Source organism: Mirounga angustirostris, unplaced genomic scaffold (assembly GCF_029215605.1).
Source record: "Mirounga angustirostris isolate CCGP_5_RB_7025 unplaced genomic scaffold, mMirAng1.0.hap1 SCAF_4, whole genome shotgun sequence".
Lineage (NCBI taxonomy): Eukaryota > Metazoa > Chordata > Mammalia > Carnivora > Phocidae > Mirounga > Mirounga angustirostris.
The window spans coordinates 58,567,989-58,623,584 of NW_026991712.1; the positions used below are offsets into that span (position 1 = coordinate 58,567,989).

Sequence of the window (55,596 nt, forward strand, 5' to 3'; positions counted from 1 at the left end):
GAACCCTCTGGGCGCCTGGGTGGCTCAGTTGGTTAAGCGACTGCCTTCGGCTCAGGTCATGATCCTAGAGTCCGGGGATCGAGTCCCGCATCGGGCCCCCTGCTCAGCGGGGAGTCTGCTTCTCCCTCTGACCCTCCCCCCCTCTCATGTGCTCTCTCTCTCTCTCTCAAATAAATAAATAAAATCTTTAAAAAAAAAAAAAAAAAGAAAGAACCCTCTGAAAAACTCCACCCAAAATTTGCCAGAACTGATTCAGCAAAGTCGTGGGATATAAAATCATTGAATAGAAATCGTTGCATTTCTATACACCAATAATGAAGCAGCAGAAAGAGAAATCAAGGAATCAATCCCATTTAAAAAAAAAAAAGAATATCTCTCCCTTCTCTATTAACTTATTCATTTACTTACTTTTCTGTGTATTATCAGCAAATACTCTTGGATCTTCTTTTTTTAAAATGGGTAATAATATATTACTGTTCACATATATTTTGATGCACGAATTGACCAGATTTTGGTCAGTGAGCAAGATTTGAAGCTGGCTTCTGAGTGTTTTTAGCATGCTGCCATCAATGGGGGTTGGGGGAAAATGCTTCCTCACTTTTGGGAACATACAATGTTTTAGGCTCATCAGACTTTCCCTGCCTCAATCCTGAAATCAGCCATTATATAAAGAGTACCAATTCCGTTTTTTAATTGAATGGTTTGTTCCCTTTTGGGGGATGGGGGAGTGGTGCAGCCTTTTGCAGTCTGCACAGGGGTGGGGTGGGGACAGGAGAGTTTTGCTGCCCCTGGAGTGCAGCCCCTTGCTGTTCCGCAGGCTGGAGATCAGAGCTCGGGGTCTGCAGAGCTCCCACAGAAGCCATTGGGTCAGGTCACCGGTCAATCATTGTGTTTGGTGGACAGATGGCTTTTTTTTTTATTAACATAAAATGTATTATTTGTTTCAGGAGTACAGGTCTGTGATTCATCAGTCTTACACAACTCACAGTGCTCACCATAGCACGTACCCTCCCCAATGTCCATCACCCAGCCACCCCATCCCTCCCACCCTCCTCCACTCTCTTAATCTCAGGAAACAAACTAAGGGTTGCTGGAGTGGAGGGGAATGGTTTGTTTCTTTGTTGTTGAGTTGTATGAACTCTTTACATATTTTGGATTTTAGTCCCTGATCAGACATATGATTTGCAAATATTTGCTTCCATTCACTAGGTTGCCTTTTCATTTTGTGGATGGTTTCCTTTGTGGTACAAAAGCTTTTTAGATGGATGTAGTCCCACTCTTTATTTTTACCTTTGCCTTTAGTGTAATATTCAAAGGCTTATCGCCAAGCTTATGTCAAGGAGTTTTCTTCTAGGAGTTCTATGGTTTCAGGTTTTACATTCCAGTCTTTAATCCATTTTAAATTAATTTTTGTTTATGGTGTAAGATAGTAGTCCAGTTTCATTCTTTTGCATTTAGCTGTCCAGTTTTACCAACACCATTTATTGAATAGTCTGACTTTTCCCATTGGGCTCCTTGGTTATAAATTAATTGGCCATATATATGTATGGGTTTATTTTGGGGCTCTCTCTTCTGTTTCATTGATCTACGTGTCTGTTTTTATGCCAATCCAATACTATTTTAATTACTATAGCTTTGTAATATAGTTTGAAATCGGGGTGTGATGTCTTCAGCTTTGTTCTTTTTTCTCAAGATTGCTTTGGCTATTCAAGATTTCTTGTGGTTCCATGCATATTTTAGGTCTGTTTATTCTATTTTTGTGAAATATAAATTTTTTAATGGGCAGAGGATCTGAATAGACATTTTTCCAAAGAAGATGTACAGATGACCAACAGGCAGATGAAAAGATGCTCAACATCATTAATAATCAAGGAAATGCAAAACAGAACCACAATGAGGGCACCTGGGTGGCTCAGTCAGTTGGGCGGCTGCCTTCGGCTCAGGTCATGATCCTGGGGTCCTGGGATCAAGCCCCGCATCGGGCTCCCTGCTCAGCGGAGAGCCTGCTTCTCCCTCTCCCTCTGCCTACCACTCTGTCTACTTGTGCGCTCTCTCTATCTCTCTGTCAAATGGACAAATAAAATCTTTAAAAAAAAACAAAAAAACACCACAATGAGATATCAGGTCACACCTGTTGGAATGGCTGTTCTCAAAAAGACAAGAAATAACAAGTGTTGGTGAGGATGTGGAGAAAAGGGAACCCTCGTGCACTATTGGGAATGTAAATTGATGTAACCACTATGGAAAACAGTATGAAGTTTCCTCAAAAATTTAAAAAAGAACCCATATGATCCTGCAATTCCACTTTTGGGTATTTATCCCAAGGAAACAAAAACACTAACTCAAGAAGATATTTGCACCTCCATGTTCATTGCAACATTATACACAATGGCCAAGACATGGAAACAACCTAAGTGTCCACTAATGGATGAATGATAAAGAAATTGTGCCATACACATACAATGGAATATTATTCAGCCATAAAAAAGAATAAAACCTTGCCATCTGTGACAAGATGGTTTGACCAAGAGGGTATTATGCAAAGTGAAATAAGTCAGAGAAAGACAAATACCATATGATCTCTCTTATTTGCAGAATCTAAAAAACAAAAAACAAAACAATACTAGTTCATTGATACAGAGAACAGATTGGTGGTTGCCAGAGGCAAGGGGTTGGGGGGGTTGGGGGAAATGGGTGAAGGGAGTAAAAAAAAAAAAGAGTACCAATTCCTATTAGTGGGGAATTGTGTTGCGTGCACTAAATTTCTGCTGAGTTGTCATTGTTCCTAGGCCCCTTAAATAAAAAGAGTTAGTAAAAATATTAGAAATCATAAATTTAACTAATACCAATTCCAGTAAATTTCATAGAGTTCTTCTCCCTCCCACTGTCCATATTTGTATCCCCTCTCATATAATGAGCACCCTAACTCCCAACAAATAAATATATTTTTTTCCTTTGGTCAATCCTGCAATACACATAAAGTAGCTTTAGAATTGTTATTCCCCCACTACTACGAGGAAAAAAAAAACTATACTAAGAAGAATTCAAGATGTGTTTGCCCTTCTTTTTTCCCTTAGGCAGTATATATAGTCAAATTATTGTATAGTCGAAAGTTACTTGGATTAGCTTTTTTCCTGCCTTCAAAGTGGACATGACATTCATTTAAAAATATAGTTGGGTTTATGTGTTTCTATTTACATTCTATTTTAGGAATTTTTTGATCCATGTTGATTTATTTTATTTCAAAATATCTAGAACATTAACATAAATTGACATCAACCTTATATAAAAAGGTATGGTCAGAGAAGTGTTACTCCAGCCTCTACAGTTTCCATGCCTCCTCTACACACACTCCGTATAGGTCACTAAGTTCATTAAATTTTGGTTTGTGGAAATAAGCATGTATATGCATTCTTTTTTATTTCTCCTTCTCTCTTACACAGAGGTAGCATACTACACATATATTTTTGCAACCCCCCTTTATCACTTACTATACTCTGGAAATCACTTCCTACCAGTTCATAGACATCATCCGACCTAGAAACTGATTGTATGTATGTGACAAAAGTTGGTCTTCTTTGTTTGGCCATTAAGGTACTTTCCAATATTTTGCAATTATAAGTAATGCTGCAATTAATCACCTTGGGCGTTTATTTTTGTATTGTTAGAGGCGTACGTTCCTGGTGAATTTCTAGAAGTAGAGTGCTGGGCTTGTTAGATATTGCCAAATTCCCCTTTGTAGGCGTGGAATCATTTGCCTTCCCAGCAGCAATGTTTCCTCATGGCCTCACCAACAGAATATATCATCAAGCCTTCAAATCTCTGCCAGTCTGAAAAAAGAGAAATGGAATTTCATTGTAGTTTTAACTTGAATTTTTCTTATGAGTGAGATTGAACATCTTTTTATATGTTTAGAGGCTATTTTATATAAATAATTTATGAATTGATTCTCTTCATAAAAACTTGAAGCACTATGGTTAAGTCCCTTTTAACCATCGCTCTCCATTTGGTCCCCTTTGCCCATAGCCAAGGATAACTACTGTGATCAATTTGGTGTATATCCTTCCAGTTCTTCTCTAATGTCTTTAGGTATGAATATATGTCCCTGTAGAAAGTACACTGTCTACTTTGGTGTGTTTTGACTTTTGACTTTTTTTTTTCAATGTATCATACTATACATGTCTATCTATGGCTTAACGTTTGTTTTTTGCCTTTTTTTACAAAGAAGTAAAACACTTTAATGCCTCAGTGTTTTAAATTAGTGTACTAAATAAATATTAGTTTTAATATTTCTCCATTTCCCTATACACTTATAATCAACAGAGTTTTTAATGTTTTGATTAAAGTTTTTTTATTGTGGCAAAACTCACATAAAATTTATCATTTTAACCTAAGAGTATAGTTAAGTATATTCACATTGCTGTGAAACAGATCCCCAGAACTTTCATTTTACAAATCTGCAACTTTATGCATTAAGCAATTACCCTTTTTCCCTGACCAAGCTCCTGGTAACCACGATCTTACTTTCTGTTTCTTGACTTTAGATACCCCATATAGTTGAATCATACAGTATTTGTCTTTTTGTGGCCAGCTTATTTCACATAGATGTCCTCAAGTTTCACCAATGTACTATTTGGCAGAATTTCTTTCATTTTTAAGGCTGAAAAATATGTCACTGTATGTATATATCACATTTGTTTATCCATTCCTCTGTTGATGGACATTTGGGTTGCTTCCACCTCTTGACTGTTCTGAATGATGCTGCTATAAATATGGATGCAAATGTCTCTTTGAAACCTTGCTTTCAATTCTTTTGGAGAGATATCCAGAAGTAGGATTACTGGATTATATGGTAGTTTTATTTTAAAAATTTTTTAAGGAAACTCTTGTTTTCCATAGCAGTTGCACCATTTTACAATCCCACCAATAGTGCACAAGGGTTCCAATTTCTCCTCATCCACAAATAACACTATATTTTTGATAGTAGCCATCATAATGGGTATGAGATGATATCTCATGATGTTTTTGATTTGCATTTCCTTAATGTTTAGTGATGTTGAGAATTTTTTCATATGCTTATTGACCATTTATATATCATCATTGGAGAAATCTCTATTCAAATACTTTGCCCATTTTTTTTAAGATTTTATGTATTTATTTGACAGAGAGAGAGTGCGAGAGAATACAAGCAGGGGGAGCAGCAGAGGGAGAGGGAGAAGCAGGCTCCCCGCTGAGCAGGGAGCACGATGCAGGGCTCAATCCCAGGACCCTGGGATCAGGGCCAGAGCCTAAGGCAGACGCTCAACTGACTGAGCCACCCAGGCACCCCTCCTTTGCCCATTTTTTAATTGGATTATTGGTTGTTTTTGTTATTGAGATGTAGGAGATCTTTATATAGTCTGGATATTAACCTTTTATCTGATTAAGTGATTTACAAATAGTTTCTGCCATTCCTTAAGTTGCTTTTTCACTCTGTGCATTGTATCCTTTGATGGAAAAAAGTTTTTAAGTTTGATATAGTTTCATTTGTCTGTTTTTGCTTTTGTTGCCTGCATTTTTTGGCATCATTCCAAATAAATCATTGCCAAGTCCAATATCATGAAGTTTTACTATATGTTTTCTTCTAGGAGCTTTATAGTTTTAGATCTTACATTAAGTCTTTAATATATTTTGAATTAATATATGTTGAATGGTGTAAGTGTCTCATTTAATTCTTTTGCATGTGGACATCCAATTTTCCCAGCACCATTTGTTGAAAATACTGTTTCCCCTTTGATTGGTCTCAGCATCCTTGTTGCAGATCATTTGACATTATACACAAAGACTTATTCCTAGGTTTTCTATTTTATTCCACTGGTTTATTAGTTTATTTGTTTGTCTTTATGCCAATACCACACTGCTTTGATTACTGTAGGTTAGTAATATGTTTTGAAATCAGGAACTGTGAGTCTTCCAACTTTGTTCTTTCTCAAAATTGTTTTGGCAATTCAAGGTCCCTTGAGATGTCATATTAATTTTAGGATGAATTTTGCAGTTTAACTTTTCAACTCAGCAATATTGCTTAATTTATCCATATTAATATAAATACATCTATATTTACCTCATTTTTTTAAACTGCTGTGTAATATGTATTAATAGTACTACAATTTCCCTTGAACATTATCCAAAATGATTATCACTTATGTTGTTCCCAGTTTTCACTGATCTTGATTAAAATTGCTTAAATGTTCCATTAAAGTAAGCCAATGGCCTTAAGTGATTAATAATGAAAGCAGTCTTTTTAATGTCATTTTAGCCAAATATAAAAATCAATACATACAAGTCAATGCAGAAAAATACAAGGACTAAATCTAAAACACTTCTACCAAAATGATAGGCAACACATATAGATTGGGGGGATTTATAGTACAGAAATTAAATCCTAGGTCCTCCACTAACTGTGGGACCCTAGGCAAGTTACTTAATTTCACTAACCTTAGTTTTCTCACATATAAAATGAAGACAATAATATCTACCTCTTGGAGGTTGTGTGAGAATTAAATGAGATAATACCTAGGATAGTGTGGGGGCATCTGGGTGGCTCAGTCGGTTACGTGTCTGCCTTCAGCTCAGGTCATGACCCCAGAGTCCTGGGATCAAGCCCCTCATCAAGCTTCCTGCTCTCTCTCACTCTCTCTCAGATAAATAAATAAAATCTTTAAAACAAGTACTTAGGAAAGTGTATAGCACTATATTCTGTATCTATGCTACAGATTCTATAGGAAAATGGGTCACTAAATTAAGGTATAGCCAAACAATAAAAATTTATATAGCCATTAAAAATAATGAGGTAGATCTAGGGGCGCCTGGGTGGCTCGGTCATTAAGCATCTGCCTTCGGCTCAGGTCATGATCCCGGAGTCCTGGGATCCAGCCCTGCATGGGGCTCCCTGCTCTGCAGGAAGCCTGCTTCTCCCTCTCCCACTCCCCCTCTTTGTATTCCCTCTCTCACTGTGTCTCTCTGTCAAATAAATAAATAAAATCTTAAAAAAAAAATGAGGTAGATCTATATGTACTCACTTGGAAATATTTCTCAGATTTAAATTAAAAAGTAATACAAGTAATTTCATATTTTAAAATGCACCTGTGATCTGCATATACATGTGCATAAAAATAGCATGTATAGTATAACATGCATATGAAACAAAAGTCTGAATAGTCACATACCAAACTGTTAAAATGGTTTTGAGGAGGCAGGGTAGAAAAAGAAATGAAAAGAATTTCATTTGCTGGGGCGCCTGGGTGGCTCAGTCTTTAAGCGTCTGCCTTCAGCTCAGGTCATGATCCTGGGGTCCTGGGATCGAGCCCTGCACTCAGTGCTCAGCGGGAAGCCTGCTTCTTCCTCTCCCACTCCCCCTGCTTGTGTTCCCTCTCTCATTGTGTGTCTCTCTCTCTCAAATAAATAAATAAAATCTTAAAAAAAAAAAAAAGAATTTCATTTGGCTTTTTGCACAAATCATTGTGTGAAATCATTAAAATGAAATGCATTATTTTGTAATTAAGAGGCTAACAAAGATTTTTTTAATCTAAAGAGAAATTCTAATTTTAAAAGGAAAAATAACTTTAAATTACAGAAATACTTTATAGAATCTTCCACCGGTTGTTTTTTTCAAACTTAACAGCTTGTAAAGAACAATTTCAAATTAAAAATAGCAAAAGCAAATAGGTCACCTAAAACCTTTCAACTATGTTCATCTTGAAATCATATCAGGAAAGGTTTACATCAATGCAGTTCTGCAGGAGGACTTGCGAGATCAATCTGAACCTTCTGGCCTCAAAGGATCACTCTGGGATAAAATAAACATCTTCTAGGTCCCCCCTGATTTTTATTAATCTAGGCCTCCTAGCTCATTTGAAAATTGGCCACACCAGCTTTCTTTACACAGAATAGCAATCCATATAAATCTTTTAGCCTCAGCTACCCAGGGCCATACAAGTAAACCATTACAACCATGGTCTTTTCTTAATTCCTAAAGGAAATCAACAATGAGGGAAAAGGCTATTTCCACAAAAAGTGGGGTTTTCCATTATATGCTTATGATGGTGCCATAAATTAATCAAAATGTAAGATTTGCTATTTTCAGTATAACCTTGAATTATATTTGTAGATCAAGAACTTTCTAAAAACATATTTACTATAATAATTTCTACAAACATATTTAGAAAAGAGATGAGAACCAAGAAGAACAAAGGATGTAATTTTAAAATAGCTTCAGAAAGCTAGCATAATGTGATAGCCACAAATTACTTTATACCTCCACAAATGAAATTTACTCTTCATGGGCAATGCGGAAATCCGTAGGAAAAATTCTCATAAAGCTCAGTTGAGGAAATTCATTGAACAGTGAAACCAATTATTTGAGGGGTGGGGCAGGGAAAGAGATTGATGGGAGAGATACGACATCATAAAATAGCTTAGGCACAAGGAAAAGTCCAGCTCCATAAACTTTTTTTTTCCTTAATAATGGGACATTATAGGATGAACTGATATCTAGGATAAACTAAGCCAGTTAGGATATTATAAAATACTGTGAAGAAATTCAATGTGAAATGATGCTGAAAAATCCTAAAATGACTCCAAAAGAAAGAATACAAGATCAACATCTAAGCAATATTTTTGTAAGTCATTAACTCTTTATGAACAATGAAAGACCAGTAATAAACAAGAACGAAAAGAGTGGTGTCTGACAATTTTATAAAATTGTCTATTAAGTGGTGTTATTAATGGAAAGGTGCCATCTGGGTCACAGATACAGTGAAGATCCAATTTGGACCATTCAGACAAAGGCCAGATAAAAGATTCCTGGGTCCTCCAGGTACCACATTAGTCCCAGATGAGAGAGAAATTACCTTCTATTTTATTTAAGTCACTGCTATACAGAGTCTTTGTCCCAGGAGCCAAATTTGTATCCTGACAATTGATGAAGTCTGATTGAAATGAAAAAAAAAATGGGTTTTTTTTTTTTGGTTTATTTGTTTTGGTTTGTTGTGTGTGTGTGTGTGTGTGTGTGTTTATCTACTAAATGAAAGACCAGGGGCACCTGGGTGGCTCAGTTGTTAAGCGTCTGCCTTCGGCTCAGGTCATGATCCCAGGGTCCTGGGATCGAGCCCTGCATAGGGCTCCCTGCTCAGTGAGGAGCCTGCTTCTCCTTCTCCCTCTGCCTCTGCCCCCAACTCATGCTCACTCTCTCTGTCTGTCTCTCAAATAAATAAATAAAATCTAAAAAAAATAACAATAATGTACTAAACATATTGATGGAAGAGAAAGGAGATCATGTGTTTGGAACCAAATGAAAGATGCCAAGAGAAATAGATCATGCAACTGAAAGGTTGTCTTTTGGGACTAGATGGTGTCAGGTTTTATGGGCCAGACTGAGGGATTTCATTCTAAGGATGATTACCTAGGCCAATGGAGGGTTTGGGGAATGAGAAATAAAAGTAGAAGAGTAGACGTCACTAAGAGAGCAACTGCAGTGGTCCAGGAAGAGAGGGTATGGTGGATGTGGTGAGATGAATATGGAGGTCAAGAAGCAGGGCTCACACTCAAAGGCTGGACTTCAGGAGTAGGACTACCCAGCAATGCAGTGCAGTTCCCTGCCTCGCCTTCAACAACTCTCTGACCTCTGCCTTCCAACTGTACCTGGAAAGAAGATGAGAAATCTAATACTGGAGCCTGACTGTCAAGATCCAACCCTAGCTCTGCCACTTGCTGCATCTATGAACTGAGTAAGTTAATTTAATTTTCTGTGTTTCATCTTCTCTATCTTCTTCAGCTATAAAATGGGATTAATAATAGTCTCTCACTTAGATTCATGACATGCAAAGTACCTAGAAAAGTGTCCATCACCTGACATGATAAGCATCAATAACTGATACCTAATAATACCATTACTAGACATTTTCAACATCTTAAATATGTTGTTTAAATATGTTGTATCTCTCTCACCTCTAAATTTGGCACCTGCTCTTCCCTACACCTGGAATAGACTTTGTTTAATTAATTCCAAACTCATCCTCAACTCCCAACCTTACTGTCACTGCCTCTAGGGGGCCTTTTCTGATCCCATAGATGAGATTCAATTCTCTTCTATTGCCTCACCACTCCATACTTACCCTCCAATAGTTACTCCCATCAAATTTTCCAATAATCACTTGTTTTGTTTGATTTTCCTACTAGATCAAAAACTCTGTGAAGGAAAGAACTATTGTTGTTTGTTTTGTTCACCCCTGTATCCTCCAGGCCTAGCACAGTGCTTGGAAAACAGTAGGCATTAAATAGATATTAAAGAAATCAATTCACCTAGGAAACTTGTAATATTAGCAAAAATCAGAGAATGTAGTAACCAAGCACCCAGGGCCACATTTTGACTTTCATGGGCCCCATCCTGCATAAATATAAATATTTATAAATATAAGCATTGTGCCCACTATGCCTAATAGATAAGTCGGCCCCACAAGCATCAGCAACAGAAAGAGTTAAAAGCAATGGGAGAAGTCAGAAGGGAATAGAGGGAGGGCCAGAATCAGAAATTAGCCTGACATCTGAGATGTGGTAGACAATGTAACTGTGAATCAACGACAATGCTTTTATTTGCAAGTAATAGAGTCCTGATTCTTGGATTACTTCAAATGCCTCCCAACTTTCTCCTTTCTTTTCTACCTCAATTACCACAGGAAATTCCCTTGTTTTTCCCATGCATGAACAGTTGGCTACCAGAATAAGCCTTTTTTAAATGTGAGCTGGTGTCATTCTCCTACATAGAACCCTCCATCTCATTCAGAGCAAAAGCCAAAGTCCTAATAATGGCCTATCATATTCTTCAGCGCATGCCTGCTTAACCCCCAATGCAAACACATACTTCCCTGACCACACCTCCCCTCACTTACTTCATTTGAACAGCAGCCTGTTCCTCAAACACGCCAGACACACTCTGACCCCAGGGCCTTGACACCAGCTGTTCTCTCAACCTCCAAGGCCTTTAATTCCAGCAAGACACATGGCTTGTTTCCTCAACCCTTCCAAATATCATCTCAGTGAAGCTGTTCCTGACCACCCCATTTAAAACTGTAACCCTCACCACCTTCCCCAGGCCCTGCCCCCCTTCCCTGTTTTATTGTTCTTCATAGCACACACATAGCCTGTTTGCTTCTACAGTACTCTATCATTTACTTATTTGTCAGTCTCATCCCACAAAAATATAACCGCCATGAGGGTAGGGATTTTTTTTTTTAATCTTGGTGGTTAAATGCTGTATCCCCAGCATCTAGAACAGGGCCTGACATATGACAGGTGCTCAATAATTATCAGTCAAATGATTGTCTGAATATTTTGCTTTCTATAGTTATATATTGTGAATATTTTACAAGAATAAAATGTTCATTTATCCATTCAACAAATATGGATTTAGAGCAAACCCAAGCCCAGGCACTATGTTAGGTGCTGAGTCAAGAGTGGTGAGCATAACTGGGCTGACTACACTACCTGGGGTCACGAAGCTTAGTCTAGTAATAGATGATCAAAATAATGACAAAATGAGTGTGAAGTACTGGAAGGAAGGGACACAAGTCTACAAAAGCATATCACAAAGAAAGCTAGCTCTACCTGGACTACATAAAGGGGAGTGGAGCAAAAGGACCTGGGGAGGGAGAAAACCACAGGAGACTGGTAACTGGGCTCCATGTTATATGATTTCTCTATGATTTTGCTCAGGACTGCCTCTGTTTAGCATCAAAAGTGTTAAGAGTTGCACTCCATACTACCCACTGATGATTCCCTGAGGAAGTAGCCCCTGAGCCAGGAAAGATCCACACCCATTACAGAGGTGAAGGGGTGAAAGGGCAAGGCAGAGTGGAGGAGTGGAATAGAGCCAGAGGAAACTGTGGCTGAAGATTCTAGAGGGGAAGGACTGTGGCACATTCTGGAACACAGAAAGCAAGGGGAGAAGTGGCGGGAGAAGGGGCTGGAGAGGGAAAGGGTGGCCAGGCTCTGGCAGGCTCTCCAGAAGATTCCAACTTTATCCTAAAAAGAATCAGAAGCCACAGGAAGGACCTGGTTTGGTTTCACTTCATTTTGTTCCATTTGCATTGTGGTGACATAACTGGACACGTATTTTGAAAGTATTACGGAAACTGCCTTTGTGGAGAATACTTTACTAGAGGCACCTGACCAGGTGCAGGAAGATCAGTCAGGAGGCAGCAGAGTAGTCCAGGAGAGCAATGCTGGTAACTTGCCCCAGAGTAGAGAGGCAGGAAATGGGGAGAAGTCAACCAGTTCAAGAGATTTCACTACCGGTGTGTTACAGGCTGAATTTTGTTCCTCTAAAATTCATGTGCTTAAGTCCTCACCCCCAGCGCCTCAGAAGGTGACTGGATTTGTAGGTAGTGCCGTTAAAGAGGTAATTAAGGTAAAACGAGGTCATTAGGGTGGGCTTTAAACCAATGTGACTGATGTCCTTATAACAAGAGATTAGGACACACACACAGAGGGAAAACCATGTGAAGACACTTGGAAGGTGGCCATCTCCAAGCCAAAGGGAGAGGCCCTAAGAGGAACCAAACCTACCCACAATTTTATCTTGCATTTCTAGCATCCAGAACTGTGAGAAAACAAATTTCTAATTGTTCAGGCCACCCAGGCTGTGCTACTTGTTATGGCAGACATTAATACACTATGAAAAATAAAATTTAAGTGAACAGTAAGACCTCTGAAAAATAAAAATATACTTTATTTATTCTAACTGAAATCAGGGTGGTGTATGATGGTAAAATTCAAACAAAAGAGCATTTCTTCAGGATCTCCAGAGATGGCTTCTGCAACACATCTGTACTGTCCCTAAAAGGAGGAATAAGAAATACAAGCAAATAAAATGTTAGATGCTTTTATTTTGTAAGACTTTTATAAGAACCTTGTCGTAGTAGAAGGAAGCCATTTAAATTAAAGTGGTTATCATTATCTTGGTTTTCTAATGCGATGAAATTTTGTATGCCTTTGAATTCAGTGAGCATAAACCTATTTATTTCCCAATTATAAGAGGATGTTTTTTAATGATTTTTTGAAACAAGCCTGTGAGATTTTCAAACATTCAATATCCTTTAGAACAAAATAGGTAAAGAATATGCATTCTTGAAGTTTATTTTAAAATAGTGACCCAGGGCGCCTGGGTGGCTCAGTCGTTAGGCGTCTGCCTTCGGCTCAGGTCATGATCCCAGGGTCCTGGGATTGAGTCCCACATCGGGCTCCCTGCTTGGCAGGAAGCCTGCTTCTCCCTCTCCCACTCCCCCTGCTTGTGTTCCCGCTCTCGCTATGTCTCTCTCTGTCAAAAAAATAAATAAAATCTTTAAAAAAAATTAAAATAAAATAAATAAATAAATAAAATAGTGACCCAAAGTGAAACATGTACAAAATTTTATTGCCAGGTATCTAATGCAAATATCTAAAATGACATTATTACTATTCATGGAGGCAGTTACAGAGTCATACACAGCGGTCATACAGTACTTTCACCCAAAGATCATTCACCATATTAATAATGAGCATTCATATTACTTTTAGCCATGTATATTAGAGGAAGAACATGAAGTGAAAAAGAGCTTTCTTTTGTGTTAGCTTTCCATATTTCCATATTCTACAGAAAGAAGAGATACAAAATACCCAAAACTAAATAAAAGGGAAAAACACAGTCTTAAAACACCTTAATATTGAATAGCTATTTTTGAGGTTGTGAATGGCTTGTTTCAAATTCTTAACATATTTGCTACTTTGCAAAAGATTCTTAAGAAAGTACAAATGACTTGAACAATACCTTTGAAAATCGTATTCCCCTGAAGGAGAAAGATACTGTTGTATTCACAGTCTCTAAAACAAAATACAAAATACAAAAAGTTATATTGGTCATCATCAGGTGATTTTTGGTTTTTTTTTATGTGAGCGCACCTTTTACACTGCTGCTAGTAGAGGTGGTCCCAAGAAAATCAGAGAAGTAATGAGTTTTGTATCCTGGCTATGACTCTCCAATGGCATCCTCTGCCAACCCCAAGCATCTCCCACTATCGGCCCCTATTTCATCCCTCAGGGGATGCAAAATTTGAAGGCCTACTAGTCTCAATAGTGAACGAATGAACAAGCTAGTGCTCATAGGCTTCATCCCAAATTAGAAATGTGCATATTTAATACTGCTGCTCCTTCAGCAGAGTATAATAGATCTTCCTAAAAGTGGAGGAGAGAGTTGGGGGGGCAGCCAGGATACCAAATCTCCTTCCAATCCCACCAGTGAGAAGCCTAAGTAGTCACATTTGAAATGCATGGCCATGGGCCTGGGCCTGCAGAAGCTGTGGAAGACAGAAGTGCAGAAAAACCCCACTCCACTGACCTAATCAGAAACACCAAAGGAGTGAACTTACAGGATAAGGATAGAAAAGTAGAAACGTTTTGAATCTCTAACAAAAGCAATCATGGCCAAAAATCTCTTTCAAAGCAATGGTTATTGTTCTCCTAACTAGCTAAAGACAATCCTTAATAGCAAATGAATGGATTATGTGTATATATATATATATATATATACACACTTCTGTTTTCATAAAAAAGCACCTATTTGCTTCTGGTACAGAAATATAAAGCTTTCTTCCACAGTCTCTCTCTAGGCTTGCCATGATATTTTTTATTTGCTATGTAATATCATTTGAAGTCAAACAAAATTTTAAATTGCCATTCATCTTTATATTATGCAATGACAGATTTAAACACAAATATCAGAGCTTTTAACTCTAAGGCAGAATCACTGAAATGACACAACTTGTATTTGGTGGCTCATCCCCAGAAGGTACCTCAAGCTGAGAAAACTAACACAAGCTTGACTCAGGAAATTTGAAAGAAAATTTGAATTGTGTTTAGAAAGATGGGTCACATGACCATATTGCGGATGGATTTAAGGGGGCACTAAGAGTCAGGGAGACCAGTTAGAGGCCAGAAAGCAGTGACAGCAGTGAAGAGAAGAGGAGGTAAATGCCCTCCGTGCCCACCAACTCAGGTGCCCTCCCGCATAGACAGATACGGTCTATCTTATTAGCCTGCTGCTTTCCTTGAGAGTACTTCTCATAAACTGAATCTTATTTCATTTGAATGTTATTTTATGATCTCGTTTACTAGTCTATAAGTTCCATGAGGACAGGGGCTTTGCTTTGGTCACTTTTGAATCTCCACCTCCTAGTACCTGGTGCCCGAGTCCCTGGCTCAGCTACATAATGTACAAGGCCCAGTGCAAAATGGAAATGGGGACCCCTTGAACAAAAAGCAGGAGAGCCATCCTATTAAAGGTACAGAAATATAAAGCTTTCTTCCACAGTCTCTCTCTAGGCTTGCCATGATATTTTTTATTTGCTATGTAATATCATTTGAAGTCAAACAAAATTTTAAATTGCCATTCATCTTTATATTATGCAATGACAGATTTAAACACAAATATCAGAGCTTTTAACTCTAAGGCAGAATCACTGAAATGACACAACTTGTATTTGGTGGCTCATCCCCAGAAGGTACCTCAAGCTGAGAAAACTAACACAAGCTTGACTCAGGAAATTTGAAAGAAGGAAGAGAAGGTACCCTCAGACATGGAATGATCCAAGGGGATGTTCTCTTGGCACAGAGTGAAAGGTGAGTATAGAAGCTCAAGGGCACCCAGGGAGTTGCTCCATGACTGGGGCACCTGCACAAAGCATGAGCCTGACAGCTGCCTGAGGTCCCCCTCTCCCATGCTGCCAGATGCCTCATGCCTCACGTCGGGGCAGAGAAGACAAATCAGGCTTCTTTCCTTCCCATAGGCCTGCTGTCCCATGAGTGACCCTCAAGGGTTTTGCAACCTCCATGTAATACCTCCATGAGATACCTGTTAGTGGGGAGGCAGTCCTGCCCCCACCTAGTCACCCACTAAACAGTGCCGCCAGCCCAGGTGGTTGATCATGGCCGCACCCCACTTCAGACACTGCAGGGCACCTTTGCCTAATCCTGACCCTCCCTGCATCCAGGCTCCCACCAGGTAGCAGGGGTCACTGGCTGTAACCGGGAGAGGGGTACCAAGCAGGATGGGACAATGGGGCATGCACGCAACTCCCCTAGATGGGTCTTGGCTCCCTGCTGCCCACTCCTCTGCTGGCACCCTGGGCCCCGCTGCTCCCCCTGCTTGTGCTCTCCCTCTCTCTGTCTCCGACGAATAAATAAAATCTTTAAAAAAATATATGCCTTTGAAATATCCATTTATTTTCAAATGCGGGTTTTTTTAAAGATTTTATTTATTTGAGAGAGAGAGCAGGGGGGAGGGGCAGAGGGAGAGGGTCAAGGAGACTCCCTGCTGAGCATGGAGCCTGACACAGGGCTTGATCCCAGGATCCTGAGATCATGACCTGAGCCAAAGGCAGACACTTACCCAACTGAGCCACCCAGGTGCCCCTCAAATGTGTGTGGGGTTTTTTTTTTTTAAGATTTATTTATTTATTTATTTGGGAGAGCGAGAATGAGAGAGAGAGAGAGAGTACATGAGAGGGGAGAGGGTTAGAGGGAGATGCAGGCTCCCCACTGAGCAAGGAGCCCGATGCGGGAGTCGATCCCAGGACTCCAGGATCACGACCTGAGCCGAAGGCAGACGCTTAACCATCTGAGCCACCCAGGCACCCCCTCAAATGTGTTTTTAAAAGAAACAAAGATGTGTGTGTGTATGTGTGTGTGTGTGTAAGAAGTGGTAATATTATGGGTAATCTTTATTTTATTTTTGCTTGCCTACATTTTCTAAATATGATATCCTAAAAATATATGACTTTTGTAACAAATAAAAAAAGAAAATTATTTTAAAAGTATATATGTGTGGTACTTACTACTTTGATTCCCAAATTTTCAAGGGTCTCTTGATAGCATCAGTGCTTCATGAATCAGAATGCCCTGAGCTCTGAGCCCATATACTCAGCTACCAGATGGACACGTTCATTTGAATGTTCCAAAATTACCTTGAGTTCAATATGCCCAAACCAGAACTCATTGCTTTCTCTTTAAAAATCTGCCCCCTCTTCTGCACCCATCATTTCAGATAATGGCATTTCTGCAAATCCCAGTCACTGGCCCTCTACCAGCCCTTGATTTTACCTAATCTTTGCCTGCCACATCAAATAAATCAGCATGTCCTGCCAATTCTGTCTCCAAATATGCCCTCTCTCTTCTCCTCCCCTCTGCTCCCAGGCTGCCATCTTTGTTCAGCCCTCATGGTCTCTCACACAGCCTCCTGGCTGGTCTTCCTTCCATCCCAGTTTCCTGCCTCAGCCAACCCCCACCTCCTTCCATATGGACACCAGTTATCTGCAAAACTGAAAATCTCAGTGGGTCATCCCTACCCACTGATGACAAGATGCAGGTCAATATTTTGTGCATGACTTATGTGCTCGCCCTGCCCCCTTTCCTAGGCTCATCTCCAGCAATTCCCCACAGCACATTCTGCTCCAGCTACAAAAAAACTACTCTCCAAATAAACCATATTCTTTCATGACTACATGTGTTTGCCTATGCTGTTTCCTCTCCAAGGAATGCCCTTCCTCCTCCTCTCTGATGTTCTGAGATTCAAGACTTTAATAACATAATCTCTGAAACCTTATCTGAGTTCTGTCACAGCAAATTGACATAATAACTATACAGTTAAAATTAGGAGCATATAATTCTATTGGCGTTTATGACATTTCATTATAATTTTTGTTCCCAACTGTCTTTGCCAGAACAGAGGGACCTTCTGAGGAGGGAGACCCTATCATTCAACTTTGGATCACCAGAGCCTAAATCATGACTCACTCAAATTAGGTTCAACAGATGTTTGTGGAAGGAAATGAGGGAGGGAGGGAAAAGCCAGCAGACTGGGTTGAGTCTGACACATCTTAGATCTCAAGGTGAAACTTTAAAAATTCAGATAAAATGTCAACATAATCTCACAGAGATTAGGTGGGATTGTGAAACAGTTGTTTAAAAAAAAAAAACAAAACAGTAATCTTCCAAGACGGTTTTGTATTTTTTTTTTTCCAAAGAAAAATCATGGTACAGTGGAAGAGTGGGCCTTAAGAGTCATGAGACTACTCTGTTACTAGTTCACCAAGGACACATTACTGGGTCACTCCAGGCATCAGTCTCCTCACTTGTAAAAATGACAGGATTGTAAAATAAGGAACTAAAGGACCCCTATTACCCACATGAGTATTTATTATTCAAGAACCATACTTCTTGAATTCTTATTCTGAGCACTGTACTAACCTTTTTTAATATGCATTTTCTAATTATATCCTTAAAATCATGTTCAATAGGTTTCACTGTCCCCATTTTACAGATGAGGAAAATGAGGCCAATAGAGGTTAAATAACCCACCCAAGGCCACATTGTTGGTAGGTGGAAAAGCTGGAACAGAGACTCAGGTCTTTCCAACTCTGAGCCCAGACTTAGAAGCAATGTCAGCTCCATTATTTGCATATGGTTTGGGGGTGGCAAGCAAGTCAGAGCCATGGAGAGATGGTTGGCTAGGAGACATATCTCGAAGCTTCACCTGCATAGCAAAAAAACTTATGTACTTAGAAACAGTTTTCTTAATGACTGCTAGAAAATGTATAATCAAATTGATATAAATGTCAAAGCAGTATAAGCCTGATATGAATTTTTATACTACTCTCATTCCATTAATTCCCAGCCCTTATTTTCCATTTTTTGTCCCATCTACATCTAATTTATGCTATGTTGCTAAATTTAATGTATGCATGTTAACTACCTAAAATCTTTTTTTTTTTTTAAGAGAGAGAGAGCTGGGGAGGGTGTGGCACAGAGTGGGAGAGAGAGAGAGAAAGAATCCCAAGCAAATGTAATGATTTATATCATAGCTACATATTTCTCTAATTTATACTCTACTTTCAAAAAAGAATACAATTAAAATAAGAGAGCATTATCACATACAGAGAGCAATTTACTTTTACGCTTCACATCTAAATTCTAAAATTTCTAAAATTCTAAAACCTTTTTTTAAACAAGAGAGGCCACAGGTTAATGATAACTAATTGTATAGAAAAATATTCAACTGCAATAGTAATTTTTAAATGTTAATAAAACAACTGGGTTTTTTTTAACCTAATAGTTTTGTTGTTGTTGTTGTTGTTGTTTAAGATTTTATTTATTTATTTGACAGAGAGAAAGAGAGATCACAAGGAGGCAGACAGGCAGGCAAAGGGAGAGGGAGAAGCAGGCTTCCTGCAGGGCTCAATCCCAGGACCCTGGGATCATGACCTGAGCCAAAGGCAGACACTTAACCGACTGAGCCACCCAGGCACCCCCCCAATAGTTTTTTTTTTAACTTCTTTATTTTTTAGATGATAATGTCCACTGTTAACAAGACAGAGATTAAACTACTGTACATAACATTGCTGGTGATATAATGTATAAATTGATACATTCCTTTAGAAAAGCGATTTGGCCTATGTAAACAAAACCACAAATACAGTCAACCCACTTAAGCTCAGCTATTTCCCGGGGAGTTATATGTAACTCCTTGCAAACAAATTCAAATATAAAATATGAGAAAAATTATATACAGAAATATATTTAACACAATATTATTTAAAATAGTAAAAATATCATAAGGAAACTAATGTCCAACAGGAGAATGGTTAAATAAACCAGAGCATACCCATTAAGGGAGATGTTTCATTATGTAATGTTTATACTTTGGTTTTTGCACCACATAGATCATCTAGTCAAAAAATTGAATACAATAATTTTTAAAAAGAAAATTACTGGGGCGCCTGGGTGGCTCAGTCGTTAAGCGTCTGCCTTCAGCTCAGGTCATGATCCCAGGGTCCTGGGATCGAGCCCCGCATCCGGCTCCCTTCTCAGCAGGAAGCCTGCTTCTCCCTCTCCCACTCCCCCTGCTTGTGTTCCCTCTCTCGCTGTGTCTCTGTCAAATAAATAAAATCTTTAAAAAATAAAAATAAATAAATAAATAAATAAATAAATAAAAAGAAAAAGAAAATTACTGGGGCACCTGGCTGGCTCAGTTGGTAGAGCATGTGACTCTTGATCTTAGGGTTGTAAGTTCAAGCCCCATGTTGGGTGTAGAGATTACTTAAAAATAAAATCTTAAAAAAAAAAGAAAACTATTATAGTGTAGTATACTTATAAGTACATAAGCAATGCACATACATGGAAAAATCAGAAGGAAATACTCCAAAATGTTTTTAGAAATATGATTCTGTGATATTTTTATTGTTTATACTTTCCAATTTTTGGTAATGTGACAGTATAATATTTATAAACATTTAAACTATTTAAAATACTAGTTTAAAAATTATTAAGGAAAAATTCATGAGTTTGCAATAGGTAGCCTTTAAGATCCTAAGCTCTGAAATTTTGTGATTCTGTGAATAACATCAGGGTGGAAAAAAGTGGAGGAAGACATTGAAGAAAACACTAGAAAAATCTAGTGAGGTTTTTTTTTTTAATAAATTTTTTTAATTCCTTTTTTTTCTTTCCCCTCTGATTCCACCAATCCTGTTCCCTTAACTGTGGTTCAGTGAGTTTCTATAAAAAATAATAAGTGTAATGCTTAGAAAAAGGGATCTATAACCAATGGTAAATGTACAATATTAATCTGAACAAGGTAAAAATTTTAATATACCTTCAAATACACTTAAATAAGTGACATAATTGTAAAATGTTGTTCAACCTGCTAAAAGTAAAAACTTTGGATAAAAAAAATTATTAGAAAAGGAACTGCACATTTTCAGTGCATTTAATATTCAGAACATTCTCATAAACTATTCTGTTCTATTCTGAAAATAATATGAACTGAATGCTTACCTCCCTTCAGAGCTCTGCAGAAAGAATAAAGATCATCAGATCCTCGGCAAATAACTTCTTTGCGCATTGGAAAATGCATGGAGTGAAAAGATAAATAGAGATTGAAATATAATTTTTTAATATCTCTTCCTTAAAAAGAAAAAAAAAATCCCATTAGTCCTTCAAATAATAGATTCCTTTATAAATAATAATTAACATGTACTGTACCGTATACTTAAAACATGCCCAGCACCTTTCCTATATTATTTCATTTAATTATCACAACAACTTACCATGTGGGCATTGCTATCCCTCTGTAACAGATGAGAAAACTGAAGTTCTAAGAGGATAATTAGTAGAATGCAACCAAACAGGATATTCCACAGTAAGAATTATGTATGCTAAAAAGAGAGGAGCCTATGTTTTTGAGAAAACTATCAAACGGAAATGTAAAATTTCCAGTTCTAATTACAGTTCTGCTAGGAAGTTCAAGAAAAAAGAAATGGAAAGGAAAGAAAATGAGGATAATCAACTCATGCACACTTTTTTAGGAGATTTGATGAAAGAGTTCTTGGAGAATAGAGAGCCCGATGTGGGGCTCGATCCCAGGACCCTGGGATCATGACCTGAGCCGAAGGCAGACGCTCAACGACTGAGCCACCCAGGCGCCCCATAAATAAAATCTTTAAAAAAAAGAAAAAAATTTACATGAGTTATTATTTCCTCATGGTCTCCCTAGAACCATTTAACATGGAAAATTCCAGTAAACACTGCATTTTGCTCAACCCTTCTAATTCATTTGGTTGGTCCAACTGGAAAATATGTGCAATATTTTTTATGATAAAAACAATTATTGTGGGGCTCGTGGCTGGCTCAGTGGGTAGAGCATGTGACTCTTGAAGGCAGGGTCAGGAGTTCGAGCCCCATATTGGGTGTAAAGATTACTTCAAAAAAATTATTATAACCACTACCTCACTAAAAATATTTTCCTAATAAAGTCACCATGACTCATTGTAGCCATAATCAAAAGAAAAAATTTCCATCGTTTTTTTTTTTAAAGATTTTATTTATTTATTTATTTGACAGAGAGACACAGTGAGAGAGGGAACACAAGCAGGGGGAGTGGCAGAGGGAGAAGCAGGCTTCCCGCTGAGCAGGGAGCCCGATGGGGGGCTCGATCCCAGGATCCTGGGACCATGATCTGAGTTGAAGGCAGACGCTTAACGACTGAGCCACGCAGACGTCCCCAAAATTTCCATCTTTAACCTGAACTTGGTATGCTTAACAGGAATGCCAGCTCCTTCCTCAAAACTCCTTCCTTTGGCATTAATGCTACTGTTCTCTTCCGGTTTTTCTCCAACCTCTCTGACTCCTTCTCCTCATTGGCTTCTCTTACGGTTTTAGCCTCAGTTCTCAATTTCCACTTTGCACATACTCCCTGGCTTTAAGTACCACATAGGGTGATAATTCCCAAATCATTATCTTTAGTCTCAACCTTTCTCCTGGGCACCTGTCCCACATACGCATTCAATATCTCTACCCAAATGCTGCTCACTGTCTCAGCCAACAGATCCAAAATTGACTTCCTCATCTTCATCACCATACAGGCATTAGAATTCACAATCCCAGGAAATCTTACTAGCCTCCTTTTCGTCCCCATCACCACTCTCTTAATGCAGGCCCTCATTACTCTGAGCCTAACATACCACCAAACTTCTTAATTTGTCTCCACTTTTCTACTTTCAGGGTAAAGTGGAAAAGAACATCATAGGGTCTGTTTTAAACAGTGGTTCCATGGTCACTCCATGAACTTCGGCCTGCACCACTCCCAAAGCAGGGTTATGTGTAGAAATTGAAGAGCTGTTTTCACAGGGAATTCCTTGAGACATGGGCAGATGGCAGAACTGCTGTGGTACCAATGACAATTCAGGACAATGAAATTTTTTTTAAGATTTTATTTATTTATTTGAGAGAGACAATGAGAGAGAGAGAGCATGAGAGGGAGGAGGGTCAGAGGGAGAAGCAGACTCCCTGCTGAGCAGGGAGCCTGATGCGGGACTCGATCCCGGGACTCCAGGATCATGACCTGAGCCGAAGGCAGTCGCTTAACCAACTGAGCCACCCAGGCGCCCAGGACAATGAAACTTCTAACACTTCTGCATGGAACACGGCATGATTCCAGTCTTCAATGACTCCAAGAAAGGAAGTGCTGCTTTGACATCTCAACAGTTTACACCTTGAGAAGCTTCTTGCCCTTGGACATCACTGTGGTCATTTTAGGCACAGGAACAATGGACAAAGTGAGATACCACTTGCATGGCTCAGTAGGCCAGAGATACCAATGTGGGTGTCAGAGTGAGAGACAAGAAATATGGTAGCTTCATGCAGTAACAAAGAAGACTGTTTTTGAGCTCAGCTAAGACAACTCCAAGAACTTTCAGATATAACTTTGGCTTAAAGTGCAGGTTTATTTATTTTTTTATTAATCAGTTAATAGTATACAAATAATTTACTAGCAAAGCTACAAAGTCTCAAAATAAATAATTTCCATCCCAACCTACTTTTGGTCAAAGCTCTTATAGCTCTTATTGAATTTAAGTAGCTATAGGCCCATAAAAATAAGGTTGATTTCTATGAATATGGCCCCACACTTATACAGACATTCTAATACATTCTAGGAAACTCAGGTCATAACTGTAAAGCATTACAAAAATATGACTAAGTAATTGATGAAACCAGGAGCTGATCTTTGAAAAGTTCAACAAAATTGATAAACCTTTAGTCAGACTCATCAAAAAAAAAAAAAAAAAGAGAGAAGGGACTCAAATAAATAAACTCAGAAATGAAAGAGGAGAAATAACAACCAACATGACAGAAATACAAATGATTATAAGAGAGCATTATGAAAAATTATATGCCAACAAATTGGACAACCTAGAGGGATGGATAAATTTCTAGAAACATATAACCTTCCAAAACTGAATCAGAGAGAAATAGAAATTTTGAACAGATGAATTACCAGCAATGAAAGTAAATCAATATTCAAAAAACTCCCAATGAACAAAAGTCCGGGGACAGATGGTTTCACAGGTGAATACTAGCAAACATTTTTTAAAAACTTATTACCTATTCTTCTCAAACTACTCCAAAAAATAGCAGCCATTAAAAAAAAAATGAAATCTTGCCATTTGCAATGACGTGGACGGAACTAGAGGGTATTATGCTAAGCGAAATAAGTCAATCAGAGAAAGACAATTATCATATGATCTCACTGATATGTGGAATTTAAGAAACAAAACAGAGGATCACAGGAGAAGAGAAGAAAAAATAAAACAAGAGGAAACCAGAGAGGGAGACAAACCATAAGAGACTCTTTTTTTTTTTTTTAAAGATTTTATTTATTTATTTGAGAGAGAGAGAATGAGAGACAGAGAGCATGAGAGGGAGGAGGGTCAGAGGGAGAAGCAGACTCCCTGCCGAGCAGGGAGCCCGATGCGGGACTTGATCCCGGGACTCCAGGATCATGACCTGAGCCGAAGGCAGTCGCTTAACCAACTGAGCCACCCAGGAGCCCCAAGAGACTCTTAATCATGGGAAAAAAACTGAGGGTTGCTGGAAGGGAGGGGGTTGGAGGGAAGGGGTAACTGGGTGATGGACATTAAGGAAGGCATGTGATGTAATGAGCACTGGGTATTATATAAGACTGATGAATCACAGACCTGTATCCCTGAAACAAATAATACATTATATCTTAATTAAAAAAAAAAAAAACTATTCCAAAAAACAGAAGAGGAAGAAAAGCTTCCAGATTCATTCTATGAGGCCAAGCACTACTCTGCCACCAAAACCAGATAAAGACACTACAGAAAAAGAGATCTATGGGTCAGTATCTCTGATGAATGAAGATGTAAACATCCTTAACAAAATATTAACAAACCAAATCCAGCAACACATTAAAAAATCATTCACCATGATCAAGTAGGACTTATTCCAGGGATACAAGGATGGTTCAATACTCACAAATCAATCAACATGATACATCACATTAACAAGAGAAAGAATAAAAACTATATGATCATTTCAATAGATGCAGAAAAAGCATTTGACAAAGTACAACATCCATTCATGGTAAAAACTCTCAACAAAGTAAGTTTAGAGGGAACATACCTCAACATAATAAAGGCCATATGTGAAAAACCCACAGCTAACATCATACTCCAGGGGGAAAAACTGACAGCTTTTCCTCTAAGATCAGGAACAAGACAAGGATGTTTACTCTGACCAGTCTTATTCAACATAGTACTAGAAGTCCTAGCCACAGCAATCAGACAGCAAAAAGAAATAAAAAGCATCCAAATTGGTAAGGAAGAAGTAAAACTTTCACTATTTGCAGATGATATGATACTATATAAAGAAAACCCTAAAAACTCCACCAAAAAATTACTGGAATTGATAAATGAGTTCAGTAGAGTCACAGGATAAAAAATTAATCTACAGAAATCTATTGCATTTCTATACGCTAATAATAAAGTAGCAAAAAGAAAAATTAAGAAAATAATCCCATTCACAACTGTACAAAAACGAATAAAATACCTAGGAATAAACTTTATTAAGGAGGTGAAAGACGTATACTCTGAAAACTATAAAACAGTGATGAAAGAAATTGAAGGTGACACAAACAAATGGAAAAATATTCCATGCTCATGGATCGGGAGAACAAATATTGCTAAAATATCTATACTATCCAAAGCAGTCTACAGATTTAATGCAATCCCTATCAAAATACTAAAACCATTTTCACAGAAATAGAACAAATAATCCTAAAATTTGTATGGAACCACAAAAGACCCCAAATAGCCAAAGCAATCTTGAAAAAGAACAAAGCTGGACATATCATAATTGCAGATTTCAAGATACACCACAAAGTGGTAGTAATTAAAAGAGCATAGTACTGGCACAAAAATAGACACAGATCAATGGAACAAAACAGAGAGCCCAGAAATAAAGCCACAGTTGTATGGTCCATTAATCTATGACAAAGGAGGCAAGAATATACAATGGGAAAAAGACAGTCTCTTTAACAAATAATATTGAGAAAACTGGATAGCCACATGCAAAAGAATGAAACTGTAACACTTTCTTATACCACACACAAAAATAAACTCAAAGTGGATTAAAATACCTAAATGTAAGACCTGAAACCGTACGATTCCTGGAAGAAAACAGGCAGTAATTTCTTTGACACCAGCCATAGAAACATTTTTCTAGATTTGTTTACTTTGACAAGGGAAACAAAAGCAAAATTAAACTATTGGGACTATACCAAAATAAAAAGCTTTTGCACAGCAAAGGAACCCATCAATAAAACAAAAAGACAACCTGCTGAATAGGAGAAGATATTTACAAATGATGGATTCAATAAGGGATTAATATCCAAAATATATAAAGAACTTATACAACAATACCAAAAAAACACAAATAATCCGATTTTTAAAATATGACTAAATAATTATTTTGTTACTGAATTAATAAAATGTTATATAAACGTCATATTTAGTGAATGATTAAGGTATTTGTGGTGGCCACAGTGGTGAGGTACTCAAACCTCCCTTTTAAAGAACTGCTGGGAGAAGGAAGGGTAGTTGGCAGACAGCCTTTAGCTGCTGCACCTTTAGATCTATCTCCAGAATCACCCAGAAGCCAAACTCCTATAATGCTCCTATTATGACGAAGGCTGCTCCTATAATAACCAAACTCCACAAGGACACCATAGCCAAACTATCCCTGCCTGTCATGAGACAGGCAATCTTTGCTCTAAGGCTCCCCACTGACCGGGCTCAGAGTATCTCAGGGATTCGTTTTGGTCTGATGACCATCTTACCAAATACTCTTTCCTTTCCTCTCTCATTTCAAAGGTATCAGACCTGCACATTAATCTGAATTCCCTCCTTGCCTACTCCAGCTTTCTCTTCACTTTTATTTTTCCCAGAACTTCCCCCAATAAATCTCTTGTATGTCTAATTCCTTTTTTAGTATCTGCTTGTCAGAGAACCCCAAGTACACTGTACTGTATTATTACTTAATAAAGTAATAATACAATACTACTTAGCCTAGAAGGATACATTCTGCTTCTTGTGTGTAAGGGCAAGAGGTTCACTTGAAAATGAGGTCATTTGTTATGTAAATAATCACTCCTGCCAAACATGGGGGGTGGGGGAGGGCAGGTAAAGCACACCACATAAAGCAGAAAACAAAACCTGAGAAAAGAGGAAAAAATTGTAGAACTTTAGCCAGGCAAAAACTTAGATTATTTCTTTCACCTTTGGCCAAGAAAGTGGAGTGAACAGAGTTGATTATTCTTTCCTCTGGGCTACCACTAAGCCTAAATGCTATCATTTCACTTATCATACCATATTATCTACAGATTTCTCTCTCTCTCTCCTATTGCACTGATTTTTGAAGGTCAAGAGAACATCTTATTTATCAATGAATTCACAAGCCCTATCACTATACTTGAAATACACTATGCATTTCTAAGTATTTTTTAATGAATACAGAAAGTTTCAAAATAAGTTTAAACAATTAGATTCAGGAAAATTAAAACACAAGTTTATTGTCTGTATTTCTGGGTTCTCAGCTGTCTTTTGTCTTGTAAACTGGAGAACTAAAATCAGGGGGAAATGTTTAAGTTTATTTATGTGAAAGCACTTTGTAAAGTATAAGCTCCAAATATAAGTTAGGATGTAAGTGATGCTGGTGATGATGAAAACAATAATGATAATGATGATGATTAGAACTGAATTTTCCTAGGACTCACAGGCAACAGAGCTGACTAGGAGGAGAGGAAGAACATTTTGTATGTTTTCACAGACACTCATCCATCCTGATGCCTCCACCATTACCCAACTTCATTTTTACTAAACTGATGATTACAAGTAAAATGATAAGGAGGAAAAACAAGACACAGCATAAAACAAAACCAAAAAATTGCCTTCCTTCATCCCATCATCATCATAGTTTTCTCTAGAAAGGTCATCTTTTTTTAAAAAAAAAGTTGTGGTTTGCTCATATACAGATCTCTGATTAGTGGAAACCCAGCTTTACTTATGAGCTGAATAGTTAATGGCTGACAAAGGATATACCTATTAGATTATTGGAAGTCTCGAGTTATTTCCATTTTTACCCCTATATCATATGGAATCCCCTCCCCCATGAGTGTGAGCTAGCCTGGTGGCTTACTTCTAACAAATAGCATACAGCAAAGGTAATAGAGTGACACTTCCATGATGAGCCTACATAAGATTGTGACTTCTGTCTTGTTAGCTTATCCCTCCTGCTGGTTTTGATGAAGCAAGAAGCTATGTTGAAAAGGCCCATATGGCAAGGAACTAACTGATTACTGTCCAACAGCCAGACAGGAACAGAATACTGTCAACAACCACATGAGCTTAGAAGTGGATTCTTCCCTAATTGAACATTAGAAGAGACTCCAGTCCTGGCTGACACCTTAACTGAAACCTTGTGGGAGATCCTGAAGCAGACAAACTAAGCCATGCCTAGACTACTGACACACAAAGACTGCAAGATAATAGATGTGTACTGTTTTAAGCCACTAAAATTGTGGTACTTTGTTACATAGAAATAGAAAACCAATACATGTACATTTGGAACACAATCATTTATCATTAATAATTCTTGAACCCTTTTCATTGAATTACAAAAACAAAACATTGAACTTACTTGGAATGTAGGAAATATGCAAATATCCCTTGCTTCCCTTCAATGTTATACAGGGATTAAGATCTATTGAAATAGGAACTTTCATGTCATCTAAATGGAAGAATAAAGATAATGTCAATAAATTATTATTAATCATTTCTAGTAAGTAGAGTATTCTAAATATCATTCCCCAAAAGATGCCATTAAAATCATGTAATGAGAAAACTTGGGGGTGGTTAAAAACATCTCCCTCCCTGGAGGAGTGACGTCAATAAAATGGCAGAGTAAGAAGTCCAAGACCCACCCCTTCCCCTCACAAACATACCAATTCTGCAACAACTCATGGACAAATTCCCTTTGCGAGAAATCAGAAACTAATTGAAAGTTTCCTGTATCCCAGGAGAATGTGAAATCAGACTCACCAAAGTCAGTAGAGGACGTCCTTTTACTAGAAACCCTGCATCTGGCACAGCACAATCAGGAAAAGATCCCCTAGCCCCCAGCTTCACTCAAGAAGCAAGAGGTTAGTTCATGTATCCAGAGCCCCAAGTTTTCCAAGGGGAATACCCAAAGGAATGACAAATTAGAAAGTCTGAACCGACCTATAACTAATAAAGAGATTGAATAAGTAATAAAAAAAATTCCCAACAAAGAAAAGCCTAGGACCAAATGGCCTCATAGGTAAATTCTACCACCAAACATTTAAATAAGAATTAATACCAATCCTCAAACTCTTTCAAAAATTTGAAAGGGACCATTTCCAAACTTATTTTATGAGCCCAGCATTACCCTGATACTAAAACCAGACAAAGACGCCACAAGAAAAGAAAACTACAGGCCAATATCTCCAATGAATGTAGATGCAAAATTCTGTAGAATGAAGGATAAAAAGCACATGGTTATCTCAATAGATACAGAAAATGCATTTGACAAAATTTAACACCCTTTTTGTGATAAAAACTCTCAACAAACTAGAATTAGAGGAAATGGCCTCAACATAATAAAAACCATATATGAAAAGTCCATAGCTAACATTACACTCAATGGTAAAAAACTGAAAGTTTTTCCTCTAAGATTAGAAAGAAAGCAAGGATACCCACTCCTTACATAGCACCAGAAGACCTAGTCAGATCAATTAGGCAAGAAAAATGAATAAAAAGCATCCAAATTGGAAAATAAAATTTTCCTCGCATGCAGACATGATTTCTTTTTTTTTAAAGATTTTATTTTTGGGGCACCTGGGTGGTTCAGTGGGTTAAGCCACCAGGGTCCTGGGATCGAGCCCCGAGCTGGGGTCCCTGGCTCCGCGGGGAGGCTGCTTATCCCTCTCCCTCTGCCTGCCGCTCCCCCTGCTTGTGCACATGCGCTCTGTCAAATAAAATCTTTAAACAAACAAATAAATAAATAAATAAAGTGGCCTATACATGCAGTGGAATACTATTCAGGCTTTAGAAAAAGAAGGAAATTTTGCAATATGCTACAACATTGATGGATGCTAAAGGAAATAAGCTGGTTATATAAGGACAAATACTGCATGATTCCACTTACATGAGGTATCTAAAATAGTCAAATTCATAGAGTGGTTGCTAGGGGCTGAGGGGGAGGAGGAGATGGGGAAATCCTAACCAACAGGCATAAAGTTTCTTTTTTTTTTTTTAAGATTTTATTAATTTGTCAGAGAGAGAAAGAGCCAGGCAGAGGGAGAAGCAGGCTCCTTGCTGAGCAAGGAGCCAGATGTGGGACTTGATCCCATGACCCTAGGATCATAACCTGAGCCAAAGGCAGACCCTTAATTGACTGAGCCACCCAGGCATCCCAGGCATAAAGTTTCAACCAAGCAAGATGAATAAGTTCTAGAGCTCTGCTGTATGACACTGTGCCTATAGTCAACAATATTGTGTTGTACACTTAAATACTGAAGAGGGTAGATCTCATGTAAAATGTTCCTACCACAGTAAAATGAATTTTAAAATATTGTATAAATACAGAAAAGAAACCTCCCCATAACATAAATAGTGTTTCAATGCCCTAATACTGTTAAGGTGGAAGTTGAAGGTACTGAATTACTTTAAACTGTGCGGAGGAAAAAAACTCCCCAAAAAATATTTTCATAAAATTACTTGTTCTAACTTGGAACTTTATTTTTTAAAAGATTTTATTTATTTATTTGAGAGAGAGAATGAGAGAGAGAGAGCATGAGAGGGGGGAGGGTCAGAGGGAGAAGCAGGCTCCCCGCTGAGCAGGGAGCCTGATGTGGGACTCAATCCTGGGACTCCAGGATCATGACCTGAGCCGAAGGCAGTCGCTTAACCAACTGAGCCACCCAGGCGCCCCTAACTTGGAACTTTTTAACCTTTTCCCATCAACATTGCTCTCCTTTTATCCACTGTCTTCACATTGCGTATGTTCCATTGGTTCAAAATAGAAAATATACGTCAAGTACTTAAAGATCTGGTAAATGTTAAGTGAGTGAATAAATAAATGAATGAATAAATTAATGAACAGTCTTCCTGAAGAGGGAGTTTCAAGAAAGGTGTAGAAGAAGAGTTCATAAAAGCACTGAGGAGGAGGGGGGAGGGAAGATACCAGGTTTGTGTGGATTTGCCCCTGAATGCAACCCTTAAAATTAATGTTAGTGGTGCCTGGGTGGCTCAGTCGGTTAAGTGTCAGACTCTAATGGTTTTGGTTCAGGTCATGATCTCAGGGCCATAGGATCCAGCCCACAAGGGGCTCTGTGCTCAGCGCAGAATCTGCTTGAGAGTTTCTCTCTCCCTCTCCCTCTGCCTCTACCCCTGCTCACACTCAAATAAATAAATAAATAAATAATCTTTTAAAAAATTAATGTTAACATCTCTCACTCAATTGAGTTTACCTGCAACAAAATTCTCATAGAATTAATTATATTAACAGTCATTTCACCTACTCATGGATGCTCACAAATATTTGACCAAAAGATGTTCATCCCTAAATGGTTTATGACCAAAGAAAAAATGCACAATTTGCAACATGGATGGCCTCTGAGGGCATTATACTAAGTCAGAGAAAACCAAATATCATATGATCTCTCTGATATGCTGAATCTACAAAGCAAAACAAAACACTAAATTTATAGATACAAAGAATAGATTGGTGGTTGCCAGAGGTGGACGATGGGTTTGGACAAAAATGGGTGAAGGTGGTCCAAAGGTATAAACTTCCAGTTATAAAATAAATAAGTCCTGGGATGTATACAGCATGGTGACTATAGTTAATAAAACTGTATTGTACATTTGAAAGTTGCTAATAGAGTGCTTGTTTCAGCAGCACATATACTAAAATTGGAACAATACAGAGAAGATTAGCATGGCCCCTGCGCAAAGATGACATGCAAATTCGTGAAGCGTTCCATATTTAAAAAAAAAAAAAGAAAGTTGCTAATAGAATATATCTTCAAAGTTCTCATCATAAAAGAAAATTTATAACTGTGTGGTGATGGATGTTAACCACACTTATTGTGATCATTTTGCAATATATACATATATCTAATATAATCTTATATGTCAATTATATCTCAATTAAAAATGTACAGAAGTGGTTGAATAAGTAAATTTGTATACCTATATATTAAATTAATATGCAGTCATTAAAATGGATTTTTAGAATATTTAATGACATAGATGTTTATCATATAGTATCAAGTTTTAAAAACATGTTTACCCAATAGTACATATAGTAAGATTCTGGTGTTTTGTGGTTTTTAATATATACCTTTATATATCTAAAAGAATATTCACCAAAATTAGACTATTGACAGTGGTCAACTGAATTGTGATAGGCTTAGGTTACCTTATGTCTTCATTTTCACCTATATTTTCAAAGATTTGCATAATTAATACCCATTATTACCTTTCTTAGGAAGAAAAAGGTTGTTAGGGTATTGAAATGTGGGCACTTTCATATGCATTACCAAGCATAGTGTAATGTGTATCTTCTTTCCCAGCCATAGCCTTGTAGAAAATCCTCAGAGCAAGCAGACCAAAGACCCTGGAGCAGAAGCTGAGAACAAGTTAAAAGCAGTGAATCACCAGAGTCGTGTTACTAAGGGCAATTCTCTATTTCCAATTAAGGTTCCCACATGTCTGAAATTGTCTGATTATGAGGACAATGTCAACAACTCAATTCAATCAGACAAATGTTTATAGAGAGCCCCTGTGGGTACTCAGTGTTGGGCCAGGCATCACAGCAGGGTGGGCAGGGGCCAGGGGTGTTAGAGAGTGGAGAACAGAGATATGAGGCTTAGTCTTCACATCAGAAGTCTATGATTTTTCGGGGAGGACAAGACCAATATACAAAAAATAATTAGATGTAAGAATCAAAAGATCATATAGCACTGTATGGAATGTGATTTTATTATTTACAAGGAACTACTGGAGGATAGCTTCATTACTTTAAAGTCACCATGTATATGATAAAATCTTCTATTTGGTTTGTTACAGAAAGTGGTGACCAGTTTTAACAAATGCCCAGCACAAGAGGCTCCAATTTCCACTGCAACCATAAAAGTCAGCATTGCTAATCCATCATAGCACTTTTTCTCACTGAGCTCAGCCTCAGAATCTTTCTTAGCCCAACATTCCAGGCAACTGCAGTTGGCACTGGAAATGAAACCAGTGCCCCTCTGAGTGTTGGCATTAAGAATTCTCGGAGGTCTAGGGAGGAAATGTTACCTGGAGTTGAACCTTCATAGCACATCATTTTATCTCTCTTTTTTTTTTTAAAGATTTTATTTATTTATTTGCGAGAGAGAATGAGAGACAGAGCACAAGAGGGAGGAGGGTCAGAGGGAGAAGCAGACCCCCCGCTGAGCAGGGAGCCCGTCGCAGGACTCAATCCCGGGACTCCAGGATCATGACCTGAGCCGAAGGCAGTCGCTTAACCAACTGAGCCACCCAGGTGCCCTATCATTTTACCTCCTTAATGGAATTTCTGATAACTAAATATGCGGTCCCTTTGGACAGGAATGCCCTTGTCATCATCAGTCTAGAAATTCCTTCTTCTCCCTCAAAATGTATTCAAATATCATCAACATTGTTAAGCCTTCCTTGACTCCTCCACACCTCCCCACTCCCACAGTCACAGACACACCATCATTCATAGCACTGGACCATCCTTCAGTGCTCATTTGTAAATCTTTATTGCACTTATTCATTTACATATCTGTCTTCTTTTTTTTTAAGATTTTATTTATTTATTTGACAGAGAGAGACATAGCGAGAGAGGGAACACAAGCAGGGGGAGTGGGAGAGGGAGAAGCACTTCCTGCCAAGCGGGGAGCCCAATGCGGGGCTCAATCCCAGGACCTGGGGATCATGACCCGAGCCAAAGGCAGGCACCTAACGACTGAGCCACCCAGGCGCCCCTACATATCCATCTTCTTCATAAAGATAGCACAAACCTTCAGGGCAGAAAGAATATCTCTGTTTTTCATATCTCTGGCACATAGCACAGTGCTAGACACATGGCAGATAACAAATGTGTGCTTATTCACTTTTGCTTGGCATCTATTATGTAACGAACATCTCTCTAGGCACTAAGAAGAACAATGAAGAAGTCATGGGCCCTGCTCGTGAGAAATGTACATGCTACTAAGAAAATCAAACAGGGTCATGGGACACAGAGTGAGTGTGTGGTGGAGATGGAGGGGTGGGGGGCCGGGGTGGTGGGGATACTTCAACTACATTACTCAGGGAGTGACAGGAAGGAACCAGGCCTGTGGAAACTGGACATAGAGAGTTTTAATCAGAAGGATTCCTAGTAAGTGCAGACTCAGAGGTGAGATGACTTTGATATGTTCAAGCAACAACAACAAAAACATGCACATACAGACACACACAAACATGCACACACAAAGACCATTATATGAGGTAACTAGAATAAGCAAATTCACAGAGACAGAAAGTAGAGTGGAAGTTACCAGGAACCAGAGGGAGGGAGAAATGGGGAATTAGTGTTTAATGGGTACAGAGTTTCTGTTCGGGATTATGAAAATTCTGGACAGGGATAGTGGTAATGATCACACAACACTGTGAATGTCCTCAATGCTGTTAAACTATACACTTAAAGATGGTTAAAAGGGAAACTTTGATATGTGTTATGTTGGTAATATAAACAATGATAATAATGAAGGCCAGTGTGGATGGCAAATAATGAGAGAGGGTGGGTGGGAATCACTAGGATCCGACAAGTAGGCAGGGGCCATCTGGAGGGGTCTTGGACGTCTTAGTATAAAATTGGGACTTCACTCTAATTGTAATAAAAAGCCACTGGAAAGCTTTAAGCAAGGAGAGTGACATTGTCTGACTTATTTGCATTTTCAAAAGACCTCCCTGGTCTCTGGGCCAAGAACAGGTTGTATGGGGACAAGAATCGAAGTGGAGAGAGGACAATCTGAGAGGCTCCTGCAGAAGCCAGAGGAGAGATGGGGGGTATAAGTGGTGAGCAGAGGACAGTGAGAAGTAGTTGGCTTAAGAACATATTCTGGAGAGGGCGCCTGGGTGGCTCAGTCGTTAAGCGTCTGCCTTCGGCTCAGGTCATGATCCCAGGGTTCCGGGATCGAGCCCCGCATCGGGCTCCCTGCTTGGCGGGGAGCCTGCTTCTCCCTCTGCCTCTGCCTCTCTCTCTCTGACCCTCATGAATAAATAAATAAAACATTAAAAAAAAAAAAAAACATATTCTGGAGATAGTTAAAATGGGAATCACCAACACACTGAATGTGGGGGATAAGGAAAAGAAATAATTAAAGGATGCCCCTGGTTGGGCAGGGGGCAGGGGTGTTAGAGAGTGGAGAACAGAGATATGAGGCTTAGTCTTCACATGAGGAAGTCTATGATTTTTCTGGGAAGACAAGACCAACATACAAAAAATAATTAGATGTAAGAATCAAAAGATCATATGATGCAATGGGAAAGACAGGAAGAAGTGGGCTCAGCTTGGCATAGGTCAAGAATTCTAGCTCCAAATGGCTACTGGGCTTCCCAGTGAGACAAAAGCCAGAAGTTCCTTGAGGTTCCGGCTATATCTCACATACCCTTTGCATTCTAAGTGTTCCTTAGCATAATAACTAAACTCAATGCCTATTAAATAAAGCTTGTTAAACTGAATAAAATTCAGCTGACTTGACTTGACATGCTCTGTAGGACTTTGATGGACCACAAAAGGTTGGCATGAAACAGGATATTTTAAGTTAGTGAACAGAAGAAGTACAACAGTGAAGAGGCTGGCCCGCTCAGAGGGGGGAACACCAAGACACGGGGATATACCTGCTTAGCTAGGAGAGCCATGCTGCAAGCTCACACCCAATCTGTCAACTAGTCCTGTCAGCTCCATCTTCAGATTCCTTCCAGAATTTGACCGCTTCTCATTACCTCCACCATAGCTCCTTTGGTCCAAGTCACCATTATCTCTCTCACCTGGAGTATTGTGCAACAGCCTCAGCCTCACAACACATCTCCTGCTCCCACCTGTGCCCCGTTATGGATTATCGTCAACACAAGAGCCAGACCAAGCTTTGCTCGCAGTGGAAGATAAGCCATCCCCTGACCTACAAGGCCCCCCTTCCCCCATTTCCTTCTATGACCTCATCTTCTACTGCTTTCCCCTCCCTCACTCCATTGCAGCCACACTGGACTCCTTACTATCCTTCCAACACACCAGACATGTCCCACATCAGGGCCTTTGTGTTCGCTCTTTGCTCTACCTCTTCCCTTAGATATCTTGCATGGCCCACTCCCTCAACTATTCCAGGTCTTTACTAAATGTCACCTTCCCAGGGATGTTTTCCTTGGTCATCCGACTTTATAATGCAACCCCCTTCCCCATCTCTGCTCTCTGTCCACTCCCCTGCTCTACTTCTTTCTCACAGAAATTACCACCATCAGGGCACCTGGGTGGCTCAGTCGTTAAGCGTCTGCCTTCGGCTCAGGTCAGGATCCCAGGGTCCTGGGATCGAGCCCCCCATCGGGCTCCCTGCTCAGCGGGAAGCCTGCTTCTCCCTCTCCTACTCCCCCTGCTTGTGTTCCCTCTCTCACTGTGTCTCTCTCTGTCAAATAAATAAAATCTTAAAAAAAAAAAAAAGAAATTATCACCATCTGACATGCTGAATATTTTACTGATAAAAACTCCACGAGGAGGCACCTAGGTGGCTCAGTTAAGTGTCAGACTCTTGATTAGGCCCCGGTGGTGATCTTTGGTGGTCACAGGATCAAGCCCCCTGTCCTGCTCCACGTTCAGGGCAGAATCTGCTTGTTCCTCTCCCTCTACTCCGCCCCCACCCATTCTCTTTCTCTCTCTCTCAAATAAATAAATAAGTCTTTAAAAAAAAAAAAACTTCACAAGGGCAGGGACTTTTTTCTTTGTTGTTCGCTGCTATATAATATCCTCAGTGCTTAGAATAGACATGCTAGATGCTCAGTAAATATTGGTTTAATTAAATGACCCATTAATTCTTGGGTTTCTGGACTACCTATAGCAAAGAAGAAAAAAAAAAAAAGGCTAGAACCGAATCTGAGTCTGATGATTCTAATTTACAAGAGGGCATGTGTCCAGGGTCTTACGGACTGACACGCACACCCACATTTTCTGCCTTTTCCAAAGTTGAGGAACACACAGCTACTTCATGCCATTTCTGTAGATTATAAGCTGAATTGTGTGTCCCCTCCCACCCCCACCAAATTCATATGTTGAAATTCTAACCTCCCAGTACCTTACAATGTGACTATATTTGGAGATTTGGTCTTTAAACAAGAGATTAAGTTAAAAAGAACCTGTTAGGGTGAGGTCCTACTGCAAAATGATTGGTGTCCCTACAAGACAAGGAGATTTAGACACACAGGGAGTGCCAGGCATGAGTGCACACAGAGAAAAGACCATATAAAGACATGGCAAGAAGGTGGCCATCTGCGAGCAAGAAGGAAACGAATCTGCTGACCCTTGATCTTGGACTTCCAGCTCCCAGAACTGTGAGAAATAAATTTCTGTCAAGTCACCCCGTCTTTGGTGTTTTGTTATGGCAGTCCTAGCAAACCGATATACTGTGGATACCCCATAGGTTCACCAAATGCAATTCATCCTCACAGAAAAAACTAAATCAGGTGTTGTTGTTGTACCACCAGCTTCACAGGAATACCTACAGGAATCAGTGCTTCCGACCCACGCACTTTGAGCTCAGCCAGGATAGATTCTCTAAGGCAGGGAAGATAAGGACATGGCAGTGGCCAGGGGCCCAAGCAGGGTTGTGCTGGAGCTGTGTACTCTGCTTGCTCCCCTCAGTCCCTACAGCAGTGGGGCAGCAGGAAAGGACCACAGGATTTCTCAGCATTAGACAGAAAGGCGTAAGATCCTCCCTCAAAAATAAAGGCCATGTGAAACATGGCGCAGAGAAGGTGACATATTGCGGCACCTGGCTGGCTCAGTCAGTAGAGCATGTGACTCTCTCTTTTTTTAAAAAAAGCTTTATTTATTTGAGAGAAAGAGAGAAGGTGTGTGTGGGAAAGGCAGGGGAGAGAATCTTCAAGCAGACTCCCTGCTGAGCACAGAACCCAGATGTGGGGCTCGACCCCACCACCCATGAGATCATGACCTGAGCTGAAATCCAGAGTCAGACACTCAACCGACTGAGCCACCCAGGTGCCCCGCATGTGACTCTTGATCTTGAGATTGTAAATTCAAGCCCCATGTTGGATGTAAAGATTACTTAAAAATAAAATCTTTTTTTTTTTAAATAGAAGGTGACGTAATCAATGTGTGGTACATATAAGCCAAAAGAAAGGAGACACTTGGCGGCAGAGTGGGCTAGGGAATCTTCCTGGAGGGGGAGAGGTATACTGACCTTATAGGATGGAAAAATTTCAGAGATAAGTTGCAAGGGAATTCAGTTACAATCCACATATAGGAAAAAAGCCACGAGTATAAGATTGGTCACATGGCTAAATCTTGTTCTCATACCTGGCAATTACGTTAATTCCCTGGAAGTAACTTTATATTAGCATTTGCCAGAGTGTGTTTTTCAAAAAGTCAACACACACTCAAAAAATAAAATAAAATAAAATTGAAAATCTGGGGATTAAATAGGTTTCTTTCTTACAGAACTTCTGAGAACTCAAAGTACATTTGTAAATCTCCCCCAAGGATTAGACCATCAGTCCTTTTTCCCAATAGAATTTTAAGGAGCTAGCATTTTCGGAAGCATCAAACCCTTCCTGATACCACTAGTGGGTAGAAAAGACCAGTCAACCCATGATGAGCAAACCAGTGGCAAATACCAAACCAAAACTGCAGTCTAGCCCTGATGCTGTGCTTTCAGACTGCAGACGTCTGTAGAGAAATAGGGAGGAAAAACAAAAAACAGTGATATAGCTGGTTAATAGCATAAGGGTATGGCTGATTTTTTAAGTCATCAATAGTGTTGTTTCTGTGTGGCTACATGCTATAAACTTAACCTAGAACAATCCTTATAAAATAGCTTTAAAATCACTTTCAGGGGCACCTGGGTGGCTCAGTCAGTTTAAGCGTCTGACTCTTGAGGGTCATGAGATCAAGGCCTGCCTCAGCTCCACACTGGACGTGGAGCCTACTTGAGATTCTCTCTCACTCTCTCCCCCTGCCCCTCCCCCCCACTCCCACTCTTTCTTTAAATACATAGATAAAGCTTATAAAATCACTTTCATTTTACAGACAAAAAAGCTGGGACAGAGAGGCTAGTACTTTTTGCTCGAGGTCACACAGCTAGTAACTGACAGAACCAGGCTAACATCCAATTAGGGAGGTGATTCCCAGACTCCCCAAAACTCACTGCCTCAAACACTTATAAAGCACCTGTTATATGCCCACTGCTGTGCTGAAGGAAAAAAAAAAATCACATACCAGAGCAATAATCAATTCCAAAAGGCAGCTAGGACTATTCTACCTTCTCAAGAAGAACCAGTAAGTCTTGGGGCTAAGGCAAAAGCTCAGAAGCAAAGAGATCTGCCAAAACTGGAAAGAATCTGAAACTGGGCTCAGGGAGGACAGAGTTGACCACAGGGAACAACAAAAGCCCTTGGAGGTCAAGTACAACACAGGTGTGTTGTACTTGTGACTTGTGACGTCTGTGAAGGATCCAGAAAATCCACACAGGACAGCAACCAGCCATTACTAGCCGCAGTGGGAACACACTGTCATTTCCTGTGTCCCGTCCACAGCAGCGCGAAGTTCTTATGAAAACTTACCCTGAACCACTTGTTGCTGTTTTACTTACCACAATAGGTATACCAAACACTGGAATCAGAGGAATTGCAGATCCAATGTTGCTCCCCAGGTTCAGTGAATATGGAAGAAAACAGAGTGGAAAAAAGCATAAATGGGAACATGATTCAGTATCACCAAAACTTTAAAAACACAAGGAGATTCGGCAACTAATCATCAGACTCTTCCCTTTCAGTAAGCAGAAAAGATTTAACTTAGTCATTGGTCACATGATTTCTGAGTTCCTGAATTTCCTCTTTTGAGTGTATGTGTTTAGTATTCAAGCACTTCCGGCAAGGGGAGACAGCAAAATGATTTAGAATATACTCTTCTAGAACACGTAATGCAAATAAGAACACAGAACTTTAAAAACAAAACAAGGTACTTCCTGGTCAATAGTAACAAAACCAGTCTGTAGGTCGCCTTTAGAATCCCAACAGACTGCCACTCCTTTTCCATCTGCATTGCTATTCTTTTTTTTTTTTACAATTTTTTTTAAAGAATTTTTTTTAAACATTTTTTTATTTATTTGACAGAGCAAGCGAGCGAGAGAGGGAACACAAGCAGGGGGAGTGGGAGAGGGAGAAGCAGGCTTCCCGCTGAGCAGGGAGCCCAACATGGGGCTCGATCCCAGGACCCTGGGACCATGACCTGAGCTGAAGGCCGACACCCAACGACTGAGCCACCCAGGTGCCCCTATACAACAATTTTTTATTGTTGTATAAACAATTTCTCATGGCCCAGGGAGCTGGACCTATAGGTCTGAACTGAATAGTCTGATGCAAATTATTTCTGCTCTGCAACAGGTGCAGCCACAAGGCAGAGCCAGACTAGATGAGACTGCAGACATGGGATATTAGCTATACTTTTGCATTGTTGGCAGGGACCACACCAAGCTTGAGAATGCACTTACTTAAGCAAAGTACAGCTCCAGGGAATATTTTGAGCCCTGATAATGAAATGGTCATTATTTTGCATGTGGCATGTATTTCAAACTTCTCACTCTGTTCTAGAAAAATAGCTCATCTTTTAGATACTTTGCTACTTAAAATCCTTTGTAGGACATAGTTTGGGATTAGGAGCCAGAAATAAAAATAGCATGGAGTCAGGGCCTAAAAATCTACAAGTTTAGAGGGAAATAATCATATGTTGGTAAAAGATTCCACTAAAGAACTATGCTACTTTCCCATTTTTAGAAAGGCAAAAATCTGTGGGAGGATGTGGAAATGGAAGTTGTTAATGGGTACTGAGTTTCAGGATTGGAAGATGAGAAGTTCTAGAGATCTGTTGCACAGCAATGTAAATATAGCCAACACTACTGAACTTGTGCTTAAAATTGGTTAAGATGGTAAATTTTATATTATATATTTTTTACCACATTTAAAAAATGAAAAAAACAAAAAGAAGAAGAAAAACCTATGAATGCCCCTAGTGGTCTCAAAAATACCATTTCCCACTAAAAGGAACAAAGACTCTGGAGAAATTGCTGATTCCAGGTCTGGGGCAGAAAATGTCTAAGATGGAGCCTGGAACAACTTAGCATATTAGATAACCAATATGAAGACAGTTCCCAGTGACCAAAGGTGGGTTTCTTATTGCTGCTGTCATGACTAACCACTAACTTAGTGGCTTAAAACAATACAAATGTGTTCTCTTATAGTTCTGGGGGTCAGAAGTCTGAAATCAGTTTCGCTGGGCCAAAGTCAAGGTGTCAGCAGAGCTGGTTCCTTCTGGAGACTCTGGGGGAAGAACCTGTTTCCTTACTTTTTCATCTTAGAGAGCTGCAACCCATGTATTCCTACACCTTCAAAGTTCAGCACTCCCATCTCTGCTTCCATCATCACATCACCTCTTCTGACCTCCTGCCTCCTTCTTATAAGAACCCTGTGATTACACTAGAACCATTTGGATAATCCAGGATAATCTCCCCAAGATCTATCTATAAAATCCCTTTTGCCATATAATTTAACATTCACAGTTTCCAGACATGAATTTCTTGAGGGACCATTATTCAACCTACTTGTAGACTATACAAACATTAAGATAGTGACTACAATGAACTGAAATACACCAAATATCTTTAAAACTATGAGCTCATCATTTTTTTAAAGATTTTATTTATTTGTGGGCGCCTGGGTGGCTCAGTCGTTAAGCGTCTGCCTTCGGCTCAGGTCATGATCCCAGGGTCCTGGGATTAAGCCCCGCATCGGGCTCCCCGCTCGGCGGGAGGCCTGCTTCTCCCTCTGCCACTCCCCCTGCTTGTGTTCCCTCTCTCGCTGTGTCTTTCTCTTCAAATAAATAAATAAAATCTTAAAAAAAGATTTTATTTATTTGAGAGAGAGGGAGAGAGCAAGCACAAGTGGGGGGGGAAGGGGGGACAGAGGAAGAGAAGAGAGAGAATCTCCAGCAGACTCTGCACTGAGTGCAGAGCCCAACGCGGGGCTCAATCTCACAACGCTGAAATCAGAACTTGAGCTGAAAACCAAGTCAGATACTCAACCAACTGAGCCACCCAGGCGCCCTGAGCTCATAATATTTTAAAAGTCTAATTAAGATGATGCTAGGAAGTCAACTCTTTTGAAAACTAATAAAGGGAAAGAATCAAGCATTTATCCTGACTTTTCTATAGAAACTGAACTACTGGTAACCAGATAGTAGATGGGACAATTTTCCCTTGCCTCCTTATACTCTTTTATCTATTTTTAGAAGTATTCAGCTAATATATGAAAAAAGGAAAAATAGAACATAACCATTTTGCAACACCTAATGAATTACTGAGCTTAAGCACCAAGCCATCAGTGGTTGCTAACTTCACAGAGAGAAAGACTTTGTGAACTTCTTGATGGATGAACCCTGTGGTAGCCAGCCTCCAAGATGGCTCCCAATGATCCTTACTTCCTAGTATTCAAATCCTTGTGTAATCTCCTCCACCAATGAATAAGGCTGATTCTGTAACTAATAAAATATTGCATAATGACAGTGTGCAACTTCCAAGGTAGATAAAATACATCCTTGTGGCTTCCACTCTGCTCTTCTGGATCAGTTGCTCTAGGGGAAGCAAGCAGCCCTAAAGAGAGAACCATGTAGTGAGAAACTGAGGCCTCTCATCAAAAAGCCAGCACCAGTTTGTCAGTCATGTGAGTGAGCCACCTTGGAAACAGTCCCTCCTGGCCCAGTTCAACCTTCAGATGACAGCAGCACCAGGTGATAGCTTGACTGCAATCTCATGAGAGAACCTGAGCCAGAAGCATTCCTTAAGCCATTCCTGGATACTGGACCAACAGGCACCATGCAGTATTAAACTGGTTTTAAACCTCTAATTTTTGAGACACCTGGGTGGCTCAGACAGTTAAGCATCCGACTCTAGATTTCAACTCAGGTGATGATCTCAGGGTCTAGGATCCAGCCCCTTGTCAGGCTCCCCGCTCAGTGGGAAGTCTGCTTCTCTGCCTCTCCCTCTGCCCCTCCCTCTGCTCGCTCACATACACGCTCTCTCTCAAATAATAAGTCTTAAAAAAAAAAAAAAAAAAAACCCTCTAACTTTTGGGGGCAATTTGTTAATGCAACAATAGTTAATATAAGCAACATCATCTATGAATTAGTCTTATCCAAAGTAATCAAATATCAATCTGATGAAGCCTCAAGTCCTACTACCAATTTATAGGAGATACAGAAGACAGAGAAACATGTTAATCTACACCTCAGGGATACAATCAGAAAGTCTAGACCATGAAAAGATGTAAAGGACAAAGAACTCCATTTCTTCAACAGATAATTTACAAGGGAGAAAAAAACGAAGTGAAAGAAATGGAGGGGCCCATAGAAGAGTCTTAAAAGAAATTTCATAAATTGGTGTGAATAAGGCATGAACTTTACTTAGATCTTAATCCAAACAACATGTGGGGAGGAATTGGAATTTGAACAGACTGGATCCTTAATAACTTTGGGGAGAGGGGAGTGGTTTGGGTATTATAATGTTATTATAGCTTTTTTTTTTTTTTGAAGTCATTATCTGGTAGAGTTACAAAACATTTAAGAAAGAGATGTTATGATGTCTGGGATTTGCTTCCAAATAAAAGTAGAGGGCAAGTGGTTGAGGTCTAAATCAAACAATATTGACAACAAATTGGTAATTGTTGAATCCGAATGACAGTCATGTTGATTCATCGTACTCTTCTACTTTTGAATGATTGAAATTCTCTACAAAAAGGAAGCCAACAACAAAAGTACCTGAAAAAATCAGAATACAATTTTTTAAAATTGTGTGCAAGCTAAGGCTATCATTTAGACCTAATGTCCACTTTGTTACTTTTGCTTCTAAAAGCTGAAATCTTTCAGGATAATGAAATTGAGGTTTAGAAAGGGATTACAAAACATTTTATTATCAATGGGTATATTATCTGATATAACCAGGATGTTAGCCAGGATCACCCTGCCTTTTCGACTCAAAATTGACTCAACGCCCTTCCTATAGATAGTGGGAGACTCCTCACCTCCCTAACCTTTCCAAGATTTTACTCCACCTGTGGTGAAGGTAGTAAAGTGGCATAGAGAGATGTGTGTAAATTTTTCCTCCTCACCTTGGCCTGAATTTTCTGCTGACTTATTTCAGTGATGAATCATATTCTACACATACTGTTCCTTTTCTACTTCTTGGTGTTGCTCCAGACCATGCACTTGAAGTCATCTTTCTCACTTAGTATTTTAAGCTTTTTTTCTTTTCCCTAAACAACCAAGTTGTCTTCTGAATTATTCTGATACTAATAAAAACAGGTTTTTCATTCCACTACACAGGTGACATAATGGTTATATGGATACAGGACATTTAAAGAAAGAGATATGATACAGTCAGAACAAGTTATGAAGAAACTGATCCTTGGAAGAAAATGTTAAAATATTAACAAAGCTGTTTTTCTTCTAGGAATGGAACTAAGAGTGATTTTTTTTTCTTGCTTCTACTAATATCTGATCAACATTTGACCATGGAAGAATTTTTTTATAGAAAGATAGCAACAGGTATATATCTAGATGACGTAGGACAGAGGAACAGGCAGGCAGAGGCCCAAACTGAAGATGAGGATGACACCAGCTTGTTCATCTTTCTGAGACGTAGAGCCCACCTTTTGCTACGATCACAAGTTGGCTGATCCTAGCAGAGGGCAGGCTCTAGGTCTCAGAAAGGGGAGCACTTTTCTACCTCATGGACTCTCCTATAAGCCTCCAGCAGCTTCAGACCTGATCTTTGTCTATGAACTCATGATGTTTCTGGTGCTTTTCCATCAACCTTCCTCATACACAGGTAAGCCATAAAGGTAAGATTTACCATCATGGCAGACAATAGGAGACATCAGACAGCTCCATAGAGACTAGGTGCTTTGTTCTTTTTTTTTTAAGATTTTATTTATTTGAGATAGAGTGAGAATGAGAAAGAGAGCACGAGCAGGGGGTAGGACAGAGGGAGGGGTAGAAGCAGGCTCCCCTCTGAGCAGGGAGCCTGATGCGGGGCTGGATCCCAGGACCCTGGGATCATGACCTGAGCGGAAGGCAGACGCTTAATGACTGAGCCACCCAGGCACCCCTGGGTATTCTGTTCTTAACTATGACTCTGACTACTAGCACAGTATCAGGCACACACTGGGCACTTAAAAAGTTATCTACTGATCTAAATAGCATGACTTGAGGCCTTCTGCTCCTTGCTGAATATCCTTCACAAGAACCAATTTTCATTTTACAATTAGAGGTTAAAAATCTTAAAATTCCAATACTTCATAAAATTAACAAAGAGATTGCGATTTTATAAAAACTCCTGTCCATCTATTTAGTAACTATGATTTTCCAACTCTGATAGGATACACAAGGGAGAAGACTGCCACCAAAGACATCACTATTTAGGTCACCATTTCTCCTGTAGCTACCACACTCAACTGGACATGGAGATCCTTATTATGCGCAACTATGCCTGAAAAGATAAGCAAAAACCTGTGAACCAAAGGAAGATTAACACTGCTTCCCATTATTTTAGAATTTTTAAAAATAGTTTTTAATGTGGGCAAAGTTAATATCTATACACCTAGAAAAATCCAAACGTAAAGGAAAAACAACTCTCCCATCTGCTTCTGACACCTGATACCCAGCCTAGAGACAACCACATTATTATATAAAATTATCCATGCTTATGCCAGCATGAACATGTATTTTCACACTTTTTTTAAAAACACAAATGGTAGAATATTACATGATTTGCTTTCCAAACATAGCATATTTATTATATAGGAACATAATTCTCTGAAAATTAAAAGTTGATACAGTTTCAAATTATTTTTAATCAGTCACTAACAGAAAACAAAAATAAAGGCAATTTCATTATTATACATTGGAACATAAGTCACATTTAAGCACAAACCTAAAAAACAATAGACTCATTTCTCATCTTTAACCTGTTTCTTCTCACTGTCTTCTCCCATATCAAAAGTGAATGGTTTGTCATAACCCATTAGATGGTTATAATCGTCAGGGTTTGGAAAGAGCCCTGGATTAACTAACAGTGATTTCGTTTTAGCATAAAATGTGGTAAACACATGTGCGCTGTCTGGAATCTTCACGTCATTCTGGTGAAACACTGTACTCGTTTCTAGAAGCACAACATTGTAAGTAATGGCTTTATAAGTGTCTGTTGTAGCTTCATGGTACAACCGAACGACGTAGCCTTTTGTAACAAAGTGAAGCAGTGCTGGAGTGATCACTGTAAAGCTTCCTATGATGCCATAAAATAATATCTGCAAAGGCACACTTCCAAATATAATACTGTTTTGTGCAAAAATGTATGGTAGTAATGCAAGGCTGATGACACTTGTAGAATAAGAGAAACATTTCACACCTAAACAAGAAAAAAAAAAAGGGACAGTATTAATATTTATAGATTTTATAAAAGCATCAATCTATCCAATTAATTCTTCCACCTTTCTTCTTCTACCATCATCAAAACAATAAAATCAAAACACATATATAGTGATTATTTTCCAAGATCTGTTTTAAGTACTTTACATACTTATATATTTTATTCATGACATCTTCAAAAAAGCACTATGCAACAGATGCATGACTATCATCCTCATTCCCATGTAAGACATGAGAAAAACAAAGCACTTGCTCAATGTCACAAAGCTACCTACAGGCAGGCAGTACTGCGGTTCAAAGCCAGGCAATTTGACTCCACTGTCCCGGCCACTGGCCAATACACTGCTCTGCCTCTCCATGTAGGAAATCTGCTTTAGGGTTAACTGGCCTCCACCTCAGTTCCCCAATAAAAGACTTAACATTACTCAAAGATCCTTATGCATATTATAAATGTTAATTCAGTTAGCAGATTATTAAATAAAACTCTCTATTAACAAGCACTTCCACAGGCTTAACATTAAATGTTTAAATATGAGACTAACATTAACAGACTAAGTGCCCAGGATTAAAACAGCAAGTTACCAAAAAACACACCAGTGGTTAAGAAATACGTGGGAAATATATTCAACTTCTTTTACCAAGAAAAGACATTCAAGTTAAAACAGTGAGTTTTTTTTACCTGTCATATTAAAAAGATTAAAAATCAATGACTTCTCAAATGCATATTTAAAAATGGTTCAAATGGTAAATTTTATGTTATGCATATTTTACCACAATAAATGACTTAAAATGTAAATTTCCTTAGTTTGATTGTATAATTTTAACATGATCCCAACAAAAACACCATCTGTTCAGAAAACAGACAAGTTGAGATCCTAGACAAGTTGATTACAAAGTTAATTTGGAAAAACAAAAGAAGAAAAAAAAGGTGGGGAGAGGAATTAGATACTAAAACATAAGACTATAATTAAAATGGTGTGGTGCTGGTGCACAAATAAACAGATCAATGGAACAAAATGGGAAATCTAGAAATAAACTTAAGTGCATATGAAAATTTAGTATAAAGATATAATCTCAGGGCATCTGGGTGGCTCAGTGGGTTCAGTGTCCGACTCTCGATTTTGGCTCAGGTCACGATCTCAGGGTTGTGAAATTGTGCCCCACACAGGGCTCCGTGCTCAGCGCGGAGTCCACCTATCCCTCTCCTTCTGCTCCTCCACACACACTCTCACTATTAAATAAATAAAATCTTAAAAAAAAAAAAATCTCAAATATGTGGGCAAAAGTGGTGTTGGGACAACTGAATAGCCATATAGAAAAAAATAAAATTCAATCCATCCCTCATATCATCTACCAGGAAAATTCCAAATCCCGAGATTTAAATGTAAAAAATAAAATCATAGAGCTATAAGAAAACATGCATGAAGTCCTTTATAATCTGAGAATGGGAAAACTTTTCTAATTATGACTGAAAACACAGAAGCAATCAAGGGGAAAGACAGGTAAATCTGATTACATTATAAATGTACATGGACATAAACAAAGTAGAGACAAATGAGAAAAATATCTGCAACCTCTATCACAGAGCGTTAATATCCCCAACATATAAAAGGTTTCTAGTATGTGAGAAGAAAAAGATCAACAACCCTATCCACACACATGCAAGAAATATAAGCAGACAGCTCACTGAACCAAAAATGCACATGGTCCTTAAACAGATGAAATGTTAATAAACCTCAATCATAAGAACATGAAATTAAAAGCACAGTGAGATGCCAAAAACTAAAAGTTTGACAACATACTCTGTTGGTAAGACTGTAACACACTCTCATGCATTGCAATTGGTTGAAGGCTTAATTATCTTGCATCAGTAATTTAAAAATAATTCCTTCCTTCCTCCCACAGGTAGTTGCTATGACACTGGTACACATACAATACAACATAGATACAATGGGGACCAAGATGCCTCCTATATATAAGCCTCCTCAGTCCTTCCAACTACCTCTTTTTTCCCCATGACTCTGTTACACTATGGTGGGTTGGAAAGTGTACCCCAAAATTCATGTCCACCCAGAACCTCCAAATATGATGTCATTTGGAAGTAGGGTCCTTGCAGATAATAAAAAATTGAGATGAGATCATCCTGGAATAGGTTGGGCCATAAATCCAATGACAATATCCTTATAAGGACATAACAGGACAGAGACACAGAGAGGGCCATCTGAATTAGGAAGCAAAAATTGGAGTTATGCAGTTATGCATCCATAAGCCAAGGAGCACAAAGGATTGCTGAAAGCCTCCAGAAGCTCGAAGAGGCAAGGAATTCTTCCCTAGAGCCTTCAGAGAGAACATGGCCTTTATCAACATCCTGATTTCAGAATTCTAGCTTTCAGAACTGTGAGAACAAATTTCTGTTGCTTTAAGTCACCAACTTTGTGGAAATGTATTACAAAAGCCTGAGGAAACTAATACATACATATACTTTATTTTCCCTGGATTGAAATAATTACTATTTTTTAAACATATTCTGGGCTTTCCCATCTTCATGTCTTTGCTCATACTGCTTCCATGCCTGAGATGCCCTTCTTTCACACCTCTTCATGTTCAAATTCTACTCATCCTACAATAAGACTACTATGACATCAGTAATTATTTATTGATGAATTAACAAGAACTATCAACTAAACGACCCTTCAAATGTCTTTAAACGAAGCCCCATTCGGTAGTTTAAAGAATCTCCAAGAATGGTACCTCTATCCTAATGCCTCTCACTCAGTTTTACATAGAAAAAATGTTTCTCCCTCAGTTTCTACATAGAAAAAATAGTAATCCCTGAATAAGATACAGAGTATTGAAAGAATTCAAACATTAAACTCCTATACAAGTTATATTTCTAGAACTTTGAATACCATGAACAGCTATGCTCTTCTACAAACATAACATCCTACCCACACCAAAATTAATTCCTATTTATATTCTCTTCTTTACAGAATGGAATCAAATGCAAATAAGAAATAAAGTAATAAGCCTTCCCTGCATCTGAAGGAACCGTGTCTGTTCAGAAGGAAAGGTATCATGGGTGTCACTGTTAACACCTCCCAGTACTATAAATCCAGGTATCCGAGGCCAGAGATGGGACATAAGCTCAATGGCCTACTCACGTACTGACTTCTGAAGAAATTTCTAATCACCCAAGATGGACTTTTCCAGTAACTTCAGAACTCCTCTCAATAGTGACTATAATAACTCCTTACTGCCAAAGTTTTAAATACCTAAAATTATATTCTATTTTGATGCCACACATTTGAGAACATACGGATTTCCAGAGTAAATTTTAGATGATCAGTGACACCAGCATAACCAAAAACAGGAATGCAAATGCAGGTGCTGAAATCTTGTGGCCGATTTGACTATAAAGTAATCCTTCAGATATTTCAGGTTATACTTTAAGATTACTGAAATGAAATACAATCTCAGGAACTTGAACAAAACACATATCGAAGTTCTTCTGACCTCCATAATAAATCATTCCATACTAAATACCAAATTAAGAACTAAGGAAAGAGCTTCAGATTTGTAGCTATTTAATATACTGTCTTGGGCGCCTGGGTGGCTCAATCAGTTAAGCCTTCCACTCAGCTCATGATTCCGGGGCCCTGGGATCAGGCCCAGTATCAGCATCATTGGGTTCGCTGCTCAGCAGGGGGTCTACTTCTCTCCCTCCCTCTGTACTCTCTCTCTCTCTCAAGCAAATAAGTGAAATCTTTAATAATAATAATAAACAGTCCTTGTCTTCTCTAGTACTCTACACCACCTTGAAAAGCCACTAAATAAAGATGTTTCTTGAAAATGCTAAGGTGACCTCAAAAAATGTAAAAGAAATATATTTTTTAATCATAAAAGTATTATATGCTTATTTTAACTGCCAAATTTAAAAATATGCAAAGTAAATGTGTACCCTCCCAAAAAAACTACTCTTAAAAGGTATACTTCCATATTTTTTCTCTCCATATTCAAATATTACACAAATATACACTGCTTGTTCTATTTTGCTGTTAAACATCTTGAGAAGTGACCAAAGGATGGAAGCTTTAGCACCCAGCAATAAGATCACAAAGTCCTAACAGTCTGAAAAAATCTTTTGAGGGGGTGCCTGGGTGGCTCAGTCGTTAAGTATCTGCCTTCAGCCCAGGTCATGATCCCAGGGTCCTGGGATCAAGCCCCGCATCAGGCTCCCTGTTCCGCAGGAAGCCTGCTTCTCCCTCTCCCACACCCCCTGCTTGTGTTCCTGCTCTCGCTATCTCTCTGTCAAATAAATAAGTCAAGTCTTAAAAAAAAAAAAAAAATCTTTTGAAAATCTCCTAAAAATGCAAAGGTCCCAACCTCTAAATCTTTTTTTTTTTAAGATTTTATTTATTTATTTGACAGAAAGAGAGATAACAAGAGCAGGAACACAAGCAGGGGGAGTGGGAGAGGGAGAAGCAGGCTTCCCGCAGTGCAAGGAGCCCGATGCGGGGCTCGATCCCAAGACCCTGGGATCATGACCTGAGCTGAAGGCAGACCCTTAACGACTGAGCCACCCAGGCACCCCTCAACCTCTAAATCTTGATTCAACAGGCCACAAGAAAAAAATATATAACCTAATTTCTCCTCATATCTTGCAATTAAGAGATGTTAAAATAAGAGATAACATATCCTGAGTACATTTTTTACAACTAAAAGGGGGGTTAAAAAGGAAATTACCCTCACTTCTGGTTACCCACCGAATACTGTTCTCGCCAGATTCCCAGTATAAATCAGCCTTCCATCTTCTGATTTTTCAAGCTGTGTATGTAAGCATTGAACGCATCTTTCCCAACAAAGAGGTATCTATTGAAACAGAGACCATTATAATGTGAGTACATAATAAAGTGCATTTTAGACCAACTTTTAATTTTTTTAACTTTTTTAAATTATAATAGAGTAAAAGAAAACTTGTCACATGAGGTGATTTAAGGAATTCTCCCAAATAATCCACAGAGCTGAAGAAATCAAACTAACAAGATAGCTGTCCTTAACTCCAGTCACAAAGTGTTTTTTTGAAAACCTAGGTTTGCATCCCAGCTCAAAGCTTTTTAGATAAAGTGTGGCCTTGAACAAATAAAAAAAAATTAGTGGAATAATTCATTCTGTGGTTAATGAAAACATCACTCTTGTTCCATTGTCAAAATTTTAAATGCATTAGCTTTTCAAAAAATTGATGTTAATATAATGTAAGTAAAACACTGCAAATGTAAACTGTTTCAAGTCCAGACCGTTTTTAAGATTTCTAAAATGTTTATACTATAGCTAGTATTAAAAAGAGAGAGGGGCGCATGGGGGGCTCAGTCGTTAAGCGTCTGCCTTCGGCTAGGGTCATGATCTCGGGGTCCTGGGATCGAGCCCCGCATCGAGCCCCCCATCGGGCTCCAGGGAGCCCGCTTCTCCCTCTCCCACGCCCCCTGCTTGTGTTCCCTCTCTCGTTGTGTCTCTGTCAAATAAATAAATCTTAAAAAAAAAAGGGAGAGAGAGAGAGAAACTCTTTCCCTATTCATCTCGTTGCATCCCTTAGTTCCTCTTAAGAAAGTATTTCACTTGAAATCTTCATCAAATTTCACAGGAACAAGGGGTCCCCGAACGTCTAAACCCTTCAAAATGCAAAAGGTATGCCTAATCCCTTCATACTGCAATTTAATTAGATTCCAATTCCCATGTTAGGCATTTCTTCCAATTTACAACCATGTTTGCTAATTCTGATGTTTTACAGAGCAGGATTAGGAGACAATTTATTCAGATTAAAAGGAGAGGATTAACGTCCCCATCCCCTTTTCCAGGGAGCAAAAGAATTCCTTAAAATAGCCTCATCTAATAGAAAATAGAACAAACTTAAAGTCAGGTTGAGTTCTTTCAGTTCGGTCACCAGGTGGTGTATCTAATTTCGTTGCAAATCAACCCTTCCGAGCTTCCACTCAGAGGTAGAAGAGAAAATAGAGTCATCACAAACCCGCTGGGTTTGCAGCCAGCTGTGAAGTACTTGGAACCGCCCAGAAGATGACCACTTTCGAACGGAAATTCCTAGACTCGTGGGTGCTGTAAACCCCGGGACGCCGGGCCTGCTCCCGAGGCCAAAGCAGGCTGCCTCTGCGCGCTCCGCAGGGGGCTCCTTCCGCACCAGAGTCCCCAGGCCCGACGCTCCCTCCACCGCCCACCCTCACTCGGTCCGCAGGCCTTCAGAATGCCGACCTGCGTTCGCACCCGACGCCCGCGAAGCGGCGAGGCTCCCCGCAGCCCCACGCTTCCGCAGCCAACCAGCCCCGAGGAGCCGCTACCGGAGGCCACTCGCGAGGCGGCCGCCCTAAGGCCTCGAAGCGCGGCGGCCGCCCACGGCACCGTCCTCTTCCCGCCGAGCCGAAGTTCGGCCGCCCACGAGCTGCCCAGCGCCAGCAGCAGCATCCCGCGCGTGAGAAGCGGCGGCAGACGGCGCTACGGCGACAGCGGGGAAGCCTGAGGCCCAGCTCCCCACCCGGCCGCAGCTGGAACCTGCCGTTCATGCCCCGCCCCTAGCCGCACGCGCGTGCGCAGAATACGTAGCCTGCTTGCAACTTTCCGTGCCACGCGCGTTCCCTGCGGACAGAGCTCTGAACACCGCACGCCCGCCTCTAGTTGCAGGGACACGCAGACGCCCAGCCTGCGCGCGGCTTCCCTTTCCCGGACTTGAGCGCTCTTTGTGAGACTGTGGAAGGACAGAGAAGAGAGCCATGCGCGAAAGACAAAGCCTGGAAGCCAGGGTTAAATCTTTGATTCTCGTGGGCGTCATTTTCTAGGCCCCCAAATATATTTTCTTTCCGGAAAATGATTCTAGCCTGTTAGCACAGAGTAATATTTTATGCGACTTGGACAAAAATGAGTGGTAATTTAATCCAACCATTGGATTGGTAGAAAATAAATGGAGCTTGCTCATGTGATGCTGATACTTGACAGATTTGTCTTCTGGAATCCTTCTCAACCATATACGTTGGTTCATTACTTGTTAAAGAGGTACTGAGTGCCTATTGCCAAGACTAAGGAGCACAGGATATAAAGATACTGCATAAAATTGGGACTCCACTGTACTAACACAGTGGAGGAAACACCTAAAAATAAAATATAATGCTGCAATATCATTAGAATATACCAATTTACAAAATTTTTCAGAAGCCCAGAAAACAGCATGATTATTTTGGCCTCAAAACGTCTAAAAGCTTCAGGTTACCTGAGTCTTAAAGGATGAGCATCCAATTAGTTGACACTCCTCTGTTTACTATTTCAGAAGAATGTTTTTGACTCCAGACACTTTTGGCACAGGAGAGGATCAAACTAAAAGTCTAAAATAGTATCACCTTGACAACTCCAAATCCTGTCTACTTTTTTTCTGGGTATCCAAAGGGATAAAATTATACTGCTTCTTTATGAATGATTTCATTTTCTTAAACTTATCTTCCACTTACATTTTTTTTTAAAGATTTTATTTATTTATTTGACAGAGACAGACACAGGGAGAGAGGGAACACAAGGGAGTGGGAGAGGGAGAAGCAAGCTCTCTGCTGAGCAGAGAGCCTGATCTGGGGCTCAACCCCAGCACTCTGGGATCATGACCTGAGCTGAAGGCAGACGCTTAATGAGCAAACACCAGGGACCATCCAGGCACCCCTCCACTTACATTTTAAAAACTCTTCTGTTTAGTGTGATACTACAAACATCAATTATCCATCTTACTGATATGTTTAAAATATTCTGTTAATACAGTATTTTCATACTGTTACAAAGATAAATTGAGACATTAAAATTTTTTGGTTCATTTGAGCAAAAAATTATTGGAATTGGACAGCACCAAACCTGAAGTGATTAAGAGTCCTCCACTGAGAGGAGCCAAGGGCAAGGTTTCTACAGAGACGATGAAGAAGCAAAGCAAGGAAATTATTTGGCTATAGTTTAAGCAGTTGCATTATTTGGGAAAATCTACTTGGCCGTTTGTGATTGGTTGTTCTTAGACATTTACAGGAATTGACTCTGGCTTAGGTTTTGGTTTGCTTCCATAGGCTACCAAGGTATTAGAGCCATCTCAGTCTAATGGCTTCCTTGATTGATTTCTTCAATAATATACTGAGAGAATGTGAATTTTAACTTCTGTTAAGCTTAGTTTTTTCCAACAGATTCTGTAAACAAATGAAAATAATATTTGGTTTACTTCTCAGTGTTTCTAAACAGCTAAAATGAGATCATATTCTGAAAATTTTGTGCTATAGAATTACACAGAATTGTTATTTATGCTTAAATAGATTTCCCAATTCTAGTAATACAGACATTTGTTGAAAATAAACTACTTGAGTGGGATTTTAGAATGATACTGACTGGGGCACCTGGATGGCTTAGTCTAACTATCCGATTCTTGATTTTGGCTCTGGTCATGATCTCAGGGTCATAAGATTGAGCCCCACATCCAGTTCTGTGTGTTGGGTGTGGAGCCTGCTTAAGAGTCTTTCTCTTTTTCCGCCCATCCCCCACCCTCTATCTCTCTTTAAAAAAAATTAAAAAATGAAAGCAAGGTAAATGGGTAAATGTCTAATCTTAAGGAAATACTTAAGTGAATCACAGTACATTTATATGATGTAATTCTATACAGACATTAAAAATGATGCTTGTTGAGATTTTGGTTACAGGTAAGTTAAATTGGAAAGTTAATAGTATACAAAACCATATGCACACAATATGATGATATAAAAGTGCATGGAGAAAACAAACATCTGCAATCTGTATTTTTTGTAATAGGCATATATTATATTGACTACC

The 55,596-nt window shown here is 39.2% G+C and overlaps 2 protein-coding genes and 1 non-coding gene across 5 annotated transcripts; 1 reads left to right on the forward strand and 2 right to left on the reverse strand.

Moving 5' to 3' along the window:
* Positions 1 to 12,743: 12,743 nt before the first annotated feature.
* Positions 12,744 to 40,008, reverse strand: LY96 (lymphocyte antigen 96). Of its 2 annotated transcripts, XM_045896379.3 has the most exons (5): positions 39,866 to 40,008; positions 28,615 to 28,704; positions 20,896 to 21,024; positions 13,841 to 13,893; positions 12,744 to 12,870 (listed from the first exon to the last, which is right to left on the reverse strand). In XM_045896379.3, the coding sequence occupies exons 1-5, from the start codon at positions 39,975 to 39,977 to the stop codon at positions 12,772 to 12,774; spliced, it is 483 nt and encodes a 160-aa protein (XP_045752335.1). In that variant the 5' UTR covers positions 39,978 to 40,008; the 3' UTR covers positions 12,744 to 12,771. The 2 variants fall into 2 exon arrangements, with proteins under 2 accessions (XP_045752335.1, XP_045752338.1); XM_045896382.3 differs by lacking the exon at positions 28,615 to 28,704 and having other exon boundaries at positions 39,866 to 40,003.
* On the reverse strand, positions 12,744 to 53,340 carry TMEM70 (transmembrane protein 70). 2 transcript variants are annotated; one of them, XM_064588189.1, is made up of 5 exons: positions 53,011 to 53,340; positions 51,513 to 51,618; positions 39,866 to 46,729; positions 20,896 to 20,949; positions 12,744 to 12,870 (listed from the first exon to the last, which is right to left on the reverse strand). In XM_064588189.1, exons 1-3 carry the CDS (start codon positions 53,218 to 53,220, stop codon positions 46,272 to 46,274), a joined length of 774 nt encoding a protein of 257 aa, XP_064444259.1. In that variant the 5' UTR covers positions 53,221 to 53,340; the 3' UTR covers positions 12,744 to 12,870; positions 20,896 to 20,949; positions 39,866 to 46,271. The 2 variants fall into 2 exon arrangements, with proteins under 2 accessions (XP_064444259.1, XP_045752334.1); XM_045896378.3 differs by having other exon boundaries at positions 20,896 to 20,952.
* LOC123860600 (U6 spliceosomal RNA) lies at positions 31,881 to 31,987 on the forward strand. Its single transcript, XR_006794730.1, has one exon. It is a non-coding gene; the product is annotated as a U6 spliceosomal RNA (small nuclear RNA).
* Positions 53,341 to 55,596: the final 2,256 nt, after the last annotated feature.

Excerpts from the sequence above, each read along its gene's own strand:
- TMEM70 (XM_064588189.1), bottom strand. The coding sequence starts at position 53,220 with ATGCTGCTGCTGGCGCTGGGCAGCTCGTGGGCGGCCGAACTTCGGCTC. Across the intron at positions 51,619-53,010 it reads GGCGTCGGGTGCGAACGCAG|ATACCTCTTTGTTGGGAAAG; the intron begins GTCGGCATTCTG and ends CTGTTTCAATAG. Across the intron at positions 46,730-51,512 it reads TCTGGCGAGAACAGTATTCG|GTGTGAAATGTTTCTCTTAT; the intron begins GTGGGTAACCAG and ends TTTCTTGTTTAG.
- LY96 (XM_045896379.3), bottom strand. The coding sequence starts at position 39,977 with ATGTTCCCATTTATGCTTTTTTCCACTCTGTTTTCTTCCATATTCACT. Across the intron at positions 21,025-28,614 it reads GCATATTTCCTACATTCCAA|GAAGAGATATTAAAAAATTA; the intron begins GTAAGTTCAATG and ends TTTCTTTTTAAG. Across the intron at positions 12,871-13,840 it reads GGGGAATACGATTTTCAAAG|GGACAGTACAGATGTGTTGC; the intron begins GTATTGTTCAAG and ends TCCTCCTTTTAG.